Source organism: Poecile atricapillus, chromosome 3 (assembly GCF_030490865.1).
Source record: "Poecile atricapillus isolate bPoeAtr1 chromosome 3, bPoeAtr1.hap1, whole genome shotgun sequence".
Taxonomy (NCBI): domain Eukaryota; kingdom Metazoa; phylum Chordata; class Aves; order Passeriformes; family Paridae; genus Poecile; species Poecile atricapillus.
Genome location: NC_081251.1, coordinates 93,425,013 through 93,485,596, shown reverse-complemented (window position 1 = coordinate 93,485,596; position 60,584 = coordinate 93,425,013). Strand labels below are relative to the sequence as shown.

The 60,584-nt window shown below is 36.6% G+C and overlaps 1 protein-coding gene across 3 annotated transcripts; it reads left to right on the top strand.

The window, feature by feature from the left end:
- The first annotated feature begins 3,687 nt into the window (after window positions 1-3,687).
- UBR2 (ubiquitin protein ligase E3 component n-recognin 2) lies at window positions 3,688-58,715 on the top strand. Of its 3 annotated transcripts, none has more exons than XM_058835202.1 (47): window positions 3,688-3,856; window positions 8,996-9,255; window positions 11,565-11,643; window positions 13,058-13,171; window positions 16,075-16,202; window positions 16,425-16,563; window positions 18,253-18,315; window positions 19,564-19,684; window positions 22,247-22,354; window positions 23,852-23,940; window positions 24,781-24,879; window positions 27,149-27,312; window positions 27,405-27,504; window positions 28,029-28,157; window positions 28,910-29,093; window positions 30,131-30,192; window positions 30,967-31,077; window positions 33,343-33,408; window positions 34,792-34,914; window positions 35,249-35,312; window positions 35,613-35,737; window positions 36,996-37,048; window positions 37,302-37,404; window positions 37,952-38,000; window positions 38,430-38,584; window positions 40,476-40,578; window positions 41,041-41,150; window positions 41,379-41,459; window positions 42,229-42,410; window positions 43,079-43,278; window positions 44,147-44,240; window positions 45,748-45,909; window positions 46,249-46,346; window positions 46,582-46,654; window positions 47,447-47,595; window positions 47,682-47,737; window positions 48,165-48,261; window positions 50,318-50,385; window positions 50,938-51,073; window positions 51,676-51,766; window positions 52,533-52,663; window positions 53,299-53,407; window positions 53,656-53,712; window positions 55,248-55,325; window positions 55,603-55,773; window positions 56,458-56,559; window positions 57,340-58,715. In XM_058835202.1, the coding sequence occupies exons 1-47, from the start codon at window positions 3,779-3,781 to the stop codon at window positions 57,479-57,481; spliced, it is 5,256 nt and encodes a 1,751-aa protein (XP_058691185.1). In that variant the 5' UTR covers window positions 3,688-3,778; the 3' UTR covers window positions 57,482-58,715. The 3 variants fall into 3 exon arrangements, with proteins under 3 accessions (XP_058691185.1, XP_058691186.1, XP_058691187.1); XM_058835203.1 differs by lacking the exon at window positions 24,781-24,879 and adding an exon at window positions 24,608-24,706; XM_058835204.1 differs by lacking the exons at window positions 3,688-3,856; window positions 8,996-9,255; window positions 11,565-11,643; ... (2 more) ...; window positions 16,425-16,563; window positions 18,253-18,315 and adding an exon at window positions 19,972-20,134 and having other exon boundaries at window positions 19,591-19,684.
- The last annotated feature ends 1,869 nt before the right edge of the window (window positions 58,716-60,584 follow it).

Here is a 60,584-nt window from a genome sequence, read left to right as displayed (position 1 = left end):
GGCCCTGAAGATGATCACGTTAAAGCAGCATTCAGCCAGGATAACAAGAATTACTGTATGCTGAGCCCTCTGGAGTGTGCTCTACTGGAGGTCCCTTCTCTTTCAAATCAGCTGGACTTCAGCTTGGCTGCCATGGGTGAGTTCTGGTGCATCAAGAAGCAGTCTTCTAGTGGGTGTTTCATTAGTACCTTCTAAAACAGATTTTAGAAAGGGACCATCAGTCTCCACTGTGACAATATTTCCCCAATTATGCCTATTGTGCTGGTTTAGGACGGATTAGAGGCAATTTTCTTCCCAGGGGTTGGTATGGGGCTGTACTTTGTATTTGTGCTGAACACAGGGTTGATAATATGGAGATTTTTTTGTTATTGCTGAGGAGGGCTTACACAGACTCAAGGCCTTTCATACTTTTGGTGCTGCCATGCTGGTAAGGAAGTTAAAGAAGGGGATGCATGGGATGTTGGGAGGAGACACAGCTGGGACAGGTGACCCCAACTGACCAAAGGGATATTCCAGACTATAGGATGCCATGCTCTGTATATAAAGTAGGGGGCAGAAGGACGAGGGCATGACAAACTCACTTTTTGAGTGATGGTCTTTCCAAATAAATGCTACATGTGATCGAGCCCTGCTTTCCTGGAGATGGCTGAACAGCTGCCTGCCCTTGGCAAGCAGTGAATTGATTCCTTGTTTTTATTTGTTTGTGAGTGCAGCTTTTGCTTTGCCCATTAAATTGTCTTTATCTCTACCCACAAGCTTTCTACCTTTTACCCTGCCAATTCTTTCCCCAATCCTACTGTTTGAGGGGTAAGCAAGTGGCTGAGTGGTGCTTGGTTGCTATCTGGGGTTAAACCAGGGCACCTTTTTACATCATGTTCTTAACAGACACAGAATTTATTAAAAATACTGGACCTCAATTAAGTTAATTGGTCTCCAGTTAAACTACAATTTAGGTTTTGGTTTCTTTTTTTTTTCTTTTTTTTCTTTTTTTTTTTTTCTTTTTTTTTCACGACAGATGCAAGCAGTGCTTGAACAGACAGGTCAGAAGATGAAAGAGGTATAGATGACATCTGCACCTTTCATAACCATGGTCTGTAGCATTCTATGGGCTATCTTGTGTGTTGAAAGCATGGTGAGACCCAGAAACATCTCAGCTAGAGCAGCGAAATGACATGGAGGTTTACTATTAAACCTGCTGAAAAATTAAAATTGTCTAGATTTCTCTTCTGCAGTTTCTATCTGATAATAGTTTCTGTAAGAGTTAAGCTTTTTGGCAGAAGATAAAGGCAGTCTACTCAACCTTAATTACTACTCATGAATTTGAATAGTATCTTTGCTTATGAAGTAAATGGCACAGGTTAAATGTTATGGAAAATTCTTCCTGAAGTTGTAAAAAATGATACTCAGTAAGTTGTTTTGTTCATATTGAAATAATGGCTTTGCAGGCTAATTTCTGTTTGGGTTACCCACTTTGCAAGGTAAAATAAGATGCCTCTCACATTACTAAACTCCAGGATTTTTCTAACATTTTCTTCATGCATCCCAGAAAGGGAAACAATTAAGTCATACAGCTTTCTTTCACCCTGTGCTATTTTCCAAAGAGGATTCATGTTCTGTATTCCTTAGGCATGCACAGTGCATGAATGAGAAACAGTATGGGCTTTACTGATCTTCTCAGGAATATATAATTATTTTATGCGTTTTAAGAACAATTACTTAAGAAGTGGCAAAGGTGATAAAATAAGCACAGTAAAATATATACCCTGCATATAGGAAGGGAACATACAAAGGAAAATTACACTTATTATTGGGAAACTTGATATGTAAATTATTAATTGAGGAGAGAATGAGGAGAAGGGAGAGGAAAGGAGATAAAAAAAAGGGAAGAAGCAACTATGCATACTCACTATGAGAATGCTCACAAAGTTTTAAGGAATATAAGATGTAAAGTGGACTCACTCTCAATGCAGAGTTTTGATGTAACTTAGTATGTCTGGCAAAGGCAGCATTTATAGGTGCCTTCAGCTAGTACTGCAGGCAGTTATGACTTGGTCTGCCTTTCCTGACTGTTTATTTCCCTCCCATGCGTTGTCTAGATTTGGAAGTGTAAATTCTCCAGAGCTGAGATTTCCTCAGCAGGATTTGCTAGGTTAGGCTCTTGCTGTGTGGGTCTTTATCTCAGCCATGAAGGCTGATAGGAGGTGCGAGGTAGAAATAGTACTCAGTTTGTGCACAACGCTTAGGTCCATGCAGAAGCTGCCAGCAAGTGAAGGAAGGTGTGTTTTTAAGCCTCAGCACTCTTAGGTGCCCTGTGGCAGCACGCATGGTCAGACACGTCTGCTTGGTTTGGGCCCAGCTGTAATTACAGAGGAGCAAGGCAAACCCATGGGTACAGCAGTGGTACAACAGGTTTTCAGAAAGGCCTCGTAAGGTGCTGAGCCTGTATGTGCAGAAAAGGAGTTATGGAGGATGACTTTTTGCTGGGTTTAGTGGTGGTGATTTGTTTTTTGAGACGCAGAGCAGCATCCGCACTTGAGCGACCAAGGCACGCCTCAATTTGGGTGGCCTGCTTGCAGCTGAGCAACAGAATTTATAGCTTCTGCTATTTAGTAACATTTGTCTTAAAGCCATAGTTTCCATGTTTGTATAATTTACCAATTTATTTTCTTTCCACCCGCATGGAATGTCAGAGCTCTCCAGGAAGCCCTCACTGCCCCATGGCAGTGCTGACAAGGGCATTTCAGCTGAAGGGGGCACCCAGCTTTGCCAGTCACCTGGAGATGTCCCCAGTCCCAGATATCGCTTTGCACTGGGGGAAACTGGTGAACAACAAGCTGGTGGTGCTGGTATTCAACAAGCTGTCCATGAGCCAGCAGTGTCCTTGTGGCCAAGGTGGCAAACAAAATCCTGGGGTGCAATTAGGAAGAGCATTTCCAGCAGGTCAGGGGAGATGATCCTGCTCCTCTACTCGGCTCTGGTGAGGCACATCTGAAGTGCTGTGTCCGGTTCTGGGCTCTTCACTACAAAAGAGATGTGGAGCTTCTGCAGCAGGTCCAGCAGAGGACAATGAGGATGACTGAGAGACTGGGGGATCTCTCTTATGAGGAAGGGCTGAGGGAGCTGGGCCTGTTCAGCCTCAAGAAGAGATGACTGAGAGGGGACCTCATTAATATCCATAAGGATGTGAAGCGAGGGTGTCAAGAGGATGGAGCTGGGCTCTGCTCAGTGGTGCTGAGCAATAGGACAAGAGGCAAGGGGTAGACACTGATGATAGAACTTCCACCTGAACATGAGAAAGAACTTCTTTACCGTGCAGTGACTGAGCACTGGAACAGATTGCTCAGAGAGGTTGTGGAGTCTCCCTCATTGAAACACCCAAGAGCCGTCTGGAGGAAAAGCTCTGGGATGACCCTGCCTGAGGAGAAAGGTTGGACCAGATGTGGTCCCTTCCAGCCTGACCCATCCCGTGATACTGGGATTCCGTGAGGCAAGAAGGGCAGGCGGTCCGCGGAGGCGGCCGGGGGGCGGACACCGGACACCGGCCGCCGGCCTGGCCCCGCAGGTCCCGCAGCGCGGCCCCGAGCACCGAGCGCCGTGTCTCAGCCGAGCAGCGCCGGGGAAGAACTGCAGCCCCCAGAAAGCGGCGCGGCGGCCGGTGACGTGAGGGAGGCGGGGCGGAAGTGTGTGTTCCCCGGGCTGGGCGGCCGCCCGGGCCCCGTTCCGGCTGTCCCGGCTTCGGCCTCGGCGGTGCGGGGCAGGGGGCAGGAGGAGGGAGAAGATGGCGGCGGACCTGGAGTCAGAGGTGCAGGCCATTGACAAGAGCCTGCTGGAGTGCTCCGCCGAGGAGATCGCCGTGGTGAGGCGGCGGGCCGGGCGCTGGGAGGGAGCGGGGGCTCGGAGGCCGCGGGAGGCACCGGCCTGGGGAGCCGTTCGCGGGGCCGGGGCGAGGCCGCTCCGCGGGGTGAGCGAGCTCTTCGGGAGGGGCTGACCCTGCCGGGGCTGGCTCTGAGGGCACCCCCGGCCGGCAGCGATGTCCCACTGTGGCCTCAGCTCGCTGTTGTCGCCAGCGTCGCTGTTGCAGCAGCCGAAATCCATGGCAGCGATCAGCCAGCTTTTCCTGTTGTGCCGGCTGGCGCAGGTGGCTGGCTCCCTGGAAGCTGCCTGGACGTGGCCATCCCCTGCCGGGGGCGGCCGGGCATCTCGCCCCTTCCTTCACTGCTTCCTGGAGTTACGTTCCTCCGCCTCTGCTGCCCTTTCGCCTCTCTCTACCGGCAATCACGCCTCGACCTGAGGAGATTCCCCCCGCATTAGTTTTGGTGGATGTCTGACCCCAAAACGCCTTACAGTGTTGAAATGCCGTTACAGGATTCTTCCCTCCTGCCCGCTATTAAAGATGCGGTTCTGGAAAAGCTTGCAGTAGTTGATTTTAGGATTATTAGAATGGGGTGTTTTTAGAGGAAGTATTAGTAAAATCAGTGTAATATTTGAATAAATCTACTTCTGTTTATATACTTTTCCTGCTCTTACAAAGAATATTTGAAAGAGGAATGGAGACTCGAGGGTAAAATCTTCGGAGGAAGTTTAATTTCTGGCATAAATGTTTGTCCATTTAGACACTCGGGTATTTGAGGAGTTGGATGTATATATTAAAGTATTTAGACTGCTCATGTGCATATCTGTAGGATAAAATCTTGAAGAGCTGTCTGTGCCTCAGTGGGAATTACATTGCCTGCTTTCCAAATGAAAATAAAAGACTGTTACAATTCAGATTATCCTCAGATTATGCTTGTGTATCTTCAAAGCAGACAAAGATATGATTAGATGGGCAAATGTGTACAGTTAGCTGTATCCTACCTAGTTTACCTCCAGGATTAGTCTTCCTTCTTCTCCACAGCAAACCAATTAATTCTATCAAACATTTATAAAGTAGTCCAAATTGAGCCCAAATTATCTCGTCTGTGTGAATAGCAGATGGTTTTTTTGGGTCACACTGTAGGTAAGCTCAAGGCAATCATGCACCCAGGGGAATACATTTAGAAATTTGCTGTAGGTAGAAGTGCCAACTTAAATGTAGTCAATTCCTTCTCATTTTTATTATCTGTCATCACCTACACAAGCTCCAATTCTGAAATCTATAATTCAAATCTAGTATGGTTTTTCTTGCTCCTCTGCTGATAGCATTACTTTTCTGATAGCCTAATATTAACAAAACAAATACCATCCCAAAGCAATAGTTGCAGCACTTAAGGCTTCAGTTTCTCATGTCAACAACTTAATGATAATTCCAAAGAACAAAAATCCAAAAAAAAGTTCTCTGTAACATAACATGAATCTACATTGCAAGTTTTTTTTTTTGTTTTTTTTTTTTGGTAGCTAAAACCCCCATAAATTGTACCTTTTGGGTTTTGAAACAAAGAAGTGAGTTGTTTTATGGCTTATTAGTATTCTGCATTTTGTTTTCCTGGTATCTCTTACTTAGCTGGGAATTTAATAGAAACCCTGATGAACCATTAGGTATTTACTTATGTAAGATGTGGTTTGATCAATGCTTTGCACGTTGTTTTTTTTTTCCCAGGGCAGTTAAAGTTGCAGGAGAGTGTGAGGAGGGAGGAAGTGGAGTACACTTCCCTTTTTAATAAAAACCTCTCTTGGGAGAGCAGAATATTAGCTTTTCTTGCGTGTGATTTCAGGTTAGAAGATAGACAAATACTAATTTAAACCTTGCCTAAATGCAGAATGCTTTTATGAAAGAACAGATTCCAGGGTTTTGAGTAGTTTTTCTGGAGTTCAGTGCTCCCCAGGTAGCAATTTAGAAAGGCAGTGCAACATATGTATACCTGTGTATATATTTCTATTAACAGTATTGCTTGCACAACAGACCTGTGAGTTGCCTTCCTGGCAGCTCTTAGAGTCACATCTGTTTCCTTGTCCTAGTAGCCTGGATTTCCTTCTGATATTGTTTCATCCAGGACCTGATTTTCAAAACTGTATGCACAGTTATGTGTATAAAACTGGCTCCACAAACAAGATTTAGGTTTGGTGGTGTTCATCATTGCCACACCTAACTTTCAGACAACTACTCCCAGAATTTTTGGGATGGGGAAGCCATTTACTCGAGGAACAAGAATTTTCTCTGCCTAGGTATTTGTCTGAGCTTGTAGTGTAGCTAGTATGCACTGTGTGTTTTCTAGCTAGAAATTACTAATATACTGCTGAATTAAAAGACTGAAGTTAAAGATATTTTGCTGAAAAAATCCTGCAGTTTCATAACTAGTAGATGCTATAGAAAATAATGTAAAAACAAGCTTATTAAATGGAAATAATGGAAAATATCAAGTCACTACCACTGTGATTGGGTCAGTTCCTGGCAGTAGTAGCTATTTGACAAAGCTGATGAAAGGAGAGGAAAAATGAATAAAATATAAAGGTAAAAAATAAAATTCTTGTTGAAAACTTTACTTTTTAATCTTTTTTTCTGTGACATTCTCTGAATCCTGGTGGGAATGGTGAGTTTATCTGTAAACTTTTACATTCTTGGCTATGGCTTTTTGGCAACCTTTCCCCATGGACTTCCTTGGGAAAAAACTGGGCTTTGACCATCAAAGCTAGATGAATATAGAAAGATTTAGCAGATCAATCATGACTCTAAGAAATCAAACTTAGGAAAAGAGAAGTGAAGAAAGCACCCCGACAAATTAGGTTTATTTAAAGTACCAAGTTCTACTTTAGAGAAACGTATCTAGTAAATGAAACTACTTCAATATATTAAAAAAAAAAAGCAAAAATGCAGCCAGTCTGCACAGATGCTCAGCTGACTCTGAATGTCTATATCCAGAGGAACTTACTACAACTGTGTTATCTCAAACATAAGTTCTTTAGATTAAGTTATAAATAATTCAGAGTAAATCAAGCTCTAACATTTGATCGCCAAACCCATTTATTTTGGCATAATTAATTCTGTGTTTTCATGTACAGTTTTAGGTTGATTCTGAACTCTTTTTTTCAGAGTTGCCAGGGGGTATCTGGTTGTCACATTTACAATGAGAAATGTCATGCTGAGGCTGTTTATGTAACACAGGATTTAATCAGTGGACACTTGCAGTATCTGGTTGCTCCCATTTGTTCATTATAAAAAACTTGCAGTCTTAACTTTAGAAAGGTTTAAACCTTTCTAAATTTGTTACCCACAAGGCAGAGTTAAAACAAATGTTGTCCTAGAGTATTTTTTTATTCTGTGTGTATATACTGGGGAAGGAAAAAAACTAGGAGACACTGTGAGTTTTAAGTGTCTTAGGGCAGTTCAGTAGTTTGATGCCTTTTAAAAATTGCCAACATTATTTTTTTGCAATTGATTAAGAGAATTGTAAATTGACCTTGGCTGGGTGCCAGGTACCCGCCAAAGTTGCTCTCTCACTACCCTCCTCAGCTGGAGAGGGAAGAAAATACAACAAAAGGCTTGTAGTGTAGATAAGAGTGGGAGAGATCACTCAGCAATTACTGTCATGGGCAAAACAGACTCGACTAGGGGAAATTTTTTTTTTTTTTTATCATCAATCAAATCAGAGTAGGGTAATGAGAGACAAAACCAAATCTTAAAATCACCTTCCCTCCATCCTTCTCTTCTTCCCTGTCTCAAGTTCACTTGTGTTTTCCCTGCCTCCTCCCTTGAGCAGCACAGATGGATACAGTATGGGGGATGTGGTCAGTTCCTGCACTCCTTCCTCCTCAGGGGGAGGATTCCTCACCTCCTTCCTCTCTTCCAGCGAGGGGTCCCTCCCATGGGAGACAGTCCTCCATGAAGTTATGTCAGTCCTTCCATGGGCTACAGTTCTTTGTGAACTGCTCCAGCCTGGGTCTCTCACAGGGAGTGCGGTCGTTCAGAAACAGGCTGCTCCAGTGTGGGTGCCCCATGGTGTCCTGCCAGCAAGCCTGCTCCAGCATGGGCTCCTCTCTCATATCTTCACAGCTCCTGCCAGAAGCCAGCTCCAACGTTGGCTTCCTACTGTGGAGTCACAGTCTCTTTGGGCATCCAGCTGCTCTAGCATGTCATCCCTGTTGGATCTCTGTTCCCCACAGGACCTCTGTGGGCTGCAGGGGGATATCTGCTCTGGTGTCTGGAGCACTTCCTGCCCCTCCTTCTGCGCTGATTTTGGGGTCTGCAGAGATGTTATTCTCCTGTATTCTTACTCACATCTTGCAGCTGCTATTCCTCTCTTTTTGTGCCCTTAAATATGCTATTCCCCATTAAATCTGTTATCCCAGAAGGGCTACTGTTGTCTCTGACTGGCTCAACCTTGGCCAGCTGTGGGTCCATCTTGGAGCCATCTGGTGTTGGTTCTTGGACATGGAGAAGCTTCTGACAGCTTTAATAGAAGCTACCCTGTAGTCCCCTTGCTACCAAAACCTTGCCTCACAAACCCAGTGCAAGAATTTGTGGATCTAACATCACACTTGAAATAGTAATTCAGATGAGTTATTTTGGTTGCAGGAGAAACCAAAACTCCCTCATTTTCAGGTGATTTGTTGAAATTAAATGAGGAAGGGACTGTTACCTAATGCTGTGTTTGCTTTTCTCCATGTACTTTTTGTCTCTGTTCCTTGCCAACTCCAGGCTCATGCTGATCCTCTGTGTCCCAAGCTGGCGGCATCTGTCTGTACTCCAGAGAAATGTGACCAGTGTAGTCTAGGCCATATCCTAAAAATCACTGTCAATATTTTACTGGTTATTCATCCTGGAGGAAAATTTTAGTGAATTTTTCTCTTAATTCTCTGTATGTCAAAAGGATAAACTGAGCAGGGAAACAAATTACTCGTTTCCTGACATCTGTCTTTTGTGATCATTTAGATTTAACACTTAGAAGGAAGCATGGCTTTCTAGTTTTGCAATGCTATTTTAGATACTTCATATAGAAATAAAATGACCTAAATGGCTAGAACTATGTTTGGTGTGTTTATTAATGAAGAATTTGTGTTCTCATTTCTTCTTATATAAAAGAAATGGCTGCAAACAAACGACCTTCAGAAAGAAGTGTACCAGCATCTGGCCTATTATGTACCAAAAATTTACTGCAGGGGCCCCAACCCTGCCCCTCAGAGAGAAGACATGCTGGCACAACACGTTTTGCTGGGACCAATGGAATGGTATCTTTGTGGTGAAGATCCTGCATTTGGTTTTCCAAAGCTTGAGCAAGCAAACAGACCTTCCCACCTCTGTGGCCGTGTCTTTAAAGTGGGAGAGCCTACGTATTCTTGCAGGTAGTTCAACTTAACATTGTGAAGTATTTATGATTTATGAAGTCATGGAACATTTTGCAATAAGAATATACTGTCCTAATGAAAAGTTAATACCCAAAATGTATTTTTAAGGTAACCTTGCAGTCTTCCATGACAGGTGGGATCAGGGGGAAATTAACACACTACAGATGTATAAATGGAGAAATATTAATTAGTGTAGTGTAGAATGTTTTCTTTACAAAAGAAATGAAAGATTAAGAAAGTATTTGGGGTGACCTTTCAGGGTGATTTGGGGGTATTAATCAGAAGTAAGTGGGAAAGTGTATGTGTGTGTATTTTGGGTGTTTAATATTGGCTGTTAGTGTTCATCCTGTATTTTAGACCTATTTCCATGACCTTCTAAACTGATCTATCAGATGCTTAAAACAACTGTGTCAGCTTCTAGCTCCTTCCCTACCTCTATCTCTAAAGTACAAATACTTTTACTTGAAGGAGAACAGGAAGTTCCTAACCAATTACAAGTATTTAAAAGAATCTTCAGTTTTAGGCCATTGTATTACTACCTGTAGGTTCATTTTCATCTTCTATTTTCTGGACTGTTTGTAATTTAAAAGTTTTGTTTGTGTCACAAATTCCTCTCATTTTTTGTGGTTTCTACCACTCACTGGGACACTTGAACACTTGGTGAGGTGACATGGGGACAGAATGTCTCTCTAATTTCAAGGGTTTACTTGTCTGGGTTTCCATCCCCTTCATTTGCAAGGAAAGAATGGTAGTGGAAGAATTTTTCTTTCTAGTGCTCTCCTCTTACAGAAACGCACCTTACTGGCCTTTGGGTTTGGAAATGGTTTGAGACCTCTTTACAATGAGAGGGATAAGACTAAACCGGTGGCTACTTCAGATACATATTGAGTTGTCAGTCTTGAAAAAGCAAGTGTGTTTAGAAGAAAATTGCAGGATTTCCAGCATTTTCATTGCTCAATATGAACAGTATTTGATTATTAACATGCTGAGGATGGAGTCCCTCTCTATTTTTTGTTGATCAGGAAACATTTGATTCCTGTTGTGTGTTAATTTTCTTTAACTTATGGCTGGTAATGAAGAATAATCAGAGTTTAATTTAAGCTTTAATTATTTTCCAAGTCCACATTAAAAGCAGTGGATTTTCTGTGTAGTTGTGCAGCTTACAGGTCTGCTTCTGCTTTAGGTATAGGCACAGTTACTTGTCTGAGAAATTACTTGACAAATGGTACTGAGTTTGTAAGTACACTGCCACAAGTGCACTTGAGAATGAAGAATGAACATTCAGTATTGTAGAACTGATCTACCAAGTCCTGCAGGCACATTGTTGCATGAAGTGGTGGTTTATTTGTTTTTTTTAAATCTAAAAAAAATAATGCCATGGACATAAACTATTCTAAAACAAAAAGCCTTTGTGTAATTTTGCTTTGACATTTTTACCATTTATGGCTCTTCTGGAGAAAACGTGTATAGTACGTCATGCATAGTAAGTTATGGTTGCCTGATGATCTTTCCATCATTTATTTTGAGAATTTTTGATAATGAGACTTCATGTGATCTCTAGTGTTTTCTTTTAAACAAAATAAGTTGTTTCTCTAAATTCTAGTTTTAATAATAATCATAAGACAGACATTCTCTTGCTATTTATTTTTACATTGTAAAACCCAGCTGCCTTAATTTTGTGGTGCCTTGAAGTCAGTTGCATTACAGTGTTTTTCAGGGAGACAGTTAAATATAATGCATAATTATCTCGTTTGTTTTAGCCCTTTGTACCAGAAATATTCCTTCTGTCTAATATAGGAGACAAGACATTATGGTCTCTGATCTCCTGGTTGAGAAAATTGTGTTCTTGCAGCTCATCAGTGAGCTTGTAGGGCTGAACTTAGCACGCAACAGACTAAATCAAACCTCTGCTTCCATCTTTCTTCCCAGTTTTCAGTGAAAAATGTCCTCCCTGATTGCTGGAGATCATTAATGCTGGTACTCTGTACTTGAGAGAACTTACTTGGGTTATATAATTCATCTGTTTACTTGCCTGTATACTTGTTTCACCTCTTGAAGGCAATATCTGTATTATGCAACTAGACATACTACCCACACAATATTTTAAAGGCTCTTATGTGTGAGAACAGGGTTTTTTTCTATTTCATTTGTTTCCCCTCTTTAAAGCCATCCCTTTCCTCTTTCAGAGTCATATATACATTAGTTAGATGATATTTGAAAATTATCTGTTGTAAAATGTGTAATTAAAGGCAAAAGCAAATGTTTAATGCTTTTTTTTTCTTTCTTTCTGTTGTTGCTGTTCTCAGAGACTGCGCAGTTGACCCGACTTGTGTGTTGTGCATGGAATGCTTTCTTGGAAGCATTCACAGAGAGCACCGATACAGGGTTAGTGATCCTGCAGGATAATGACATAGTTATTATTGATTTTGTGTGTGTGTGAAACAGTTTCAAGTTTAAGAATGTATACAGTATTTCCAAATACTGATAAATACAAAGTTCAGAATGTTTGCAATAATCTTAGGTGAACTTGAGTGTTTTGATCTGAGTGTAACTTCTGGAAGTTAACACTTTAAAATATTGAGCAATTGAATTTTATGTAAGTTAAGCTTACAAATGTATGTTATTTTTAACACATTACCTTTAGTGAATTTTACATTGGGTTTTGAATTGTTTTGACTTCCGTGTTTGACTGTTTTAAAAAGCTATTGAAAAACCTTTATTAAGAAGCCTCTTCTATGTAAAGCTTAAACATAAAGTTAAAATAGAAAATGAAAACTCTAAATGGTGTTTATTTTAGTAATGTAATGTTATTAGTAGTACAGATTATTTTACAAAACCCTGCAAACAAAGCCAAGAAGACCTTGGTGTGTTTTTAAAGTAAAAAGTTACATGAAAACTACCAGTGCAGCCTTTCTGTAAATCTGTTCTTTACAATACTGCACTGCTGCTAATGTAAATCTATTCACTGCATAGTTAAAACGAGCACTAGGATTCAGGAAAAAACCTCCAAGCACAACAACTTTTATCAAGAAAGCCAGCCAAATCTGCTGATAACAGCTTACTTCTTGTACATTTTGAGCCTATTGAATTAACAAGTCTAAGTAACATCCAAAAGTGTGAGCAAATGTTCTTTCAAATGTCCATCTAGTTTTATTGATACTGTAAGATGTGCCTGTATGTATAGACTACATCAAGTATACCAAAACTAGGTAAAAGAAGAATTCTTCTATGCATCAGCTAATAGGTGTGATTCAAAAAAGAAGTAGTATTATGCTTATTAACTTGAGGTGGTCTTTAAAATAAATTTTCTTAAAACAGTGTAAATATAGCCTTAAAATTTTCCAGTGCTTTTTTTCTGTGCTTACATAGGTAAAAAATTTAAGTCTGTCAATTCCTTTTGTCGTAAAGCACATCTTTTACTCGCTTATAATAGTGCCATGTGAAATGATTTAGCTTTGTTCAGGTTAAAACTGTGAGAATTTGGCATAGTACAGATGCCATGGCAAGTAATAGATTCAGAAAATCTGAAAACTTCTGGCCGGCCAGAATGGAAGTGTTTGAAGGTATTTTGTTGTTCAGGGTTTTTTCTTTTGATGTAGGCACACTGATGTGGTAGACAAGCTCTCAGTTGTCATAAAAGTAGACATGATTCCACTGCTATTTTAGCAGGGTACTGTCTAAAGCTATGAGGTGTTGTTATCATGCTTCTGTAGTACAGCTGTGACTACTCATTTCTTAATGTGCATATATGATACATATGCATACTCGCATGAACTGTTTTGGTTTTAAATAATTTCAGATGACAACATCAGGTGGAGGAGGTTTCTGTGACTGTGGTGATACAGAAGCTTGGAAGGAAGGTCCTTACTGTCAGAAGCATGAACTTAACACTTCAGAAACTGCAGAAGAAGAGGTAATTACAATGGAGGCATCATGTTTCAAAACATTAACTGTGTATATGTGTATGTATATGTATAAATTGTTCACATGAGGTTATTTTTAATCTTGTATGCCCTGCATGAGAGGTTGTAGGGACTGTAATAGGAAAATTTGAACCACAGTGTTACACAAAAGTTAATGTCTTAAGAAGTACCTGAAAATGTTTTCTACTTAAAGGCTTCTCTTTGTATGTTCTTTGTCACCTCTGCAGCTTTAGTTCTGTTTCTTTGTTTTTCTGTATATTCTGAGAGGTCAAGGGATTCTGCCACATGCAAAAAATAAAAATTTTCACATAATCATTTGCACCAAGAAGCCAAATTGAGCTGTCTGTGCAACAAATATTTTGATTCTTACCAACGGGAAGTGTGCAGATTTTTAAAATTCAAAATACCTTGCTCTCCTTGCTCTCACAGAAAAGTCATAATGGAGATGTAAGGCAGAGGCCTCTAAAAGAGCTTGTTTGGTATGGAGAAGGTAAATAAAGAACACATCTTCACAACAGATTGATAGCATAACAACTTGGACATATTAAATGCAAAAACGCATGCCACATCTTACAGGAGGAACTCAAGCTGTTGGACTAACCACTGCAAAACACTGTTGTTAAAAGTTTATACATGTTTGAAAGGAAATTTAACATGGATTGGAGGGAAAAATTACCAATGGCCATTTAAAATTGTAGGTACCATCTTTGGTATGGGAAATGTTAGTGTCTTAAGTTACTGGACACCAGAGAAGCATTCTGTCTTCTGCTTATAGTCTTATCTGTTATTACATCTCAGGAGTGAATGTGGCTAATTTGGCTTCTGGCCTAGCCACTCATATCTGTTCTTATATAGTATATAGTGTGTATATATAGATATAGATAAATAGATAGATATAGATAGATATAGATATACCTAGATATAGATATATATAGTATATAATACTGTGAGATTTTTTAAAAGGGAAAATCTAAGGCAAGCATTGGTAGTAATTTTGCTGATCTGATGGTTTAAGTGAAGCAACTGTAATTGTATTTTCAGTGACAGTGGTCTTTCTAAAATCTGTTCTCGCTCTCTAGCCCTAAGACTCTAGCATGGCTGCTGGACTCACCACTTGGTCTACGTGCCAGGTCACATTAATTAGCAGCCTTAGGAAACTCCTGTTACGAAATCTTGGGTGGACTGCTGCTTCTTTGCCCAAAGATACTCAAACAGTGAGTGTGACTGACAGAAAAATCAAGGTTCTGGGCAGCTTTGTGTTTCTTCCCCATAAACCATGGAGATTGAAATCTTTTATGCAGTGTTGTTTGAGGTAGATTAAGGATGGTTTTTTGAGCATTATTGGAGCTTGTTTTCTGCCTTTCCCAGGTATGTGCCTTTGTTGAAAGTTCTGGGAATAGAGGGAGAGCGGCTCCTTACGGTTTGCCTTTGCTTTTGGTGGCTGATATTTCTTCGTAACCTGGATAAATTTTAAATGAACAGAAAAAAAAAAAGGAGAAATGGCAGTTGTTACCACTCTTGTAAAGCTTCCAAATATTCCCAAAGAATCTTGGCGTGTAGGGGATAAACTTTTATTAGTACAGGTGAATTGCTGACTGTCAAGCAATTCTTGTCAAAAACTTGTCAAGCAATTCATCTGCTTTAGATGATGCAGACGTAAGTTGAGAGAAGATTATTGTGGCCATTTTTATACAACCTAAGCTGTAGTGAAGCATAGAATTTAGTATTAGGTAATCCTAAACCAGAAATTGGGCCACTGTTATTTTAATTGTCTAACAATTACACATACATCAAAGTATCAAATGATGAATCGGGTCAATGACCCAGTGTATAGTGTATGCCCAGGTGACCTGCAGGTTATGCAACATTGCCTTTCCAGGTTTGTAGAAGAGCAACTAGTTGTTCTCAAACTTTTGATACAGTAAAAGACAACTTTCTTAAGAGAAGAGGTTTATAATGTTTTCTATTCACCATCCTTAAAATGGACTGGAGAGAAATGGCAGTGGTACCTGCACTATCTTAGAGTTGCCAGTGGTTCTCCTTTGCTGCTCCAAAAAGTAGTCCATTCGACTTAGCAGACTGAGGCAGCTCTCCTCTTCCCCTCCACATTTCCATTCCCTCACCTGCAGCAGCCACCATTCTGCTCTGGCACAGAGAGCTGGAGAAGTTTGTAAGGGCTGCTGCAGTTGTCAGATGGAGAACAGAAAATAGGCACAAATGGTTGCACGGTCCATGGACAAAAAGGAGCAGCTCTCTGTGAGCAAGACTGAGACGTGGACAGAGCATTATGAAATGTATTTACATTTCAGCAGTTAATTATTTATATACCACAGCATATAAAGGGATGTGCATCATAAATCATGATGCCAGTGTGCTGCATGTTGTATAAGCCTGGATAGATAAGACTTATACCTTTTAATGCATGCTGCATATAAAACAGAACATGAGATGCACGGTCGTTTGTATTCTGCAGTTTACTAATATTGATAAATGGAACAAAAGATACAGGGATTTGAAATTATGGTTTTGGAGGCATAGCAGAAGAAGCAAATTTTAATATAGCTGAGGTTGAAATTCTTCCAAAGAACTATCTTAAAAGGTGTGCAGGAGTGAGAACAAGGAGAGTGAGAATGGAAGAATGTGTCAAAATGTAAATGGGTGATCGGAGGCGAGTTTACATTCAGGTACTGAATGTTAGATTAGAGCTTTGGTGACTGTCAGTGTAGAACTGGAAGAAAACAGGATGATTATTGACTGTTCTTTTCAACTGAAAAGTCGTTTAAAGAAAGACATCATTAAAGATTCTTACATCATCTTTGATAAGGAGAGGTGCAAATTGGACAGTTTTGAATGTCATTTAACTCCTTGTTTGCTATTTATATTTACTTTCCAGGATCCTCTTGTGCACTTACCAGAAGATATGGTAGCAAGAGCTTATAATATTTTTGCCATTACATTTAAATATGCAGTAGATATATTAACATGGGAAAAGGAAAATGAATTGCCTGGACTAGAAATGATGTAAGTATAATCTTTGTCTTCTGCCTTTTAAAGGCTTATAGATATTTGCAGTTTAAAATGCAAGTTCTGATTTAAGAATCTTTTCTGCCTCTCCTAAAATTGTCAGAAATATTTTGTATACAATAACTGTAGTAGATTTGTATTTTTCATATTTTTTCCTTTGCTCTTGCTTTTACTTTTGACGTGGCTTTGAATGACATAAATTTAATCCTTGCTTTGAAGTGAGAAGAGTGACACTTACTACTGCATGCTGTTTAATGATGAAGTCCATACCTATGAACAAGTTATTTATACTCTTCAGAAGGCTGTCAACTGCACACAGAAGGAAGCCATTGGTTTTGCAACAACAGTAGATAGAGATGTAAGTGAATGAATTGTTAGAACTTTTAATTATCTTGACCTAATGTTTGTTTTATGACTATACTTACTTTAGTCTGTTTTCCCAAAGCATGTGGTTAATGTGAGTCTGTGAGTCCTGTGTGTCATACCACATAAAATGCCTTAATACTAAATACTAAATGTCTCAGTGCATAAATGCTATTTGGCTAGTCCAAACCAGACCTGATACTGAATATGTTTCAATGTAAATGTATTCTAGCAGGTCTTTTAAGTGCAATTACCAAGGTGTTTCTCACTCCTCTGTCAAGGACAGGTAGCAGCTTTGGCCCTTCCCTTACTGAACCACGGAGATGATATTGAAAGAGCCCCTAAATATGTTCCAAACATAGGAAATGCTTCTCAGAGTAACACCAGTTAAGTGTGAGGGATAAAATCCATAAGTGACTGCTTTTGTTCTGGTGCTTGTGGAACTATTCATGGTTTGTGGTTTCTTTTTTTAATTTAATTTAATTTTCTTTTTCATAATTGTCAGATTATAGTGGCAGGAAGAGGTAAAAGCATTTAACACAGTTTTCAGGAGGAACAGTGAGTTCAGAATTACTCTATACTGAATATAATTGTAACTAGTATTTCAGTTTCAGAAGCACTCTGTCAGCTGTGTTGTGTGGCTCGTGTGCATTTTTTTAAAGAAAGTGATGCTTCATTGGGTAACTGCACCTTGTTATTTTTGCAATGAACCTGTAAGCAGTTGACATGAAAAATGAGTGTATTTTTTACTTGGCTTAATGGCTTGTGCCTTTTTTTGGGGAGTGGTGTGGGGAGGAATCTTTTCCAAAATGGTGATAAGAATGTCATTTTGGGTGGTTAAAGTACTTCAAGGAGGTCAGTGGAGCAAGAAATACAACCGCTTCATCTTACTAAACACTGAACTAGATTTTGGTTTTGTGTTATCACTGCTTTATTTTTTGTGAAGATTCACATCTGATCCCTGAATATGAGCTCACCTGAGCATGTGCTGTGTATTGTGGGATACACTCAGATTTTTCCCTACTGTTGATCCCTTCTACTTCTAAATACATACATGAATCTATATATACATGAGCATGTATGTGAAAGAAATGAGAATGTTATGCCTGAAGCAGTGATTTGGCATCAGATCTAAAATGCCAGTGAGTTTTCCTGTCTGCAGTACACTGTAAATTCAATCAACTATCTATTTTTATGTATGGATTGACAGTGGAGAACGACTGAAAACCTTCCTTTTGGAATAAAACAAGTGCTTCAATTGTATATTTAAAAGACCAATTTACTTTAATATCTGCTTTTTATAAGGCACTGAAATATCTAAAATATCTTCAAGTTATATCAGAACTAATGAATAATATCTTTGTACTAATGTTTTCAGTATTTTAATAAGTGTAGTTCTTTTCATTGTTCATCTTAAGAACAATGTTAAACATAGAAAATTTAATGTAACAGGTAACTGAATATATGATACAATTTTATCTTCTTTTAAAAGGTACAGGGTGCATTTGGAAAATCCAAGTATCTAACTATATACAGTAATTTAAAAAGTGAGAATAGCATGAAAGGTAGAGTAGTTAGCATGCATCTGAAGCTTTTGCTGTGTTTTTTATGCTAATGTAAAACACAGAATTAGGACTTCTTGTTTAGGAGCTGGTGGTAATGTTACATCTTTCTGAATTTGCAGGGCCGTAGGTCTGTTCGATATGGAGATTTCCAATACTGTGATCAAGCAAAATCAGTAATAGTGGTAAGTGATGGCAGTAAGGGATGTTACTTACCTAACTGCCGCATCTTAAGCAAAAGGAGGCTTTGCTACCCAATTTGTGATACTGTTATCATAATGACTCATTATATTTTAATGATACAAAGTGTTGGAGATACTATTTACAATACAGAAGAGCTATCAAAATACTGGTTTATGGGGTTTTTATTGTTGGTGATCTTTCGTTGGGCTTTTTTTCCTACTATGGCCTACCTGACACCAAAAATAATTCTCTAAAAAGAAGTTTGTAGACAATTTTTTCCTTCATAAAACAGATGTGACCAGGAATTTTGAACGTATCTTTTAGAATTGCATGCTAGTCCAGATCACTGGAGTTAAATTATTGTAGTTTTTCTCCTATAGTGTTAAGTTGCTTATGTCCTTCACAGCAACAGTTACGGAAATTATTACTGATTGAATCCAAGCGTGAAACTGCAAATACTTTCATTTTGCATCTATGCATTTATATATTTATATATATTAATATCTATATATTGCAAGATTCTTCCATGTAAAAACGTGAGAATAGTATTCTCTTTTAATATTTTATTAAGTGCTGCAGTGAAGTACTTAATCACATGAAATAGTTTATGTATGATACTGCAACCATTGAAAAACAAATGCTGCAACTAGACTTACTGTTCTTTACCTATTTAAGGTATTTTTAAAGCATTAGCATATTTTTAAAAATAGTGTTGTGCAATATTTTCAACTTGCTGCCCATGCAGGCAAAGAACAAATGCCTTTTATGTGTAGCATCTAACTATTACGCTTTCTAACACATAGATGACGGTAAATTCTTTATTGTTTTAACTCTGTATATTTAATTTGTTTTTTTGAAAATAGTCTGTGGACAGTCAGTTTCCATGATGGACTGCTGTGTGACTTGCCTGTCATGCTGGGAGGGACAAACATGCATGGCTGTCTTGGGTTGAATGTGTGATTGCTTATCAGTAAAATGCAGCAGATCAGTGTGAGCATTGATAACAGGCCAGGAGTGGAAAATGGATTGACCTAAATATGCTGATATTGTATAATAAGGTCCTTCAAATATTAATAGGATAAACAAAGTTCAGAGATTTTTGGGTTTGCTATGTAGGTGTTAGTAATTAGAATATGTATTAATATTATAAATTATAAAAATTAATTGTAGGAATGCCGTATTTCTGTATAGAAGTATATGCCAGTCCTCACATAAATATGCATTGCCTCCTTTTTCCTTTTCTTTTTAAGAGAAATACCAGTCGTCAGACAAAGCCATTGAAAGTGCAAGTTATGCATTCATCTATTGTTGCCCATCAAAGCTTTGGTCTGAAGCTTCTAACTTGGCTTGGCAGTGTTATTGGATATTCAGGTGAGCAAAATTAGCCTTTTTGAGATAATTTAGAGAATATTTGTGAGAGGAGCTGATTTTACTGAAGCAATTTTGTCTACTTACTTCACATATGTAATGTATAAGGCAAAGCTATTAATAACTTGTCAGACTTCATTCTGTTTTCTCTTACTGGAGTGCTGTTCTGAATTCTAACTTCCATGTGAAAGTGCTACCAGTCTTATGTAGTCTTTTCTGTTTAGCTGTTTAGTTGAACAGAAGCTGAGACTTGCTGTCAAATGCAGTATGCTAAAAAGCTATTTTTTCAGTCCCTACTTCTTTTTAAGTGAATGCAGTAAGCTGAAAATAACCTGTCTGATTAGATAAAACAAAATTATTCAGAAGTAATTTGATGAATGATGACGAAAGTGATTGCTTCAGATTTTTTGCTAAGTAGAACAGAGAAAACGCAAGGAATTGTGGAGGGTTTTGGTAAGTATAACAGCTTACAAAGTCTTAATCAGATTTTTTTAAAGAGTCTTCTTCAAAGGAATCAAGATGCACAGTGTCAGATTTTATGGGAGTGCTCAGTTTTTGTTTTGACTCGGTTCCCCCTTTGTCCTGGTAAATCATAAGATTGTGAAGATGTAGGATATGAGGGGGAATAAAAGGAAAAGTGACAAACTGCTGATATGGAGAAATGTAGATACAGACCCCCTTGCAGTTTGTTTTTTTTTTTTAATCTGGAAGTGTTAGCAAGAAGTATTAGCAAAGCATGCTTGGCTGTCATATTGCACATATATTTTGCATAGATGCAACATTTCTTCAGAGACTGTTTTATTAGACTGATATTTGGACAACCAGACAAGATGTCATGCAGAGTCTTTATAACATGTTCATGTTTTTGAAATATAAGTGGTTTATGTTAAAGTTTTAAAGATAAGTAAATCAAACTTTTGAGCAAAATTTATGGTAGCAGTTCAACTATTTTCCGGTGTTGCTGATAAACAGTAGGTATTAATAGAAAGGAGTTATGAAAGTAGTTTCTTTCTGTGAGAAATTTCCCTTTCAGTGAAACATGTAGGCAGGCGCTGTCTTTCTCATTATAAGCCCACTCTTGTGCCATGTCATTTGTGCCTGGTGCCACAGTCATTAATTTTCAGCACTAAATGACAGTTGCAAAAAAGTAACTTAAATATGTCAATAGCATCTCAAGTTACAGAAGAAAGCACTGAATTTTGTTTGGGTTGTGTGTGTAGTGTTTCTAAAGACTTCATCTTGTTTAATGCCATGATTCAGAAGGGCAAAAGGCACTTTTGACTGTAAACAGCACACATACATTTTGTCTTTGACCAGTGTGCTCATTTGCTTGAACTGCCTTCCATGTCTTGGGATGAAGTCTTGTACTCTGAGTCTGGTTCTGTGAAATGCACTTCTGAAAGACTTGATTTCCTTTAGCTTTTTAACACACGCCAAGAAAATGAAATTCTGCTCAGCGTTTTAAATGTGTTTGTCTGTTACCAGTCATCTGTAACATGGAGTGATAGAGTTGCGCTGCTTGGGTGATTGTACTGAAATGTCTCTGAACAAAGGCTGAGTGATAGGTGGAGGGGTCTTCTGCAGTGGCAGAGTTAGGTTGGATGATTGCTATCAAAGAAATGACAAATTCTTGTCACTAAGAAAGAAAAAGCCTTGTTTTGGAACTTCATCAGAAGTTTGACCACTACATCCTTCCTATGTCACTTCAGCAAATGTCACTTCAGGAATAAGTGTCTGTTTGACAATTGCTGACCAATGCAGTAGTTTCCATTAATTTGTTGTCCTTCATAATAGTAGTTGGAATTGATCTCTGCAAGCCAAAAGGAATAACCCCAAAATACTGTGTGAATTCTCAGAGTGTATGTTACTGCACCATGTAGCACATGGCACAAGGCACTAAGCCGCTGCCCACTCTGCCTAAGGAGCTGAGATGCCAAGCAGGGTGTGAACGTAAGGGCTCTGTAAGTCCCATAGTTCTCAGGAAATATGCATAACCTGCAGTGCAAAGCCAGGTTGAACATTCTTAATAGGACCATGTCTGGGCTGTGCTCTGTGTCAGATGCAAGCATATAATAACTTATGTGTTCATATAATTACAATTATTACTTCTTTCCATTAGAAAAAATATGCAGAGAAGCCTTGAAATGGTAGCAACTCCTAAGTGAAAACAAAAAGCCCCTACATGAATATATGAGTAATTTCATATATGAATTATATTTTCCTTTTCATAGGAGCCTTATCAGGAAAACTAAAACCTAGAAAATTAGTCTGCTGTGTAACTGTTTGTTATTTTAGTAAGCCATCAAATAAATATTTGATAACTTTATATCAAATCATTGCATTTGGCAATTTTCACTATGTTTCTATGTTCCATAAGGCAGGCCATGAAACTTGCAAGGTATGAAATATTTGTGTTTGTATCAGCAAAATATGAGTGCTGTTACTCAGTTGTCATGGAAAAGAGGGCAGTGTGAGGGTTTTTGTGTTGTATGAAAATTTCAGGATGTCAAAATAACACGTTTGAGTCTGAGCTGTAGCTAACTTGTGCCATTTCTCTTCATTAAGATGGCCTTCGCCGAATATTGTGTCAGGTTGGTTTGCAAGAAGGGCCAGATGGTGAAAATTCTTCTCTTGTAGATAAGCTGATGCTGTATGATTCTAAACTGTGGAAAGGTGAGTTTTCTCAGGTTGTGGAAACTGCTAAAGAATGCTATGCCTAAGTTTTACTGTATCTGCTAATGTTTGATCATTTTTACTGTGGTGAATTATGGATAGTTTTGCCTAATTTGTTACAATCTCTCCCTTCATGATACACTCTCAAGTATATTTAAGACAGGAAAATATATAGACCGTTGGGAGAGGGGGTTGGTTTTAGGTCTAATTTTTCAAAGTGGTCTGAAATTAAGGCTGACTTCAATACACAAATAACAGTGATAGTTAAGGGAAATTGATTAAACAGTAGAGAAATTGGGGGTTTGTATAGGATCTTTGCATCCATTTCATATCTACCAAAATGCCTATTTTTAAGGGATAAGGCAGAGTCTTTCTGCTTTGACTTGTGCTTGTGTTCATGAGGTATTCTTAAGCATTCTGAGAACATTCAGTGAAAACTACTCTTCTGTTGTTTTAGAGCTCTTAAAATTTTGAAAGGCTGCTTGATGTAATAGAATTAGCTAGAAAAGTTGTAATTTTGAGGAAAGGGAGGGAGTTAATTTCTATTCTCTCATTGATTCCGTGTCTGATTTGATATCCTGAAAGGGTGTGTAAGAACAGATGTAAGAAAGAGAAATAGAAAGGAGAGGTAGGGAATGATGCAGTATGTCTGCCTGGGGACCTTCTTGGAGTACCAATAAAATAAGTAAGAAATAAGGTGGAAAGTGGATGTAGCATGGAGAAAATGATAATTTTAGGTTTTGTTTGTCTTGAGAATGAAGTCCTGGCACTGCAAATTTTGTAATCTGAGAAGTACTGCTTTTGTGGAACATTACAACATTTTTAATACAGGTTTTGTTAGGATAATGTCTTTCATGAAAGCAATGAGTAACTTTTGCATTTCTATTTCAACATCAATATTTATCTACTTTTTCTTGTATTCCATAGTTCCTCTCCATTAAGGAAATAGTGTCATAGCTTTTGACTTAAAAGTGACCACCTACAGAAGAAATTATGCATGTGTGTATTTGTTTCCTAGCTGCATAGAGATGAATATAATTTGTATTGATAATACTGTCCAGGAGGCTGTCCCGACAGACTAGAAACTCAGAGATAGCTTAACTATTATTTTATGGAGATGTTCACAATTAGGAAAATTATTTGCAGTTCCCAAGACTTCTCATAATAGTGTTCTCTTCTTTTTCTATCTAAATCCTCTGTTTATCCTGAGGAGGAGCAGAGTTTGTTCTTGTTTTGCTGATTTCCCTTATATTTAATGATATACATTCCCATTCAACAGTGTTATCTTATACAGGAGTAATAAATAATGCCTCTTGAAGAATTTTGGTTTATTATTCTTCTTCATCCATTGCTACCACCCGACAGACTTAATCAAAGCAGCTTCTACTCTGAAATGCAGATTTACCTCATTCTGTGGAAGTTTACTTTTCTAAATGTTTCCATAATATGTTGATAGAAAATGGTGACATGCAATATCTCATTCATTTTTCTTGACAGGGGCCAGAAATGTGTATCACCAGTTATTCATGAGCAGTCTTCTTATGGATTTGAAATATAAGAAACTTTTTGCTATCCGCTTTGCAAGAGTAAGTATCTTTCTTACAAAGAGCCATTAAATGCTAAAACTGTCTAGTGAAGAGAGTCTAGTTAGCATACAGTGATTTAAATGAGCTGTTACTTGGTTTTTCTTTTTCCTTTTTATGGAAGTGAAAACTTGAAATGAAATGCTGGAAATCTTACTTTACTCTTCAGTATATTAGTTATAATGGCATCTCATCTCCTGGGAAGGAAATGGCCTTTCAGATGCCCCAGAACTAAAGCAGTTCAGATGTTTTTGTCTTCACCATCAGCTATGCAGGCTGTCACTTTTTAAGAGCTAATCGCTGCTCATTGTTGAGGTGTAAGCTGTTATAGCACTGCTCAGAAATAGTGCTGAAATTTGGTTACGCTGATTAGTATTTCTGCAGTAACTGGTATTTGAAATGCTTTAAATCAGCACTGCAAAGTTCTGCTCACTCTGCTGCAGACTCTTGAGTAGAAAATAAAATACTAGCCTTTATCGTGAAAATGAGAGTGAGTAGATCTCACATGTGAGCAGATTAAGTTGTCATATTCTTTGTACAAAATACCCATATAATAATCCATTAGAGCTAGTCTTCCCTTTTTCATGGCATTAAAGTTTCCCAGAGCAGACATTTAAGTTAAAAAATCAGGTCAGTGTGGATTAGAGGTGAATTTCCCCTTGTTGTTTAGAATTACCGGCAGTTGCAGAGAGATTATATGGAGGATGATCACGAACGGGCAGTATCGGTGGCTGCTCTGTCTGTCCAACTCTTCACTGTACCTACTCTGGTGAGTAGTGCCTGTCTTTCTTTTAAAAACTGATAGTTGGCACTCCTTGCCTTTTTTTGCCTCCTTCTTAATAGAACTATGAGCGATTGCAGAGTGATTTTATGAAAGATGACCACGACAGAGAGTTCTCAATTGCTGACCTCTCGATACAGATATTCACAGTGCCTTCTCTTGTAAGTACTGAAAGACCAAAAAAGGAAATCTTTGTTTGTTAAAAAGCCTCTCAAGGTTCATAAATCAAGGCTGCAGATTTCTTTAACATTACTGTGGAAATGCAGAACAGTCAGACTGTTTGCATACATTGCTATGGGTTTAGAAGTTAAAACATTCAACAGTGGGAAGTTTCAGTCTGGCTTCCCACAGTGGGCTGGGTGTTTCTGTTTTTTCTTTTTACACTTTTCTCTTACTTTTTTTTTAGAAAGGTACTTTCATACTTCATAGAGATACATACACATAACATTTAAACTCTTCATCATACTGAGCCACATTTTCTGTTTGTAGAAGTCTATATTATGGTTTGAATATCATGGTTTCAGAGCACCATTCTGGTGCAGTTTGTAAGTGATCCACTTTATGTTCATTTTCCAATCAAGACAAGTGCAAGCAAGAATTTTCTCATGATACTCTGTACTTCCTTTGGTACTTTGAGTCTCAAGACAGTGTCTTCTTTTAAATTACAAGTTAACTTTTGTTTCGGTGCTACAAGCACTGTGACTTCTCCCAGCTCACTAAATCTGCTGGTCTTTCACCAGCTTGTTTGGGAAACTTTTTTTTTGTGTTCTAGTCTCCTTTTAAGTCTGTCTTTGCTTGAATTATGAACTAGAAAAATTAAAATTTGGAGCTCTACTGGAATAAAAGTCTGATTTTCTTACCCAGAATTGTTAAAAAATTAATGCTTCTAAATCCTCCCAAATTTAATAAGCTTCATTGAGCTCTTACATTCAATAATCACAATACTGAGCAAACTTCTTCAGTTTCCTAGAGATGGATGTTATTCATGGGAATTCAACAGGAACTCAGGATTTTGTTCCCATGGTTCAGGACAATATTGTATTGCCTCTTCAAATTTTGATGCTTTCAGTAAGAATGTTGGCAATATTCAGACTTACAGTTAGACTTAACCAACTAATATTATTCAGATGGTTTTGGTATTTTTCCCTTTGGCCGATGGGGTGGTACAATATGTGTATCAATACATACTTCTTGAAAAAGTAATTTCAAACATTTCCCAGGGCAGAGTAATTGCAGTGCCCCTTTTATATGTGTTCTATTTTAAAAGCATGCAAAAAACCAAAGCAAATGCATTTTGACTCTAGTGCAGAATGATGGAATAAATTGACAACATGAAAGTGATTATGATAAGCTTCTATCATGTGAACTAAGTATTATTTTTAATATATTTATAGCCACTTATTCATAACTAAATGAGAAAGTTAAATAATTTAAACCACCACACCATCTTCTAGTAACATTTTCAAACTGATCTTAATGATTTAAGAGTTTGAGCTCTTAAGGATTACAGTTCTTTTGTTTAAGGGTGGATGGGCAGCTCTGTTGGTGATGATCTTTTGGGGGGAAAATGTTAATCATTAGATTCTTTTCCCCCACTGCAGTAGTATTTTAGAAACTATTTTGGATTGTCATTAGCAGCTGTAGAATCTGGAAGCTTTAGTCAAGAGCCACAGTGTCACTGTGGTAGATCAGAGTGACCAATCTTGTTGAGTCTAGTAGCCAGATCCAAGGACTGCAATGTTCATCCCATTTAACCTGGAGAAGCAACAGAGTGGGGGAATTGTGGAAGTGTTCATGAGTAGGAGCTGGCAGTAACTTAGTGCCTTCTCTGTTGTGAAGTTGGGTTAGGTTAGGCTGGGTGATGAAGACAATCTTTGACAAACTTTGCTGATTTGTTTCATACAACACATGAATATATGCAGTCGACCTTGAGGGAAATAAGAGGTTATTTCATGAAATTTCCATGTAGAAGTTGCATGTGAAGCTCCTTACTGGTTCAGAAGAGGCTCTGCTCACCAGCTCTTGTCAGTTTATAAACAGAAAACAGAAGAGCTGTCACTCCCCTCAAGGGCTCAAACTATCTGAGAGGAGGCAACACATACTTAAAGGGAGGTACAAGTTAATTATAAGACACATCATAACATCTTGTGCCATAATTATATAGGTTAACAGGAGCCTTACCACAGACAGACTAATGTACAGAAAGGATCTGAAAAAAGAAATCTGGCTTATGATAATTTTTTACTAGATTCCTTTTTTTTGTCTTCTGTGATCCTGTGAAAAGAGTGCTTTTCAATGTTCTGTTCTAATTATTAATGTAATTCTTTTGGATTAAAAAAATAATGTATTTTATAAACTTCATGGTGTAGTGTGAAAATCTTGTTAGCTGTGTCTGTTAATTACAGCAAATTTCAATGTACTTTGGCCTAGGCTCGAATGCTAATAACAGAAGAGAATCTCATGACCACTATCATCAAAACTTTCATGGACCACTTAAGGCACCGTGACATCCAAGGCAGGTTTCAGTTTGAACGTTACACTGCTCTGCAGGCTTTCAAATTCAGACGTGTCCAGAGCCTTATTTTGGATCTCAAGTAAGTATATTATGTGCTGATTTGAGAAGCTGAGGAGTTAAAAAAAAAAAACAAATCAAAAATGAGCACTTGCATCTTTCTAATCTCCCCAGGTACGTGTTGATAAGTAAGCCAGCAGAGTGGTCAGATGACTTGAGACGCAAGTTCCTGGAGGGTTTTGATGCCTTCTTAGAATTACTCAAATGTATGCAGGTATGTAAATCTGTGAATTAAAAATTTGGCAAAATTTAACCAGGAAGTTAGCAATAATAATGTCAAAAGAGAAGAAATTTGATCTACTCTTCATTTTATAACTTCAGTGCAGTATCACTTTTGGAGCCATTGTGTTTTCCTAAAACATAACATCTTGTCTCTTGTCTCACTTCTTAAAATTTTGTTGTAAAGGACAATAAAAAGGAAGAGCAGTTCAAAATGAGTTGTTTAATTTGGGGCATATTTTGGACTTTTAGAGGCAGACAAGACAATACAGTGAACAAAATCTGGTTCATCTTAAGTGTCAGCAGTTTCTCCTTGTGTTGAGGAATAAATTGTTCCTGACACACAAATAGACGTCTTCACTTGCGGTTTCATTCCCTTTCATTCCCCCTGAGTTCTTTTTACCTGTTGCAGCAACAATATGTTTATAAGGACAGCTAACCACTGTCTCACATCTCTGCTAATGCTGTCAGTGTATTTCAGTGATACATTGTTGAAATGTATAATTCTTTTTGTTGTAGGGTATGGATCCAATAACTCGTCAAGTAGGACAACACATTGAAATGGAACCAGAGTGGGAAGCAGCATTTACACTGCAGATGAAATTAACACTTGTTATTTCAATGATGCAGGACTGGTGTGCATTAGATGTACGTTCCTTCTGAATTGTTTTTCTGTGTGAAGAGGGATAAAACCCAAATATTAGTACATGTAAAAATTGACCTAAATGCAACTTCACCATGAGCCAAGGACATCTTCTATGGGCAAATGCAAATCTTTTCTGTATTTAAGCACAAGTGTGGTTTGTACTGACCAATTCATAAGACTGTAGATATGCCTTTTACAAATACTGCAGAGTTTTGTCACACATATGAAGATTGTGATTATCACAACACTATCAGGTTATAATTTTCAAAGAGGAGGGAATGGAGGAGTAAGCCCTGGATCTACCAAATACTTACTGATTATAAATCATGTTTCTGCTCCATAAGTGTTTCAAGTTTCAGGATTTCATAACTTGAGTGTGGTAAAATATGGCTGTGGAATAAGTGATCCTGGAATACCTGAACATTCAGGCTGGCTTTAATTTGTTACTGGTAGTTAATGTGCAGGTTTTACTAGCCTAGCATGATCATTGCTCAGCAAGTTACCATCATGTCAGTTACAAAAAACCCCAAACCCAATCAACATCCTAGCGGGTATTTTTCTAATCAGACATACCAGTACAAAAATTGCAGTTTGTGCCCTCCTTAATTCGGCTCTTTTGTTGGATTTCTTATCTTAATTTTGCAGGACTGTTGTTACAGGTAAAAATTTCAAGCCCTTCCTGGTCTTTTTTACGTTGTCTGTATTATTTTTCAGAGCTGTAGTTTTTCATAATCTTTGTAAATCTTTCTTTTAGGAAAAAGTACTGATTGAAGCTTACAAGAAATGCCTGACTGTGTTGATGCAGTGTCATAGTGGATTTACTGATGGAGAGCAGCCTATTGTCCTCAGTATGTGTGGACATTCAGTTGAGACCATCAGATACTGCGTTTCTCAGGAAAAAGTCAGCATTCATCTCCCAGTGTCTCGTTTACTTGCAGGTGTGAACAGTTGGAAAATATTTCAGAAAATGAAAAAATGTTCTGTAGATGTGATTTGTGTTTTTGTGTACATGAAGACGCACACAAGCATTGTTTAATGCCTGAATAAGATGAATTTTGCCCATTTTCTAGCTGTTTGGTAGCTTCTAGGCCAGATGTTCTCAAGCACCAGAGAACTTGTTATCATTCAGGCTGGGGGAGATTGTCTCATGCCTCTGGATTTGTATTATAGGCAGCTACTGCTGCTTTTGCCACTTGAGTGATTCAAAAGAACTACGACAAAATTTGGACTGTGGTTGACTGTTTTGGAGTATGTTTAGCTGCCAGATTGAATAGACTAATCAACATTGTGTTAGAGAACAGATTTATCAAACAGATGTGTCACCAGAAAACTGAGCTATGCCTTTCTCTTCATATTGTGCCTATCTTGTTCAGCAGTTGTGTTGAAAGAAGCTTTGTGAATTTTAGTTTACAGAATCAGAAGGAACGTGGTAGAAATAAATTCACAAATAACGAAGTGAAAAAATATAATTTTTAGGTAAAGTGCCATACAGCTCTGTGTCAAATATTTGAATATTTGAATCTTTGAGCAAAGTCCTTGTAACTTCAAAAGAGAGCAAACCAGAAAACGTTAATGTGTTTTGTAGGGGCCTTATTCTGATTCCTGAGGTATTTTATAAACCCCCCAAGGACTGATAAAAAGGTGAGGTATCTGCTGTAATGATTGTCCAGACAGACCAAGGACTCTGGGCTCTCACTGCAGGGACATGACAGAATCAAAAAAAAAGGCAGAAATCTCACTTGTACTGCAAGGTTTGTGCAGTTACAATGGGAAAACTTCAATTCTCTTAAAATGTGTTCTTTGTAGCATGTTTCTTCAGGTAATAGCTGTGTAGCTCCAAGGTGATAAATTTGCAGACCTGTATTGTGTCTGGACAATGGTCCGAGAGTAAATTAGATTACTTTTTTTGTCCTTGTTGAATTACATAAACTATTATATGTAATATTCTGTATGTTTTTTCCGTGTCTTTATGTAGGCTTGCATGTTTTGCTGAGTAAAACTGAAGTGGCATACAAGTTTCCAGAGCTGCTGCCCTTGGTATGTAATTAAATGTAGTATATTCATTAAATATAATTAATGCTGAACGTGAAATTGGTCTTGTAAGTGTAGGATGTTATTAAACAAAACAAAGGACCTTTGTACCATAAATTCTACCAAGAGAGAATACATTTAATACATAAAATTGCCTCTTAAAAGATTAATATCCAGATATTCATGAGCATAGGTGATCATTATTGCTTGCTAAAGTAACTAAGACTCAGGTTGCATGACCTCCTTCTTGTAGCAGAAACTGCTTTTAGGAACCCCAGGCAGGATCTGATTCCTTCTCTTTGGGCTGGATTCTAATTTTCTTCCCCAGCTGTTTCTTGCTTTCCAACTGCTTTATTGATATGCTGTTTCTTTAAGGGGTAGTCAAAAAATGTAAAATAAAAGAGGATAAAATCTAACTGGGAGAAGAAATCTCAGTGTCTTTGGAAAGAAGTAGTACTTAACCTTTGAATGAAAGAAATGAAATTACAGTGTTATTAAATTGCTGGTGTTGATGTTTTAAAATATGAAGGCTTGCTGTCTTTAGGAATAAACTAAAGCCCTCACACAGTAATTCTGTGGAGCAAAGACAGAATGTAAGGGTGATTAACAACAATTTGAAAGATTGTGAATAGGCTCATCTAACTTTTCTTTTGTTGGATTTGCTTGTCTTTTGTAGTGTCCAAATATTTTAGTGATCACAAATATAATCTTCCTTCATTTCAGTCCCATTTTCCTTTATTTTCTCTATATACATCAAAATATTGCATTTTCTTAATGCAGAGTGAACTTAGCCCACCTATGTTAATAGAACATCCTCTACGATGCCTAGTCCTATGTGCCCAAGTGCATGCAGGGATGTGGAGAAGGAATGGCTTCTCTCTGGTTAATCAGGTAAGTGCACAGTAGCTGTAGAATCACTCTTTCCTGATAGCTCTTTCAGGCTAATTTCACAGAATCAATTAGGTTGAACAAGACCTCTGATATCATTGGGTCCAACCCTTGGCCAAACACCACCTTGTGAACTAGACCACAGCACTAAGGGCCATGTCCAGTCACATCTTGTAGACCTCCAGGGCCAGTGACTCCACCACCTCCCTGGGCAGTCCATTTCAATTTTTAACACCCCTTTCCATGAAGAAATTCTTCCCAATGTCCAACCCGAACCTCCCCTGGCACAACCTGAGGCTGTGTTCTCTTGTCCTGTTGCTGGTTTCCTGGAAGAACCTCAATGTATTTCTTGAAGTGAAGGGCCCTCATCTGGACACAGCACTCGAGGTGGGACCTCACCAGTGCTGAGTATGGAGGGAGCTTTTGGTCTTTACGACCTCAAAATCTTCTTTTCCTGTGTTGATTTGAAAATGTACTTATGTCAGTCTTATGGAAGGCAATGTGAGGTAGGCATTTTTATCAGCACTGACATCATCTGAGTATTTTTGCTTTTAAACTGATATTTGACTTTTTTTTTATTTAGTCAGAAGTTGCTTTTTCGTTTCAGGACTGCTGCAGTAGCCACTGAACTTAGTGCTCAGTTTATGAAGTTAAAATGGCTTTTTTTACTGGGTACTGTCCAGCAGCAGTTGGAAGTGCAGAATTAGATCTGTGCATCCATGGTAATGCATTTATCACCTCCACATAAAAGTGTCTCAGATATAAAAATGTGCAGCATTATGGTATCATGACTATTTATATTTATAAAGTAAATGAAATCTCAAGACCCCACAAAACATTAGAAGCAATGTAGGACTAAGTGTTTCTTGGCTTTTAGCTCTACTACTTCTGGAGACTTCAATTTCTAAACTTATGTTCTCAGTGTTTGTATAAATTAGGTGTTTCAAGCATAACAGCTACAAAATGGGTACTGTGGTGTCAATACCACCCACCAGGGTGATTGTCTCAAGTGATTTTCTCAGCAAGACTTAGATTACAACAGGAATAGGGTTTAATTCTGTGAGGTGTTAGCTTGATTTATTTGCAAGAAAATTCCTTCAGTCCTGTCAGCCCTCATCTCCATTAGATAATTGCAATGTATATTTACTAGGAGACTGAATCTTTCTGTTCAAATATATTATATTCTGATGCATCTTGAAGGATCTTCCTAAGTTGGTGTCCTTGTTGTCATTACAGCAAAAAGAGCTCTAGTTATGTACAATTATATGGTGCCCACAGTGCAGTAGACACATATCAAATCTGTAATTTCAGCATAGCTTTTGGTAGTGAAATAAGTCTCTGTGTTAGTTTCCCCTGGTTGTTGGGATCCTGAAGTTGAGAACTTGGTTTAGTTAACTCCCACAGTCTGCAAGTACTTTCTCTTTACTTTGGCTATGAGGAGAGCTCATGTTCAGACAGCTCCTTTTGGATCTTCGCAGATAATAGGAATAGGCATCCTGTTCTGTGTGGATTATTACAAATGTGTGGATTATTAGGATAGAGAAGAACCTCCCCTGGCACAACCTGAGGCTGTGTTCTCTTGTCCTGTTGCTAGTTTCCTGGAAGAACCTCTAGAGGAGACTTTAGCACACAGAAGTTTTTTTCCAGGCAGAAACTTGTCAGCCCTATTTATTTTGTCTCGATTGTGGTAGAATAAAATTTTCCAGCCTTTCAGTGTCATGCAGTGTTGCTGCTGCCTGTCTCAGTTTTGTTGAGTTCCTTCCGGGGATGGTTTGGGTTAAGTATAGCTCTGTCACAATATTACCATTTTGCTGACACTGCCAATTCCTGAAAGATGGTATCTCAAATGATTAAAGAGGAATTCATGGAGTGAAGGAAAAAATATTTCTCCAACTGCAAGGGCTTTCTCTCCTGTGAATTTCAAACAGTTAATTGCTAAACAAATATATTAAAACATAAGCTAAAGAGGTCAAAAATATTTTTGCTTGTAAGTTTATGCAATCCAGACATTGCATCACTACAACCCAGCCAGCAACTATGATTGTCTTGTGCTTTATTAAAAAGCTTTTTGCATACACATAGAATTGTATAATTTTTTTAAAATTTGCTTCAAATTTTCCAGATCTGTAATTTTTTCAAATTACAGATTCATTTTTTGTTTATGGACACAGTATAACAAAGTTTATTTTTTACAAAACTATAATAGTTTTAGATTAAATATTATCTTTGTTAATAATTGTGGTGTGGTGTTTTGGGTATTTTTTTCAGATTTATTACTATCATAATGTGAAGTGCAGGAGGGAGATGTTTGACAAGGACATAGTAATGCTTCAGGTAATCATGTATACCAGTTTGCATTTTTTCAAGTATTTTCAGGATGTCTTTGTGTTTATTTTTATCTTCATTAGAACCATTTTAAGGAAAAAAAAGTCTTATTTTTCTGTGGAAGGACTTCAATTTTCTTATTTTTTCTACATAATTATGGAATAATTTTTAAAGGAAATATCTATTATTATTTAAAGTTAATTTTATTTAAATATATTTATTTAAATTTAATGCATAAATAAATTTAAGTATTTAATACTTGTTTTTAACTACACTTTGAAAATAGGAGAATTTTCAAATTGCAGAATTTTCTGTTTAGTGTGTATATGCCAGATTTTCAAGAATGTAATATTTTAACTAATGGGTGTCTGTACTGGCAGTTGCATGAGTCTGCACGTTGTCAGAAATGCATCCAGTGTATGTGTTAATTTTTTTGTTTTTCCCGTTCAGAAGACATTTTGCACATGTGGCAGTCTATTTCGCTCTTTCACAGATGCAATGCTTCTGCATTGAGAGCAATATAATCTAAAATTTGCAGCTCAGGGTGCATGGTTCACCTGGATAACAAAATATTTTCTCATGAAATCCCCCAAATCTTAACTAGAGGTAGCAATACCCAATAGGATAAACATGCCCCAAGTTGTTACTTCTGTTTTCAGACATAGTTCCCTGAGGCTTGATATGCCACTGATTTTTAATGATCATTTTCAGCTGCCCATTTGGTTAGATATCCTGTAGCTTTCTTGGATATCTATTCTCTTTTAGAGATGGGCCCATTAGCAATAGTAAATTAACAGTAAAGATTTGTAATTGGCAAACTTAGATACCTTGTTTAATAAACAGAAAAAACTTTAGCCAGTAGTATTCAGAAAGGGACAAATCTGAATGTTAATGTTTGTTCTGTACTGAAACTTTAGTATTTTTCTTACCAAGAAGGTTTTGGAAGCTTTGCACTACAATCTTCAGCCTTTCTTTAGAGGACTGGAATTTGTTGTTAAAATCTTCAGTGGTATGTACTAAGTAACATTATGCCTGCTAGAAGATAAGCCAGCAGGAACAAAATTTTAGAGATAAAAACAAACAAAGTCTTTCCCTGAAGTTTGTTTAGACTGCTTAAGATAGAAGGAGTAACCCTGAATACTTTGCATGATGCCCTTAAAAGGGCATCAGAAATTCTTGATAAAGCATAGGATTCTGCTTGTCAAATGGGCTTACACTTCTGTTTTTGGTGTCCTGAGAGAGTTAACTTAAATATTTAAGTCTTCATGCGTAGGATTGAGAGAGGAATTAATTTTATAGCGAATATACAGTGAACATCATATATAAATATGCAAACATCGTATGATAACACCCGATCTGTTTTCTCTTTATAATCTTTTTTTTCTTTAATAGACAGGTGTGTCTATGATGGATCCAAATCACTTCCTGATGATAATGCTGAGTCGCTTTGAACTTTATCAGATATTTAGTACTCCAGACTATGGCAAAAGATTTAGCACAGAAAATACTAACAAGGTATTTTATGCACTGCTGCAATAGAAAATCTTCAGTTTTGTTTTTCAAAGCGTATCAGATGCTATTGTACTGAGACAGAGCTATTTCTTGATAAAAAAGCAAAACCTATCCAATTTTAATTTAATTTGGCCAGTTTGAAGTATGCATTAATGTTTTTATCTGTCAAACTGGCAGATGTCAGAAAGTGTTTTTGCACTTATGACTGTGTTTCAGCATAGCTTAGTTTGGGAGTACTAAGGGTAAAAACAGGCAATGTTTTGAATCACTGAAAAAGTATTTTCAGCATATGGAATAATTATTGAAAAATGTAAATTTTTTTATTGTTTTACTTCAGGATGTTGTTCAACAAAATAACACTCTTATAGAGGAGATGCTATACCTCATTATAATGATTGTTGGTAAGTTCAGAACTTATTTAATTAATTTTTTTTTAATTCAGGCTCTTTAATGGTCTGCGCAATCTTTTATTGCTATCTCAAGTTCAGTCCTTTCGTGAACTTCCTGTACCTCTGATTTCTTTCATAGGAGAAAAGCCTTGAAACTAGCTTAGATCAATCTAGTGAATTTTTGAACACTGGTGGGTGAACACAAGATTTAAGAAGACATCTTATTTTCCAGACTCTAGATAAAAAGATTAAAAAAATGTTTAAAATTAAAAAAAAAAAAAAAAAAAAAAAAAGTGTATTTTATTTATACAGGTGAAAGGTTCAGCCCTGGAATAGGACAGGTAAATGCAACCGATGAAATCAAGCGAGAGATTATCCATCAGCTGAGCATCAGGCCAATGGCTCACAGTGAATTGGTAAAGGCACTCCCTGAAGATGTAAGTAATTGGATGTGGAGAGGGGAACCAACTTCCACTTCATAAGGCTGATTGCTGAAAAATTGTCTTTTTCAAGTTCATGTCACTTAATGTAGAATGAGAGCAGCATGATTATGCTAAGAGCAAGGTTAGCATGAGTACAAGTTAATAGAAAGAGGCAAAGAAGGAACAAGATACGAAAGAGGCAGGAATCTGAGAGTGTCTTCAGCTACTTTCTCTTTTTAATACTGTTTCCAATCAGGCCATCTGGCCAGCAGTCTCTGAAGGCTGCTTGTACACCCTGAATTAGATGTATGGAAGTGGGTTGTTAGAACTATCCAGAAATATAAGCTGTTATATTTTAAAACCTAATAATAAGTGAAAAGACATGGAATCAGACACTGTGTTATGACTTGTGTAACATAAATTCTTCATTTACTTGAAGCATTCATTTGTCTGAATTCTATTATAAGTACTTCTGTAGGACAGCAAAGCTTGTTTTCCTTTCTCCTTTTAATATTTTTGAAAATATTTTTAAAGTTGTTTCTGAAGATAGTCAAAATTCCAAAGTTAATGTTTTACTGTACTGGTAATAATTTTAATTATGAAATATTTTTCTTTTTTCTAAATATTTTAAACTGAAACTATTTGAAAAGTCCAATTTTAAAATTATTTAAGAATAATGTAGGGTTGCATGGAAGAGCAAATTTTATTTAAGCTGGAGTTCTAAATTGTATCATCAGTGCTAAATACCTTTTCCCTGGCCTGGTAACTGCTATGAATATGTATTGGAAGAAGGGGGTGGAGATATTAAAAGATAATTTGTGTATGAAGTAGTGTTACATATTTGATCTGCTATCATATGCTGCCTTTTGTGCTTGTTTCAGCATTTTTCAGTAACTGGTCTTTTTAGCTTTCCAGTATTTATTTCAATTTAAAGGCCTAGAAACCAGAAATACTGGCTGTGTATTGTAAAAATGTGCTGAGTAAGCTCACTTAGAGTTTTCTTGTGCTGCTGTTACATCCAAGTTCATTATGACAAGGAAAAGCAGTTCAAATGAAGCACTTAGAATGGCATGACTTTTTCAAAGTCCCTTTTGCAGAGATGGTATTCCTGACTGTATTTTCATGTTATATCGTTTAGTGTTCTCTTGAATGTCAGTAAAATGACTTTGTACTACATTCATTTTGCATGCTTATTCTAGTATTGTATGATATTTGAATGGGTTTACTCCAAGAACTCCAGTAACACACTGTCTTGCATTTTCATTCCATGTAGGAGAACAGAGAGACAGGGATGGAAAGTGTGATTGAAGAAGTGGCATGTTTCAAGTATGTTTCCCTTTATTCTAATGATTCAACTTTATAATTCACTTAATGAGTGAAAATGAGAGAATGAAAGAAAGAGGGCTGAGTCATGGTGATTTCCCATGGCTTTAATCAAGTGCAGAATTCTTAACACTGTTACTAAATTTCTAGAATGCCTGTTAGACGGTGTTTGTTAGCTGTTCTAGTTAACTATTTATTCTCAGATATTAAGAACCAGTTGACATAAAGAGTTTTGTTTGCTTTGGTTTTTTTGTAGAAAACCTGGATTAACAGGTAGAGGGCTGTATGAATTAAAACCAGAATGTGCCAAGAACTTCAACCTGTATTTCTATCACTTTTCAAGGGCAGAGCAGTCAAAGGTAACTAGGAATTTAACTTCCTGGGCTTTATTTTTGTGCCTTTTTTTTTGTTTGTTTGCCTTTTTCCAAAGCTTGCTCCTGTGAAGAAGAATTACCAGCTGGATATTTGAAAATGTTAAAAAAATTTGCCCAAGTTTTTGCAGTGATTTCTGTGCCGCTGGATCCTGTGCCCTATACAGAGCTGTTGAAATCAGTGGGTATTCAGGAGCTTGTCTGTCAGTTCCCTTGGGTCTTATTTTATGAAAGTATTTAAAACAATCTGTATTTTCCCTTACCTTTATGGGAATGACCATTTTAGCTTAAACTTGCCTTACAATTTTATGCTAGGAAAAGAATCCAGGCTGGCTCAAGAGGAAAGATTAATTTTGAAGTTGCATGCCCTACTTTACATAGTAGAACATAAGACAAACTGAAGAGACATGAAAGCTTTCATGTTTATTTAAGGCTGGAAAAAAACAGTAACAATGTAGTAAAGCATGAATGCTTTTTTATTAGTTTTTTATTGGTACAGATTTTGAGTAACGCTGGCATTGTTCTTCTATTTCAGGCAGAGGAAGCACAGAGAAAGCTGCGAAGGCAGAACAGAGAAGATACAGGTATTTATTTTTGAGAGGAGATGGGAGAAGAGGGAATCACATATCCAGCTGTATATTGCCCTAACATTTAGACTACCAGCCTGTTCCAGGGCTAGAGTAGAAGTTGGTTAGAAATTAAGCAATTTCCCTTATGTCTCCCTGGCTATAGTCAGGGATCTGATTTGCCATGGAACCAGCCTTCTGAAGAGCTTATTCTTTTGGCTTTTCTGGTACACACACAAGTCATGTTGAATGGTGCAGCCTGTATTGCTAACACTTTATTGAGCAGCTGTGCTCTGCCTTAGGATCATAGAAGGGTTTGGGTTAGAAGAAAGCATAAAGGTCATCTGGTTCCAACACACTGCCTTGGGTTGAGCCATTAAATCAGACATTTTAAATGGGTGTTGCAAATTTTGGAGAAATGTCAAGCACACCAAATTTCCCTTTCAGCACTTCCACCGCCAGCTCTTCCTCCTTTCTGCCCACTTTTTGCCAGCCTGGTGAATATCCTGCAGTCTGATGTCATGCTGTGCATTATGGGAACTATACTGCAGTGGGCAGTGGAACACAACGGCTATGCCTGGTCAGAGTCCATGCTGCAAAGGGTATGGGATTTTTATTTAAACTAATCCTTATGCTAATGGAGAAATGCTCATTATGGCATTTTAACATGATTTTATAGATTTGAGTTATTTACTTGGTGTCTGAAATATCCAGAATACTTTGAATGAGAAATAAGTGGTGCTTCCTGATATGTAAAAGTATGGAAACCCCTCTGCCTCTGATACAATTTTATTATTAAAAGTGAATGGAAGACCCAGGTAAATTTCTAATGGGATACTCATGAAAGGGAAGAATTCTGCTTGAATCAATGGAAATAATGTTTATTGTGGTAGAGAGGCCATTAATCTGAGTTGTTGCATATCAAGCAGACATTGCTTTTTTTCTTGATGTTCCTTTGCTTATTTTCAGTTTAAGCTAAATCATTTTAGGGAAGAAAACATGAAAATGCACAAAAGAATATTCCAACTTGAAAATGTGTCCACTTTGGAAAACTTAACTGAGCTGTTTGCTCCTTGCAATTTATAATGATCTTTAGAAACCTGGAGGGTTATTGTACATTTTGGTGTCTCGATTATCATTTTCTGGAGTGTGCAGAGAAGAGTAGTGAACTACCATCCAGGGGCTGTTTGTATTGGCCAGGGTTGCTGGTTTAGGGTCCAACTCCAAACCTTTTAAAAATATTGATGGATTTTTAAATAACATTTTGCAAAAAAAACCCCAGTTTTGAAACTGAGTATTAATTTTTTGTCATCCAGTCTTATTGAGTGTATATTACCTTTTACAGCTTAATTTCATATAAGCAGTTCTTTATAACACAAAAAAAAAGTTGAAAATGGAACAATATATTGGTATTATAAATCACGACAATGTAGTTATAGTTAGGTAATGTAAGAATGCTAGGTTTTGGAGTAACTGAACAAAATAAGTTGGTTGGGGTTTTTTTTAGACTGAATTAAAATGTCTTCAGCCAGTCCCAAAACCGTGAAATTCATTAGGGACCTATCGCTTGCTCAGAAACTTGTGGCATTTCTCTGTGATGGTGCCATGCAGTTGTACTACATCTTTCCCAAGTCAACCACTTTTGTCTTGGAAGCACTTGCAAAGGTGGATGTGAGACATCGGCAAGAGGTGGCCCATATATAGTGAGATCTTGTTAAATAGATGTGATAGACTGAGGAGAAATTAGCTGTTGTTTATTAAAACAAATTCTAAAAACTTCAAGACTCTCATCAGGTTTTGCCACTTTTTCTGTAGATACTTGGTCTGTTGCATTCCAGTTCTGTTACAAATTTTCCGGTGATTATCCATTCCTTACATGGGTGTCAATGTTGATTCCAGGCACCAGTAAACCTTTGTGTCTGGAGCATCCTGCCAGTTTTTATAGGGTTGCAAAATGGCTGATGACAGAGTTCGCCACCAAGAATGAAGTATCTCAGCTTCAAAATGTCATTCAGACTATCATAACGCTAAATAGGGTAATTACATTTTTTAAGTTCAAGGAGATTACAGCTCTTCACTGACCTAAAAATTAACATTATTTTAAAATGTGTTTCTAGAGAGAATAAACTTAACTTAAAAATTTGAATTTTTTGTAGCTCAACTTTGTGTATAAAAAAGTATATATAAAGTCTGCTTTGTGCTTCTTCTGTCCAGAGATTTGCAATAGTAACATGCAGGGGGTAGGGAGAAAGATAAGAAGTACTGACTTCTCACTCACTAATCAGGACGGCAAACAGAAAGAGGAAAGTATTTAATGTGGATTCTAAAGTTTCAAATAAACACTGTTGCTCCTGTGTAATGTAGCTTTGGAATTCTGTATGTAGAAATAACTTCAAATGTATTTGTAATATGTAATTGTATTATATGACTTTCCTATTTCTTAATGAATAACTCAAACTGTATAACAAGCTAAAAGTCTTAATTTTTATCTAGGTTTTGCATTTGATTGGAATGGCACTACAAGAAGAAAAACAACATTTGGAGAATCTCAGTGAGGAGAATGTTGTAACATTTACCTTCACTCAGAAAATATCAAGTATGCCTTTTTATTCAATTATATAGCAAATTTGAAATAACTGAAAATGCCAGGATCTCATATTTTATTCTTCTGTAACTGTATTTACTAGAAGAGTCTGTTTGTTTATCCATCAAAATGTTATTAAGTTGACTATAGATAAATGCTTTATACATGTGTAGATAAGTAGTGGTAAATAAAATATTGGAGGTTCCTAAGAGGAAAACAGCCAGGGAGCACATACAGTGCATTTCTTTTGTAAAAAAAATACAGTCAGTGAGCAAAACTTTTCAGGATTTAGAAGTTATTCATGAAAAGTTTTGGAGTGAGGGAGAGTTAAAAATTACATATTTTGCCTATTTGTTGAAGGAATTCTTCAGTTGCTGAACAAGGATCAGGGTTTCTTGTTTTTAATGTTAGTGAGTGATGAATTTTCCAGTAACAATATAATCAACAGTATAATCATTGTAAATTTTCTCTCAGAACCAGGAGAAGCACCCAGTAACTCCCCCAGCATACTAGCTATGCTAGAAACACTGCAAAATGCACCTCATTTGGAAGTGCACAAGGACATGATCAGATGGATATTGAAGGTAAATATACTTTATATTGCCACTGAAAATCATGGAAATAAGATTTTTGAAACTTTCCTAATTAAATTGGGATGATTTCCTTATTTCCCATGTCGATTTGTTGTATCTAGTTTTACTCTTCTGGATTCCAGTACTACACATTGTATAGTCAGGATTATAGTATATACAGTTATATTTTCATGTCCCAAACAAATTAAAGGCTTTTTTTTTTTTTTTTTTTCCTTACAGACTTTTAATACTATTAAAAAGCTAAGAGAAAGCTCTTCGTCAAGTCCTGTGGCTGAGACAGAAGGAAATATTATGGAGGAGGTAAAAACGCTGTGTAACAGCTGATCTGGAGCAGGTCTGGGTGGTGACTAAGGACTATATTTCTAATTGTAGCTCTAAATCAAACATGGGAAACATCAGTGACTTCTGAAAATCTGTTTCACAGTTTATAGATCAAACTCATTTGTTTGAAGAACCTATTGGCAAAGTCCCTAAGCTGTTTTGCTTTGTTTCATATATTGTAGTCTTCAAATATTTTGCAATTTTACTCCCTAGAATTGTCTGTAGTACAGTCACAGCATTAAATGTTTCTGCTTTCCCTGTAATTTCAGACTTAATGAAAAATTGCTAAAATAAATGGTTATGTATATATTTTTACCATGCAGGTTGTTCCAGATAAGCTCTGTTGATATATGTAGCTTGACATGAAATTCTAGGTACTGCACACAGACCTTAGAGCACTGTAGTGCATGTAGGAATGCAGCTGCTGTGGAGGGAGAGCAGCACCAGAGATGAGACATGTCACTCTCTTACTCTTCTATCCTTTGAACACTTAAAGGGAAGAGAAATACAAAATACAGTTAAAGGTTGAGGGGGAGAGGTTCCTCTTCTCAGTCTGCAGTTCTGCCTGGCATTGAACACAAGCTAAAGAAAAGAGGGCACAAAATAACTCTTTGGTAGACTTTTCTTTTGTCTTCTATGAGATTCTCATTGTTTGGAGGTTAGTACAAGGTACACATTGTAGTAGCTAAAATAAATAATCTGTTGTAGCAAGACTTTAAAAATGACTGAGTGAACAATATTATTTCAGAGTTCACGAGATAAAGACAAAGCTGAAAGGAAGCGAAAAGCTGAGATTGCCAGACTGCGCAGGGAAAAGATCATGGCCCAGATGTCTGAGATGCAAAGGCACTTCATTAATGAAAACAAAGAACTCTTTCAGCAAACTCTGGAGGAACTGGATACTTCAGCCTCCGGAGTCCATGAAAATAGGTAAAGGCATCTTGTTTAGATTTTTCCCCATTAATGTTTACATCAGATTGTCCTATTGTTACTGCTTTCAAAAGCTCTTTTTTTTTGGTCTTGATGGAAAACTATTAATTAGTTTCAGAGACAAAAAAACAGCAGTAAATTGGATGCTTCCCTCTCCCTCTCTGTCAGAATTGTGGGATAAATATAAACAGGCAAAAAATTTTTTGTACAAAATCACCTAGTAAATTATTAATAATGCTGAAGAGACTATGCTATTAAACACAGTAAATTGGAAATGGCTGATTATATGTCTGTTGAAGATCTGGAAGAAAACTGAAAATCTGCTTGGTAGTTGGAAATACAAATTAGAGAATGCTAATGATTTTGTGGGGAAATGGAGAATGTTTTCAAAATTCATATCAGACACTTAAGGGATGCTGATGATGGAGGGCTGCAGATTCAGTTTCTGTGTTAAACTGGAGTGGGTTATACTATTGGGAGGGTTATGAATTTTTCCTGGAAAATACATGCTACTTCTGGGCATATAGGAATTGCTATATAAATGCCAAAGCTATTTTTTGTCCAAGAGCATTTATCATAAATTTAAGAAACTCACTAAGCACATTTAAGTCGTGATAATACAATGTTTTTCAAATAATTTGCTCACTAATATTCTTTGAATATTCTAGCCCTGTAATTTCGGATGCAAAACTCACAGCCTTGGGTCCAGAGCAAACCAGAGTGGCTGAACCCAGACAGGTTGTTATGTGTATATTGTGCCAGGAGGAGCAAGAAGTTAAAGTGGACAGCAGGGCTATGGTCTTGGCAGCATTTATCCAGCGGTCAACTGTGTTGTCTAAAAATAGAAACAAAATTACTCCAGATCCTGGTAAGTAACTGTTCATAGTTGTCTTAAGTATTAAAGAATGTTTGGGTTGCTGCGACAACAGCATTTTTTCATCTGAGACAGTGACATAGCGTTCTTATGTTAACTGTTTGTGAATAGCTTCATTGTAATCAGTGGCAAAACTCCCATATTTTTGGTGAGGTAGAAATGTGTGTGCTGAATAATGTAAATAACTGAGAACATTGAGCTTATGCTATTCATTTGTTACAAATTATTTTTAACTGTTGAAAAAACCCTTGAAATCAGAAGTGTTTGTTCTTAAATCATGCCTGTGACATCAGAGAGAGGAGATGTTAATGTAGTGCTTTAAAAGCACAAGATGTACATTTTCTTCCTCTCAGTTACATTATCTGAAATGCCTCTAAGTGATAATAAGTAATCTTGCCTTTAGGTACCTTGTGAAACAGATCAGTGAGCAAAAGGCATTGTTACAAGGGTTTCTCTGGATTCTGTATGTGTAAACACATAGAAATCTTTGCACTGAATTGTTTTGCACTCTCACTCTGAAAATTAATGTCCTTGAACCCTGAAACTCATTGTTTGATGGTGCTGAACCACCAAAACTGCAGGTTGGTCTTGAGGACTTGTACCAGGGCCCAACACCTCTAAAAGCTTGGTTTGAAGCCTTTAAGTACAGTACATACGCTCAAAGAAAAGTAAAATGATACTTACAAATAATTTAAAGAGTTTAAGTAGTTACGGATTTGTAATGTGTTTTGTGCTTCACTAAATGAACTACACTTCTGTGATAAAGTAAATAATAATGCAAATGTGGCAACATTAATCTGCCATCAAGTCTTTTGATAAATGTTTATTTCAAAGTTCGGTTTCTTTTTTCTTTCAAATACAGAAAAATATGACCCCTTATTCATGCACCCAGATCTGTCATGTGGAACACACACGGGTAGCTGTGGACATATTATGCATGCACATTGTTGGCAAAGGTAAAAGGTTATATTTAAGTTTTTAGTTCAAATAATATTTTATGTTAACAGTTTGCCTAATGGCACTAATTTTAATGGCAATGTTCCTACAATGTAGTAAACTTGAAAAGGAATTTCAGGAAGTGATTAAAACAGTTTCTTTTCTGTTGGAAAAATAGGAGTAGAAATCAAATGCTGTAAACGTATTGAAAATCATTTTCATTTACTGTCATCTTGGTAAAGAAGAGTCCAAAGCCATACATGGCAGCTTTCATTCCCTTTCCTTGTTTGTCCCAATGCATGATTCCCTGTGGTGCACATGTATCTGGAGCTCAGATTTTTTTTGGTTTTTTTTGCAATTCACTTCTAGACATGTTTTTGCTGCTTCTGCTCTCTACTGAGGTTTTAAGTGACAGTGCATCCCTTCCGCTCTTAATTCCTCCAGCAGGTTTAATTTGAAGTATACACATCTGTGACCTAGTTCATCTTCAACATAAACTCAATTTTATAATTTGTTTCTTAGAATTTTAATAAAGCCTTTTGAAGTTATTCATTAATTTTCCGAGGCCTGTAAACATGCTTAATCGTATGTGGTGCCAATGCCACGTGACAAATTCAAACCATTCATGCCTCTGACTTCAATTAGACCCTTGCTTTGCTCCTTGGTATGGCTTCTGAAGTGCCTAATTTCAGATTCTGCCTTGTGTATGAAGAGTGGTAGGAGCTCCCAGAGATTCTCTGGCTATTACCACGCACAGGTTTAATTTGCGGTCTTTGATGTCACTGCTCACTGAAGATAGGCTTTTAATCTTCTTGTGTAGCTCGTGTACAGTCCTTTGTGGTTGCCATAATCTCCTGGAGATGCCCTTAGGTGCCTGTATTCAGATCATTTTGGGGTCACCACTGGGCACGCTTTAAACCACATCAGAGGCTTCTGGAATAGCAGTTACATTTAGCAAAGCAGTGAATTCAATTCATTTTTCATAGAGAGTTCAGCCAACAGTTTTCTTGGCTGCTGCTGTTTGGTTGTGGCCTGTAATAGAAGACACCCAATGATAATACTCATGGCATCTTCTTAAAAACGTTTATGTAAAACTGAGTTGGGTTTTTTGTTGTTGGCTTTGTTTGTTTGTTTCTTAGTGTTTGATCATTTTTTGTTTGGGGTTTTTGTTGTTGTTCTGGGGGCTTTGTTTGCTTGTAGTGTTTTGTTTTGTTTGGGGTTTTTTGTTTGTTGGTTTGGTTTTGGTTTTTTAATGCTTCAACTTGCTCTCTGCCTCTTCCCCTTTTTTCCTAAATGTAATGTTCAGACTTAACCATGATTTTAACAGCCTAGTGAACTTCAGCACTTTAGGGTAGATTTTGGCAGCATAAAGCACTAATGCTTTATCAGTCAGAGGGTAGAGATATTTTCTTTGGATGATACTCTTATCTATATTTGGGGGAAAACAAAACTGTCTTCCTGAGAATTTTTTAATTTCTATGTTCAAGAAATAATAATTTGCCACTAATGTCTTGCTCTATTCTAAAGGTATTTTGATGCAGTCCAAGCAAAAGAGCAACGAAGACAACAAAGATTACGAGTACACACAAGTTATGATGTAGAAAATGGTGAATTCCTTTGCCCACTTTGTGAATGCTTGAGCAACACTGTTATTCCTCTGCTTCCTCCACCAAGAGTTTTGTTTAACAGGTCAGTTTGGTTTATAAATATCCTCAATAAATGTAAAAACACAAGATGCCAAATCAGCTACAAATCAGAAGACCTTCCTGAATGTTTGTTGTCTCCTCTTTTGATACACTCATGTGGATTGCCTGTCTGTTTATTTTGCTTTATGGATTTTACTTCATTATTGTATATTAGGAAATCATAGGACCTGCAGAAAAAGAACTGAACATAAAAAAAAAGTGTGGGAAGCAGAGAAAGAGCCCACTGAGAAACAGATTAATGATGTTGGAATGCCTATGAAATACTAATTCTGTCTACACATTGTTTGTTTTTAACTGATTGTTTTGGGGATTTTTTTGACAGGTTAGACTTTTCAGGGCAACCAAACCTAACTCAGTGGATCAAAACAGTATCCCAGCAAGTAAAAGCCCTGCATTTACTTCAAAATGAAGACTGTGCAAGTAAGTGTGAAGAAATCTGTATATTTGTATGTGAAAATGTTATAATAATTGTGGAGGAAACCAAGCACTTTGGTTCTGCTGCAGTGGAGTTGAGAGATAATAGCATAAGTGGCAAGACCAGCTTGGGATTTCAGTTTCTGGTGATGGAATTTCAGATCTGCTTCTGCACCTTTCTATAATGTAGAAATTATGTATAGGTGAATAATCAGTGATTTATTACTTTTTGTTTGTACAGGCCATTCTGCTCATTCGGAAAAAATGGATCAGCTGCAACTACCTGAAGGATTTAGACCAGATTTCAAACTGAAGTATGTATTTGCATATTAAAAAAATCACTAAAAATTCATCATTAAATCATAACATGAAAATAGAACGTAACTTCTGTGCTAGAAGGTCTCAATAATTAGGGCAAATATATGAATTTTGCTTTAATTAGAAAAATTAATATTATTATTATGATGACATTGAAGTCCAGCCCAGAAGTCCTGAGTAATTCAGTAGAATTTCAGAAATGAATTTGCTAAGTTGTGCAGAAACATGCTGCAGTTACATAAAGTATGGCATGAAGATTAAGTTTTACACTACTTGTATCTGGATGAAGGATTCATCATTATAGCCAGCACAACATGTAAAACATGAGGGAAGACTATGAAATGGACAGAATGTTAATATGTAATTTCAGCTGTAAAGGTGTATTTGTATTTGGTTCTACACTCTCTTCATTTCAGGAGAAAGTAACAAAACTTGTTATGTGGTACACACATCGCTCTGCCAGCTGCTCACAAAATGCAAGATTTATCCCAGCTGATGACAGATTTACCTTTCAGTTCACACACATTTCTTGTAATTTAGCCTTGACTTTGTCTTTGAAGACTAGATACTCTTAACACTAAAAATGAGGTTGGTTCCAAACATAGTCAAAAAATAATTGGGGATCTGTCACAAAAAAAATGAGGTTACAGAATACCAGATTCAAAGAAGGATATTGGAGTTGTCACTTAAAACTCCAGTTGTTCATCTGTGGGGTTAGTGCTTATCATTAGAGGTACTATGCTGCCAATGGAGGACAGAATTAATTACTAATATTTTCTTTGTTTCAGGAATCCTTATTCTGAGAGCATAAAAGAGATGCTGACAACTTTTGGTACGGCAACTTACAAAGTAGGCTTGAAGGTTCATCCAAATGAGGAAGACCCGCGTGTACCTATAATGTGCTGGGGCAGCTGTGCTTACACGATACAGACTATAGGTACTGATCTGTTCATTTGGCTCCTCTTTAGGAGATTTTCAGAATTTGGTTAAACTCACAGCAATGAATTTTGGTTTTTTTTCCAGAACGACTTTTAGCTGATGAAGATAAGCCATTATTTGGTCATTTACCTTGTCGACAGGTAAGGACCAACTAGCAATTCCTTTCTGAACTGGTGGAAAAAAGAGGGACTTGTGCTACTTAGTGAGGAATATCTATATTTTAAGTTATGGTTATTGGATAGTTTTATTTCTTGGACCCTATTGGTTAGTTGATCTGTATCTGATTATTAAACTATTTAAAAATCACATCTAGCAAAACTGTTACTTTTTTTTCCTATAACGCATAATTTATTAAGGCCGCAGTTTCTCATGGTAACAGTCAAAATAAGAATGTCAGAAGGAACTTGCATATATGCATAAACATAAGTATTTGTCATATACTTACACAGTCAAACTGCCCCCATAAACTGCAGTTGAAAGGCCTGAAAAAAAAATGCTGTTAAGTCAAAAGACCTTTCCATGCTGAGGAACTTCATTGACTGTGGCAGTGTCTCTTTGTTCTTGCAGGATGACTGCCTTACGTCACTAACGAGATTTGCAGCAGCTCACTGGACAGTTTCATCTCTTTCAGCAGTACAGGGTCACTTTTGTACTCTATTAGCATGTAAGTTTGCCAGGTTATGCTGGTTTTTTTTGTGAAGATACATGGGTGCTTTCAGAATGACTGTTAGTATTGATTAGAAAAGAATATTTAATATAGTGGTTTTAAGTAGTAAGCCAAGAGCTGCTATTTCCACCTATATGTGCTATGTCAAGAAAAAAGACATTTCTTTTGGACTGCAGCTCCGAGAGAAACATGGATATTTTTCTGTGAAGGAGTTCTGTTGGTTCTTCATTAGAGAAAGATACCTAGAGCAGAGAGGGAAATGAGGTCCTTCACAGAAATAATCCACTGGAGCTTTAAAGATGAAGAAATTAAGATTAATGTAGTGTGGAAAGGATATTTGCAGAAGTCTGCAAATTTTTCTTTCTTTAAAAAGTAGGATCTCTGATAAGGCAGGACTTACTAGGTAATGTCATATGTTAATTGAGAATTTTAATGAGAACAGCCAAAATGTTCCAAGCTTGAAGCATTAGTAGATACAGATGAAAAGTCTGAAGTTCAGCCTAATGAAGTAATTGCCCATGAAAGGACTGTTCTGAAAGGGTATTATAAAATGGGATAACTTTAATATCTCCAGTCAGCAGAGCAGAGAAACTTTTAAAATGCATTGATATACTGATATTACTAGTAGATGGATATCAGTTACTTCAGCAAACAGTTGGCAGCTTTATGGGGAAAAACTTAATTGGCATCAGTTTGTAGCAGTAATGGTTGAGCTGTTTTCTATGTGAAGCAGAAGAGAAAATGCTGCTGGCTATTTGAGTGGAACTTTGCAATATATGGTGTTCTGAGTGTTTTGGGTTTTCTTGAAAACTTGAGTCAATATTTCTTCAAAGCTCTTCTTCCTTCCCAGTGACAGAAGCAACTATACTGCTTTTACTTCTATGAAGGAAAAGTTTCTGCTATTTTATTTTTTTAGGCTAGGAATAATTAAAATTATGAGTCTTTGATCTGTCTGTATTCTGTAAACAATACATAAAGATGACTTATTGAAAGTAAGTTTGGTTTTAGAAGTCCCTTGCTCTGGTCATGTTCTTGATACAGACATTTTTCACACTTTTGGGTTGAGTTCTGTGGCTATATGCTGACAAAAGGAAAAGCATTTGAAATCTGAGTCGTGATGAAATGTTTGCTAATAGAAATATCTTCCAAATGTCACATGGCTTCGGCTCTCAATTTTTTTGGCCAGCAAGGCAGCAGTCTTCAGCTGAAGTATTTTTAAGTTGTCATGATGAGACTATTTTTTAATGTAGTAGAGTTTTGAAACTTGGCAGCTTAATACTTATAGCTACATTGTAAAATATACCCAGAGCTTTATTACAAATCAGATTTTACTGCTTGGAGTAAAGAAGTAAGCAGCTCTTCCTTGATTGTTACTTAAAATATCTTGTACTATTTTTCAAAACACTGAATTTGTGTTTGCTTTTAGATGAAGGTGCTTGGAATTTATTAAGTGTGTGAATTTCTGTTGTCACCTGAAGTGCTTTGGTTAATACTTGTGGTTTCTGTAAATACTACAGAGAGGGAGAGACCAACACCTAGCTCTACCTTAATTAGGGATAGAGTGATAAAGTGATGAAATCAAGAGACTGTAGCTATGCATTTTTGAGGCAGTAAAGCAAATGATTTATGTAAGGCATGTTCAGGCAGTCTTGAAATTAAGCAAATTGCAGAAGTTTTATTTGAGCAGCTGTCCAAGAGACAAGGATCTCTGTTTCTATTTAGTCACTATTGTTTGAGCTTATTTCTGTTGGAGTTTGAGATACTGTCTCATTCTGTCTCCCCCTGTAAACCCAGGCAATGAAAGAAAGTCACCATGAGAGTAGAAATGGCTACCTGGGTTTGTTTTGTTTTAATACAATGAAGTAGGGAAGACTCTTTTCCAATAATGTTGGACAGTTCTTGAATTGATTCTGACCAGAACAGGCATGTTTGTATTTTAAGTTCTTTAGGCATGTATATGAGAAAGATGGCTCTCATTTTTTAATGGAAGTACACTAAAATATTTTCATGTATAAATGTTCAATTAATATTTTTTTTTCTCCAAAATACTTAGCACTGGTGCCTAATGAAAAAAATGGGAATCTTCCTTGCATACTTGATATTGACATGTTTCATTTACTGGTAAGTATTTCTTAATATATATTAATGTTTTGATCTAGTAGGCTGTATGTAAAAACTATAGAAAACTTTCTCTTTACTGTGGGTTAGGAGCCTTTCAAAATGTTTGGGCTTTTAGTATTTTTTCACTACTTAATACATTTTGAAGACTTTATAAATTTAATAAAAGTATTCTTAATCAAAGTATTAAATAAAAGCATTTAATACATAAAAAGTAGTTTAATAAAAAGTAAAAATAGAAAGTATTTAATAAAAGTATTCTTTCTTATAAATTAAAAAGGGGTAAGATGAGACAGAATGCATACTCTGTTAAAAAACCCAAAAATACGTGGAAACCAACCCCCGCAAGAAAACAACAAACCCAAAAAAACAGACAGACTCAAAACTCTCCTGATAGATAATTGTTGTTCTCTTACATAATGTCTGTATAATTAGCTTCAAAATTAGCCATATGTACTATGCTGTCTTGAAAGGGTATAGTTGGAGCATGAGCAGAGAAAAGGGGAAGATTCAAAAGGATAAGGAATGTACCAATTTTCTTGTTTTCTTTTACAGGTAAGCTTGGTGCTCTCTTTCCCTGCCATACATTGTCAGGATTTTTCAGGGGTTAGTCTTGGCACTGGAGATCTTCACCTGTTTCATCTTGTCACTATGGCACACATAATACAAATTTTACTTACCTCATCAACAGGTAATGTCACTTTGTCTCAACTTTTATTGAATAGATTCCTCCAGTCTTTACTTAGGAAAAAGCTGTGGTGCTGCTGGTAAATGTGTGCACTTTACAGTCACAAAATGGAACTGTTGGTGCTGTCTTTGAGCTACAAAGAGTATTGATAAATTGTGCTTGCGTTGTTTTTATTGCTCTACTCTGGGAGTTTCTTGGAACATAGCTAGTAATGAATTCTGGCTTTCCAGCTACTGTAGCACTGCCTGGGAGTGTTTATTATGGGCCTGGCATCATTCATTTGCATGATGAATGAGTTGTAGTCAGCAAAGCAAGGAATCATGTATCTCCTAGCAAGAGGAGCTGGATAAGGCCTAGTTTTCCAAAAGCAAGTATGTCAAGAAACCAAACCAATTGAAGAACTAAACCAGCATCTCGCTGAAGCTGACAATAGCACAAACTTACCGTATAAGATGTGCAGCAGAAAACCGCTGTCCAGTACATCATATTCTCAGTGGAATACTTCACTTTGTTGGGGCATTTTTATCAGAACTTGAAAAAATTCATTTTTATTGTGTAAACATGTATATATGAAACAATTTGTTAATTATTTATTTCTTCTGCAGAAGAGAATGGCATGGACCAAGAAAACACTAACAGTGAAGAGGAAGTAGCTGTGCTTACACTGTATAAATTTCTTTGCCAGTGTACAGGAAGGTAAAACCATGATCTTTTGGTAAAATTTTATGTTATTTTTCTCCCTCCTGAACTCAACTACTGACTGAATTCTATATACTAGTGCTGTCAAAGATGACACTTTTAACTTAGGAACTCTTACATCTTGCTTCTTATCCAGCACTTGTAGATTCACTTAAGAAATTATTCCTGTAAATTCATCTGTGAACAGGAAGATACCTGCTCATGAAGATTGTGCTCGGATTGTGCTAGTCAGTTTGCAGAATCTGGAATTGGCAGTGTCTGAGTACAGAAAACTTATTAGGATGGGAATGGCTTTGAATGGAAAGAAGGCAGGTTTTAGGTGAAATTAGGAAGAAGTTGTTTACTGTGAGGGGGTGAGGCACTGGCGCAAGTTGTCCAGAGAAGCTGTGGACGCCCCATGCCTGCAGTGTTCAAGGCCAGACTGGATGGGGCTCAGAGCAACCTGGTCTAGTGGAAGGTGTCCTGCCCATGGCAGGGAGATTGGAATGAGTGGTCTGTAAGGTCCCTTTCAACCCAAACCATTCTGTCAATCTCCAGAATCCAGAATTCTCCTTAAATTACTATTCCAGTTGGTTACATTTTAATGAATCTCTGGTTTGTTGTTTTTCTTGGAGTTTGCTTTGAAGTAAGCACTTTTCATAGTGATTGTTTCAGCTGAAGTCTATAATTTAGTATGCAGTGTGATTGAAGACTGACTAAATATAGCTCTCAAATGGAAATGATTAAATAAAAGCAACCTTTTTTTTTCTTTTATTCTCTTAAGTGCCTTGAAAGAAATTTCCTCAGGCTGGCACCTGTGCAGGAATCTAAAAGCTGGAATCATGCCTTTCCTGAGATGTTCTGCTTTGTTTTTTCATTACTTAAATGGAGTCCCAGCACCCTCAGAAATTCAAGGTATTGCTTTGTATTGAATCAGTTTTTAAGATGTAAACATTAATGATGAAAATAAATTACATTTAAACTCTCTTGTCTGAAGAAGCTGATTGGATGGATGTGGGCTTGTTACCAGTGCAGCATCATATCAGCATAATGAAAAAGGCAAAAAAATGAATTTTTTTGTTTTTAAAATATATTTTTAATGTAGAGGTAAATTCCATTCTAGATTACTTAAAAGAGGAATTGATTCCCTTTTGTTAATAAGGTTCTGTTTCAAAGCCCCTATGGACTGCTATTTTCAAATGAGACCTGCTTTTGCTTGCACTGATATCATTCAATCAGCATCTGTTAATAATTAATATTAAGGCCAAGTAGGATGGGGCTTTGAGCAGCCTGGTCTAGTGGAAGGTGTCCCTGCCCATGACAGGGGGTTTGGAATGAGATTGTCTTTATGGTGCCCTCCAATCCAAACCATTCTATGATATCTCTGTAAATTCACTATACTATGTTATACCCCAGATAATTGATGTTGGTAACATTCTTTATTGTCCTCCACATATGGCATATGTAGGGATAGAATGTTAATCTGAAGGTGGTCATAATAAACATTTTAAATATAAAATTATGAGAATTATACCTTTTTTATTTTTCAGTAAATGGAGCGAACCAATTTGAACACTTATGTAGCTATCTTTCCTTGCCAAACAACCTCACTTGCCTTTTTCAAGAAAACAGTGAGATTCTGAACACATTAATAGAAAGGTAAGTTGTGTTTTTGTGCTTAGTTTTAACATAATAGAGAATCCTCCACAAGACAGTAGTGTAAGTATTCTCCCAGGAATACCTATGGAAGTGAATCATAGATTTTGAAAAGTGTTTGTGAAAGACATGTTTTGAAAGAAACCATTTTGGTTGTAGTGGTTTTTTAATAGATGTACAGTGGATTTTTTGCTTATTTGTTTTTCTATCATCTATTGAAGTTAAAAGCCAATTTTTTTTTTTTCTTGTAGTTGGTGCAGTAACAGTGAAGTAAAAAGATACCTGGAAGGCAAGAGACATGCTATCAGGTAAACATAAAGAGATTTTAAGCAGAGGCAGGGGCCAAAACTTTCATGTAGCAGTTTTCTCCAAATATTTCTTCTAATGGGTATTTATAATAATTTATCTGCTCTGCTTTATTGAATAATAAAGATATTAGGGAAGAAGTGATTTTTTTTCTTAACTTTGTAAGGAAAAAAATTTATTGCTTAAATGGGTAGATTTTAAAGGCAAAGTTTAATACTGGGGTTTTATTTAGAACTGATGTTCAGGAATTAGAAATCATAAAATTTCGTCTCATATTTCCTATTACTTTGTACCTTCTGATGCAAAAAATATGCTGCTGCTAAAAGATACGTATAACCTTTCTTTAAAAATACCAGGCATTGAAGAGCTTTTTAAATTGTCTTTTTAAATAATTCAATTCCTTCAGTAAAGCCAAAACCGAGTCAGTTGCTGAAAAGAAAATCAGCTTTTCATACATTTGTTCTTGCTGCACAATTACTTTGAATTTAGAATGCATGTAATACTTAGTGGGTGTAGAAAGGCATTTAGGGTGTTGTTCTTTCTGAAGGCTGGGTAAAAATAGTGGTTAACAATTATACTAATAATTAAAAATGAGTGTGAAGTTCACAGTGCTGTCATTAAAAACATATCCCTGCTTTTTAATCTCCTGTGCTAAATACATAAAGTCAATCTTTTAATTGTGTATACATTAAGGCTGTGACAAAAATAAAAATTAATCACTTAATCTGTGATACACCAGGCCATTAACAGAATTTCTTACACAGTAAGAGTACTCTGGTTGTGTAATTGATTTCTTGCCACATGTGATTTTCGGGCTCTTTTGCATGTGTTCCTTTTGTTGATTCTTACCTGCTCTTCCAGAGCTTATGTCTAACTTGACAGTGATGATTTATTTTTCCTCTCAGCATGTTCCTGTACATTTCTTCCATTACAAATGTCTATTTGCATTTCACAGTCTAATTTGTATTATTCCTAGAATTGAAGATTATTAGAATTTTGTGTATAGTATCTGTTACTTTTAAATATATTGCAAATATATAAGTTTTTGATATCAAATAGGTTCTTTTTCATGGCATGCATATTTCTTTGTTTTCAGGGCACAACTTCCCTAAACTTGAAATTCAGACTATTTTCCATTCAATAGTAGTGACAAAAAGAAAATACAAACAAATTTTTATATATTTTATATATATATATATATATATATATATATATATAATACAGGAAATATTTCTTTAAATCTGTAGTGACCTCATAATTAGGTTTGCTAAAAGCATACAAATTACATGTATTTTCCACCTCTGCCTTTTCTCAAATTCATAAAAGATTAAGAAAAAAGGAGGTGGTTTATTTACAGGTGCGTTCATCTTTTTATATGCTACCATTTTACTCAAAGAATGGCAGGAAAGAGGGAAACTTTAAAAAATTAATTACTCACAGATGCTGTTTAGATGAGTCAGGAAAACATGAATGAGTTTGAAGTCACTTGTGTATTATTCATTGATATATGAGTGCTGATTTGATTGCTTTATTCTAGCTATGCAAGAGAATCCAACAAATTAATAGACCTTCCGGACGACTACAGCTGCCTCATTAACCAAGCATCCAATTTCTCGTAAGTTGTATGCAATTACATGAGCACCCCAAAGTCTGCTGCTCCTTTTCATCAGCTGGGAAACCTTTAACCTGGAAGTCTCAGAAAGCTGTGTATGGAATCATAAAGGGCACATAGCATTTATCAGGCAAACTACCCTGTATTTTAGTGAAACAGTGAAATAGAAATTTCAGCTGTTAACTGTATAAGTGTTCAAAAGTACTTCTGAATCTTTTTTGCTATCTAGAGTTTACACATACAGTGGGTTTCTTTTTCTTATTTTTTTTCCTAACAAAAGGTGTCCGAAATCAGGTGGTGACAAAAGCAGAGCCCCAACATTGTGCCTTGTGTGTGGGACCATGCTGTGTTCTCAGAGTTACTGCTGCCAGACTGAACTTGAAGGGGAAGATGTTGGAGCCTGTACTGCACATACATACACTTGTGGTTCTGGAGTGGGTATATTCCTTAGGTAAGGAGCTGAACACTTCTCCTTTCATTGCTGGGTTAGATGGTGTGTACAGTCATTAAATTAATAGTTCTATATATCTGGGATTGTGGGGGTGGTTTGTAAAGGCAGTGTTTTGTTAACAACAGGGTTGTTTAAAAACTAAAGTGTATTCATCTTCGTATGCTTTGGTGTAAGGTTCAGAGGTTGCTTCTTTGAAGATAAAACTTCAAAGAAAGTTCAGATTTCATTTTCAAATGAATTTGTTTTGCCTGTGCATTTATTTCTACTCAAGTATTACTAAATGATGAAGATAGATACTTTTATTTTGTTGCTGCTGTTGCTGGTGAAAAAATAAAAACTCATTTTTGTTGTGTTCCTGCTTACAGAGAAGGGTTAGATAATGCGTATTTTCACTTTGACAAAGATTAGTGAGAAGCAAAACTGTTTACTTGTAGTTCTGTTGGGTATTTTACTCAGACTGAAAATAATAGGACATGAAATGACATTGTTTTTAACTGCTACTGAGGAGTTAGAACAGGAAGAGAATGAGAGATATAGTTTAAATAAACATGTGCCTATAATCTGTACATGCAGATTATACAGAATGAAAGTAGGTAAGAACTGGAAAAGCAGTACCTATGCAAGTATGAGAAACTATTCACCTAAAAATCAATACCTAAAAAACTTCTCTCTGTCTCTCTCCAGAGTACGAGAATGTCAGGTGCTATTTTTAGCTGGGAAAACAAAGGGCTGCTTTTATCCTCCTCCTTACCTTGATGATTATGGAGAGACAGACCAGGGACTCAGGTAAATATTTTAAAAGCTACATCTTTTAAAGACAGGAATTACAGAGCTATCTATAATTAGGAAAATAACTTTTTATGTTATCTTTTTATTTTAATTATATAGGTAACATTATATTTTGATATTGCTGCTGCATATAGTATCTTCAGATGTTTTAATGTTAATACGTGGGTTTAGGTCAAAAATATTTCAGGCATGATCTTCCCTAGGTTAAAAAAAAGAGTCTTGGAAACTGTTAAAAGTTAAATCTTTCTAGTGTCTGTGAAGTTAGCTAGAAACTAAGCCTGAAAATTTCATTTGTATCTAGTGCATTTGTTTTTATAACTTGTGTTAATTTAATACCAAGTGGAAATAATACTATATTATTTTATTTAATGTAGTAATTCTTTGTCTTAGCTCCTTTCTCTGCTTCCCATGCAATTTAGGGACTTGATATTGTTAATGCTTGCCATTTCTGAAACTGGCCAAAACCAGAGAATATGAACTGGTTCAGCCTGGAAAGGTTGCTAAAAACCTGCATTTGGAGTTCTGTGGGCTGGATTTGAGGTTTCCAGAGGCTGGAGGGAACTGTTGAGCTGTAAGGAATGGGAATCAGACAAGGTAGCACTGCAGGTTACTCATCCAAATACCTGTTGATTTGTTCTGATAACAGAATAATGTTAAAGGGTTATCTAAATATTGTAGTATTCTTTGGGGTTATCTAATACTTAGTGTGTCACACCTGAGTGTTTGTGCTTAGTTGCAGTGTTTTATCATTCCTGATAAGTGTTATCTCCTTTTCAGACGTGGGAATCCCTTACATCTGTGCAAAGAGCGATTTAAAAAGATTCAAAAACTCTGGCAGCAGCACAGTATTACAGAGGAAATTGGACATGCACAAGAAGCAAATCAAACTCTAGTTGGCATTGATTGGCAGCATTTATAATGATTATCTGCTGAAGACTGGAACTTTATTAAAGATTTTTGTAATTCAGTAAGCTTTTCAAAGGAGGGATGAGGAAAAAAGTCTAAGGAAAAAACCCCAGCAAACTCAGTCCTGTTATTTAATCTTTGTTTTACAATGTATTTCATAAAGATACCAGTTAACATTAATCAAGTAAACTTCTTTCTATGTAAGCAAGTTTTATTAGTCCTATAATTTGCACTGTGCTTCCTTCACAGAAATGTCTTGGGTTTATAAACCTGGGCAAATGAACTTAAGTTTCTGATAAAAAAAGAATGACTCTTTTTGGAAGTCTGACTATGATTTTTCATATGAACTGAAGAGACAAAAGACTGCTGAAACAGAAACTAGATAGAGCACAATTCCGGATTGTGTTTTGCCCCTTGCTAGTGATCTGAGCCGGTTTATTTATTACTCTGCATTTTAATACTTACGCTGTGTGTACATGCAATGGAATGAAGTAAGGAAGCAAATAATGTAGCAAATGGATGTTTCTGTCTGCATCAGTGGATAATTCACTCTTTCACTTGGTGTATCTAAAATGGATTTTGTCATTTGTACTCTTGCAGCTTTCTTGCTTCCAGTTGTTTTTTAACTAAAAAAACTAACACTAGCTTTACAAGTAAAATAATTTAATTTAAAGCTTTTTCCAGAGCATTGCACTCCTTAGAATTATGTAGTTTTTAATTTGAATTCAGCTGGGAAACCCTTTCACTTTCAATTATGTGATCAGTTATTGGTATTCAAGGATTGACATTGTGCTTTAGAAGTTATTTTAAGATAACAATAATATGTAAAAGTCACGAAAGCTAATTTTATGTTAATTTTCAGAAGCACAGAAGATATTTACTTCATTTTTGTTAACAGACAACTTTGAAGGTGCAAATCCCATCTTTTTGTTACAGATAAACTGAGTGGTTTCCTCTGGCTTTGAAAGGCCACAATCACACTGCCCACATTTTTGATTTTTGATTTGGTTTTTTTTTCCTGTTGTCCCATCAAGTATATTTACTTTCTGGCTTGATTTAAAGCTCTGTAAAGATGTTTGCATATAGTATATTTTATAAATATATTCTATAACTGCGCAGATTTGCACTTGATATGAGGGTGCCTGAAGGCAGTGAGTTTTCTAGTTGTATGTAATTAGACCTCCAAGGTGTCTCTAAAAATCACATTATGCTTACTGATTGAAAATAAAATCCATTACCTTTCCCTCTCCTATCTTCTGACAAATTAGTAAAATCTTAATTTACATAGTTCTATTTCCTTAATAGTCTGTGGTTCTTTTAGTTAAGTCTTAATTTCTGACTGCGTCTCAGCCCGGATAAACAATTCCTTTCACTGTCTGCCAGGTCTTCAGTTACACTTGGTCTAACTGAATTGTTCCTATTTTTACAGATTTGATGCTTCAGATAAATTTTGTATATTCATGGTGTACAGGGCAATTTTTAAAACATTGAGTAATAGTATTGAGTGAAGATGTGAAGTATCAAATAAAGAAACTTGGCCAATGTGGATTTCCTTTTCTTAACATCAGGACAGACTACTTTTGTCTCTATTACCTGTCACAGATTGGATCATTTATATATTTCTGTCACTTTTTATGAAGAGACATGGAGAAATTGCAGGGGAAAATGCCATTAATGCTTTACCTCTTCCCTTCCCTACTTAGAGTGGTTGACATACCAACAATTTTCTGTGCATGGTACTTAGAAATCCCACTTCTACGGTGATGTTACTATTTCTTTGCTTTTTAAACTATGTGCCACAGTTTCAAGTAATGTGTAACTGCATTGAAAAACTCTTTTCCTGTAATCATAATATTAAAAAAATAATTATTCTGACAGATTTCTCTGTGCAAACCAAAATATTGACAGCAAGAAGGATTTTTTTGTTTTGCCTTTGGGATCAAAGTCAGAGACTGCAACCACAAATAGTTGCAAAGTACACAATTTATCTTTTTTTTGCAATTTGGTCATTCTCTACTCAAGACTTTTATTTTCTGATTTGGTTTGCATGTGCTTATATTAATGTAGAATATTTATATATAATATTGTTTCAGTATCAGGGAAAAAATATCTGTAATAAATTTGCTATAACTTTAATATTTATGGATTATGTGTACAGTGTAGAATGTATTATGTGTTTGAGGGGAGAAAAAAAAACAAGAAACCCGACAAATATTCCCAAATACTAAGCCATCATAACAAAATACAAAACTAAACTGAAAGCATCAAGGATGAGCTTTTCATGTCAACATCCAATAAGTACTTTTTTAATGTTGTTTTTAGAATTTTGCTGAACTTGTTTCTTCAAGTGTGCCCCTTGTTAATCACAAGCTGACAGAAATACCTGGATGTGCAACATCTGCAATTCCCTGGCTATAAATATAAGATGATTATATTATTAGTGTCACTTGCTTCAGTCAGCTAAACCTTTCTTGACCTCTACAAAAAAGTCTAATCGTCTTTTTAAAGGATTGTAAGTTAAATTTTGTAAAGGGATAAGGGTTGAGTACATCAGTAACATTATTTACTCTGTTCATACTAGAAGATAACACTTTTACTCCCCCCACTCTGCCACAGGAGGCTCATTTTTATTCTGCTGAAAGTCTATAACCAAATAATAAACTCCTGATGCCTTCTGACTGCCTCTGTGCCAAGAGCCAGTGCTGCCACAGCTCTCTAACCACTTCATCTGATGTTACAGGGAATTTGGCTGAGAGGAAGTACTCGTGGATTCTCAAGACTATTTCCATTTTCAGCTCTCCTCTGGTTCTCTACAGCTTCTGCCTATATCACTTAAGCTAGTCTTCAAAACTGATAATTAAGCAAGTAAATTTCATGCCTTCCCACTTTATTAGCCCTGGGAACAACCTGGACTTGAAGGGTTGTGTTCCTGCAGTATACAGTTCACTCCTTTTCCTGGGACAGTGGACATGGAGTGAGCAGTGCACAGACCCTTTTCTGTCCTTTCTCATTAGATGTGAACCCTTGCCTCATGCTTGTGCTCGAGCCCTGGCATCTCATTTTAAGTGCATTTTATTTTATGTTAAATGACACTGTTGTGTTTGGAAGCTCTGTCA

What these genes read in the sequence shown, in the direction of transcription:
- UBR2 (XM_058835202.1), top strand. Translation starts at nt 3,779, where the DNA reads ATGGCGGCGGACCTGGAGTCAGAGGTGCAGGCCATTGACAAGAGCCTG. An exon ending in GAAGAAGTGGCATGTTTCAA is followed by an intron (nt 37,049 to 37,301) that starts GTATGTTTCCCT and finishes GTTTTTTTGTAG; the next exon opens with AAAACCTGGATTAACAGGTA. An exon ending in TTGACATGTTTCATTTACTG is followed by an intron (nt 50,386 to 50,937) that starts GTAAGTATTTCT and finishes TTTCTTTTACAG; the next exon opens with GTAAGCTTGGTGCTCTCTTT.